Consider the following 64,122-nt stretch of genomic DNA (forward strand, 5'->3'; position numbering starts at 1 on the left):
ACAACACAAATATTTTTGACGGCTTTTTCAATTAATGCTGCATGTATTTTGTGCTCAGAAGAAATGCTAAGTTTCAACTTAAATGTGTTTATATTAGTGTGTCATCTATTCTTGTTTGTTTAAAATTGTCCAACTGGAAATGTTTAGGGACAAGACAATAGAGTTTGCTGCTCAATGTTAATTTGAGTGGAAAAAATGTTAAATTGAAAACCAACTGGTTGCTAATAATTGAATGAGTGATTAAGTGGCTTTTTCTTGTGTATACATAACTCCTTTTACCAAGCATACATTACAAAAATACATAACATTTTTAGAATTCCCAACTTATCTGAATACTTGAATACTAAAATATTTGATAGCCGTAGTCCTAATTCTTAGGATGACATAACACAGGCAGATATTGTTCCTGATACACTATACCAGGTCTCAGCAAGCTTTTTGAGGCTGAGGGCTACTTCGTGAGCACCGATCGTATGAAGGGCTACGTGACCTGTTTGCGGCAAATTTCAGACTCGGTTCGTTACACGTAACTAAAATATTTTTGTTTTAATTCATTGTACTAAATGACATAACAGGTATTTTAAAATTTTAATTTACATAAGCAAGTCAGATTCCAAATTTAAAGCACAAATAATAGTAAAAATTTGTGGCCTATGGTATTTTTAGAACATACCTTGCAGGCGCCTTATATGGTTCTCGCGGGCTACCATTCGCCCGCGGGCACCGCGTTGGTGACCCCTGCACTATACAATATATGCAGACTACCAGTCAAGAGTCTGAACACCGTCCCTCTGTCTTCAAACTTTTGACTGGTAGTTTATAAGCCACTCATCCATTTTCTGTCCCGTTTGTTCTCAATTGGGTAAAATGGAGCCTCTACCGGCTGACTTTAGGCACCCTGGACTGGTCACCAGTCAATCAGAGTGCATAACTTTTTTAGACATCTTAGTTAACCAAACACGTGTAGTGCAAATAGAAAATCAGATGGATATTCACTGATCAGAGTTGATGTACACCACAGACAGGCCGGGTTAGTTAGTTAGTTAGTTAGTTAGTTAGTTAGTTAGTTAGTTAGTTAGTTAGTTAGTTAGTTAGTTTAGTTAGTTAGTTAGTAGTTAGTTAGTTAGTTTATACGACTACAGATTTCACATCGCATGTGAGCATGCTATGTCCACAAGTATGGGCTGACTTGTGGCAATCCATGTATTTACTTTAACTTTTTCCCATTAAACCATTATGACCATATACACAAAAGTATTGGCATCCATGTTTTCGCCAATCCAATCAATCAATCAATGGTTGTCCGCCTTAAGTTTTTCATCATCCAAGACGTAGCAAGACAAGTGTATCCTTTCAACTGAGTGGGAACTCTTTGGAAAAGGCACTTTTCTGTTCCTCATAGAACAAAGCAATGTTCATGAATGCTTGCTCAAAAGATTTTGGTGAGGAAAATTTGGTGAGCACCTGTTGGCCCTCTCTCGGGTTCTACAAACAGTAAGCTCACAAATCAAAGTATGAACAGAAATCCTCACATTTTCACTTGCCGTAGAAAGGCAGACCACATACAACATCACAACAGAAGAAGTGAATCACAAAGCTGGCTTCATGTATGAAAGTAATTAATATGTGGTCCTGCTAAACTCACTGGCAGAACTGTTTTACATATGTCAGCGGTCGTGTCGATCATGCATTAGAACAAGCAGGCGGCAGAGGGACTGTGTGGGTAGCGCATACCAAAGAGAGGGGCTCCGTTAAAGTGGACGGCAAGCGAAAAAAGGTGAACGCCACTGCTGCTTTTCTCATCATGCAATCACTTCTACAGCGGGCAAAATGTGAGCGAGAAGTCAAAAGGTGGACAACAGCCTCCCCCCATCTCCTCCGTAAAAGAAACTTTTTTTCTTCAAACTTTTAGAAGCCGGTGGTGGTTTTGTGCAGAGATTTGAACAAACGGAACAGGGTGAAGGTTTCACAACTATGACGAAGTGCACGTAGATTAACGGCTCCAACGCTTCACGTATACTGTGCTACATGAAATCATTTCAGTTATTTCTTCTGCTAAATGTTCTGAACGCCCGTTTCCACACCAGTGTCATGTCGAGGAGAATAATGACGCCCGCGGGAGTAATACTTTTAAGAAAATGAAGCGCACATGAAATTATTTCATTCCACTTAATTGCTCTGAAAATTATGACAACAAATGTAACTTTGTTCATCTATTTATGTCAACAATGTACAGTGACGGGCAGAATAATTAAAAGCTTTCACGAGATGGCAGAAGGTACAATGACCCCGTTGTTATTCTTACAAGAGAACAATAGCTTTTCGACTAAACAGGCCCAGATTTGCCTCAGAGTAAATCAATTAGTGAGTTAAGTGAGGGGATTTGATCTTTTTTTTTCCGTTTATATATATTTTTTGTGACATTCTTATTTAGTGGTGTACTGTGAGAGTGTGTGTGTGTGTGTGTTTGTGTGCGTCTAAAAAATGTGCCGTGGCTTAAAAGAGGTTGGGAAACTCTTTAATTTGATGACGAGTTGATTCGACAACACTCCCCTGCTGGTTTTTGCAAACTGTTGTACTCAATTTTGCCTCAATTACTTCAAGACACGATCAGCACAATTGTATGGCATCTATTTGTTTTTGCATAGTCATATGCATACATAAAACAGTAAGTAAAAGGTGCAGTTGATAGCAAAGAGCATGTAATTGCATACAAATTGCATGTACATGCTACGTGTAGCATGTGGCTGTTCCTGTTACTTCTCAATTATAAAGTTATAGTCACAAAATTTACATGACAGTTTTCTTATGACAGGAATGGTAAAATGGAGTTTGCTAGTTGAACTTCGATGGAACAACTTTTGCTCTGACCAATGAGAGGAGAGAAAAATGCTGACCTTATTAGCAATTAGCTAGCTGGTGATATGATTGGTTCAAGAAACAGTCCCCTTGGCGATATACTTGAAGTTATATGGGCCAGGTGGTTCTGAAGGCCAGGGGCAGACTACACTGACGTGGCAGCACACAGAGGCTGAAATCCGACCTCTAACATCCATACACAAGTAGTAGAAAAGCAGCCAAGAGAAATGCTACAGAATCAACAGAGTGGACTGTTGGGAATAACGAAACAAAATTTCATAGAACAAATACAGTTTTTGTTGTAATCGCTGCAGATCGCTGTTTCTGATAGTGGAAAGGTCTTGCTGAACCTTACAACCAACCACTGTTAAAATGTTATTTAAAACTTTTTGGTTGAAAACAAAAAGACATCTTTCAATGTTCCCCTTCTGGTTCTGGTAATATTTTCGGAAAGGAAACTGGGCAATATGTACAGTACATGTAATCATGACAGCAATTGTGGCCTTTTCCTTAGCATTATAATGTACAAGAAACACTCAACGCACAGGATGTGCTGTCCATTTACGTTAGATGGCGCAATCCTTCACACTGTTCAGTGACCGGGGATCCAATGCACACACACACACACACACACACACACACACACACACACACAAATATTACCGCATGCTCAAATATCACCACTTCACTCCTCCAACAGCCCTTAAGTAAACCACATCACGCATGAAACATGGCGTCTCGTTCCAGCCAAGGCATCTGAGGACAGTTTCCAATACAAAGTGACCCTTGTGGGGCTTTTCTATGGCTGATGGGAACGCAAGCAAGTCAATAAATAAATACCGTGTCACATTCTTCCTCACAGCGGGACATATAAAGAAGACTTTGCCCCTAATGACTGACACAAAGTTCCGTTTTACCAAACTGGTTCTGGTTATGTTGATTGTTTAGCATCTTGTGAGGGGGGAGGAAAACAAACAAAAACTAATTTGCAGTCACAATAAACATAAAATGCTAAGAAAATATTTTTGTGAAGGGGGGAAGGAAAAAAAAATCACGCTTTAAGAAGCTTTAATTAAAAGTAAGGACGTGGTAAGACCCAATAAAAAAAAAATGAAGAAAATAATTAATGTTTGGTGAAGCATTTTATCATACTGTCATATAACATTAATAAAATATCCATTTTTAAATTTAAAAAGAATAATAATATGGTATTTAATTTAAAAGGATGCATTTTCTCTGCGAGGAAAAAAAATCCAATGTGAAAGATACAAATTTGACATTACACTCCATCCTTTCCCAAGCTGTCATTTCAAGTGTTTCCACTTCTGCTTTCCATTACTGGGCCATCATATTTTAACATAAATTTTCAGCCGCGGTCGCATCAAACTCAAGTGAACCAAGCGTACCCCTTTAGTGAACTCTCACGGCGAACGACGGGTGAGTGACGTCAGAGCGACCCGAGGCCCAAATGCCTCTAGAAAAACTCTCTTGTTAAAAAAAAATAAAATGAAATAAAATTCCCCAAATGTTTAAGGATCCTGAATATATCTGTCATTTGAATAGTAATTTAAAGGGGTATAAAAATGCCAAAGGAATTGCACATGGAGCCCATTTGACACAGTAAATGTTCCTCTCAAATGTTTGCTTCTCGTAAATTTAACAACGACGACAACTTGTTTGTATCGAATTAATATCAAATATTTATCAATCGACTCCGTGTTTTGACCGTTTTAGAGGAAAGCAGCAGACTAAATGCACTTGCCCCCGGTCACGTAAACATGCCTGACATCTGCTTTCACGTTGCTGTCACTGTGCTTCACTTGAGAATCCGCAAAAGTGCAAAAAAAAAAAAAAAAAAAGCGCACTTTGCATGCATAACATATCAGGCAGCATGTTTTACATTTAAGTTTAGGGGAAGGAGGTGGGGGGGAGAAGGAGCCCTCCCCCCACCCCACCCCTTGTTCATTTCAAAGAGTAGTGAAAGGTGGAAAGGTCACGCTTCAGTCACATCAGCAAAGTGCAACGGAGTCGACTTCCTGTCTGATTGCATCGAGGAAAAAAAAAATGTATCACACAATCGCAGAAAGCGATGATAAAATAGTGATGGGAACTCGGTGAAGTAACATGTACACGTATGTGAGGATATCAGATCGGGTGATAGTTGAGCGTCATACACCGACACGCCGTGTTTTCACGGGCCGAGTCCTCTTCACTTACGCGACAGCGCCAAAGCGAATCCTTCCCCTCGCGTTGCTTCACACGTCTTTTTAGGCAAAGGGCAACAGCAACTCTGTACGGAATTCATCTGCTAATGAGACGCATCAACAGCGCGCAAAGTCACGCTGACAAATTCAATCCCCGGCTGTCAGTGAGCAAGACAGAAATTAAAAGGGAAAAATATGACAGGAAAATTGGAGTTGAACTCACTATTTCGAACACACACACACACACACACACACACGTTCACACACACAGCATTGGTCAGAAACCTCAATAGAAAAGCCACATCATAAAAAAAAGGTCAAATGGAGTGGCATATTTACTCTATTAAAGTGTAAAATACATAATGTCAAAATGTTGCACATTTTTTTATTTCCACATTCAAGGGCTATTAATTGGTGGATTCATGCTCCACTTTCAAATACAGAAGCATGAAAACGTGGAAAAACTTGGTATTTCTCCGCTGCTCTGTATAAGTTTGCATACTTTGCTTCAAGATTTGCTAATCGATCAGCGTGTCAAGGTTTTGCTCAACTTTTCAAACAACAGCAAGGAAATATGGGAAAACTCAGTTTCTGCACTGAGTGGCACAAGAAAAGATTTATTTTTCTTGTGATTTTTCTGGTTTTAAGATTTTGGGACTACTCGTCAGAGAAGATCATTTTTACACTTTGTCTACATTTCAAATAAAACATGGATTTATGGAAAAATGCCGTTCCTGCACTACGAGTGGCGCACAATCACAAGATTTTTGCTTTTTAACATTTAAAAACTGCCGAATAATCAATAACAATCACTTTCAGCACGTCAATGTTCTTTTGTGCATTTTTACAAAAATGTCATTTTTTTAAACTATGAGAGGCACACAATCACATTTTTTAACAGTTTACAATATCTAAGGATAAGTAATCATTAACAGTTTTGAGCACTTTGTGTACTTGTACACATTGAAAACAAACGTATGAAAATAGGGAAAAATGTCCTTTCTTCAACAGGCACTGCTCTCGAGTATTTTACGCCAACCTACCTTCAAGCATCAATAATCTTCAAGATCTTTTTCGTCACTGTTATTGTCTACTTTTTTTTTATAAACAAAAACAAAAATGTTGAACCTGACCTGTTTTTATAACTTGACCTTTTTTCATAACTCAATCTTGAACTTATTAACTCCCTCTTACAAAGTGACACAGGATCACTTGTATACTTATTAAATTAATGATGCCATCTAGTTTGAAAAACAAACAACTGACAACATACTGTATTCATGCCATGATCCCACACTTTTATGATTGAATATTTTTGCTGCTTTTTATTTGAAAGCATTGCGACACAGAAATTTTAAATAGGCTTTTAGATAGGCTTTTATAAGCAAAATGGGAAAATGTGATGGCAGCTGTGGATGCGTGGCATGATCATGCGCATTCATGATTTTCTCCCCCGCTTACTTGAGTTAAGGATTAGCAATGAACTTACTTTTAAAAATGTTTTAAAATGTAGTGGTGGGTGTGTACGAGTGCCATGGTCATATAGTTTTATCTTTTTTTCCTGAGTGCTTTTAGGATTACTAGATCTTTTGAGGCATACAGTAAACGCGTAAACAGAAAATGTGGGTGAGAACGTAAGCTTTTGTGACAGATGATCACAAAATTTGATGGTTTTTCGAGCTCGCTGTTCTTAAAGATTAATTGATGAAGTTCATGTTTGAACACTCACAAAAGCAGTAGCACAGTTGCATATGAGTCGTATGATGACATGTAAGATATTGGTGTATGTGCAACCGGGTCAAACAACTTCACGTTTCTATTCTGCCTCATTTATGTACTTAGAATTTACATAAAAAGAAAAAACGTTTTTCGTTTTGAAAGGACAACTGCGTTGAAGGCGAACGCAATATCTCAACTGGTTGAAGCAGGTGAATGGAAATCGTAGAAAAATCCAAGTGGGGGTGGGGGGGGGGAATCATAATGTTTGATGGGAAAGCAGCTTGGCAAAATGTGTAGTAGATGCTTTTTTGAAGGTATGGAGTGAATGCATCGCGAGTCCCCGCTTACCTGCATGCCCGATGTCTGCTGCCATCCCATCCGAGTCTGCCTCAATGATCATGTCAGCAGGCTGCCGCAGTCATATCTGACGTCCCGAGTGCCAGCCTCCACTGAGCCATGCCAGCGTCCTTTTCACCAGCTCTTTTTTATCATTATTAATTGATAGGAAAGCTCTCGTCAGCGGGCTCACGTCCGTCCTCCCTCCCACCCACTTTTCTCTCTCTCCTTCCCTCGCTCTCTCTTTCTGCCCCTCCTCTCTTTTCTCATCCCCTCCTATCCGAACCCAAAAAAAAAAAAACATCAGTTTCCTCCCCAATTTTTTTTTTTCATTCTTCCCCCCTTCTACTAATTTCCTCTGCTATTTTGGAGCGGCAAGAACGCGCACACGTCGGCGGCGGCGACGATAATGGAGCCCGTGTGAGCTCGCCTCCAGCGTGATGTCAGTCCGTAATAAAAACGAAGAAGGTAACATGGAGGGCAGGAACTTCGGCTGACCCCAACTTGAACCTCTCCGCGCTCATCGTCTTAAAGGGACCGGCAGCTTTTACTTGCCGGAGACTTCGCGCTTCCTTCCTCGTTGTTTGTTTCGTCGAGGACCATTACTAATGCTCTTTACGTCAACTTTTCAAATATGCATTTAGAAATACAGTAAAAAAATATATATATATTCTAATGGAGGGGAGTGGGGTTAAAAAAAACAAACATCGTGATTTTTCTTGGTGTTTGAGAAAACAGAAATCATTTGATGCATATAAATATATGTTCATGTAATAAAAGCAATGAACTGCAAGGGATTTTAAAAATATGACTACCAATAAGGAATGGAAATACTTGGTGATTACTGATTAGAAGCTGTACTCTGAGGGATTTTGACACATATCGGCATTGGGTATTTGTTTTTTATCTGATAAGAGATCAATTTAAACAGGGGAAAACTGCAATAATGATTGATTGACATTTTCAGTGTACTTCTGGGAGCTCCCTGCCCTTTTTTTATTCAAATTTTAAAAGGAGGATGTCTGTTGTTTGAGGTTTAAAAAAAACAACTTTAATATGCTCCAACTCAAAAAGCTGCTAACATTTATTTAATGTCATTCAAACAAAGTTGGGGGTTTGGAGTTTTTATGATTAAAACATTGGAATAGCAATTCCAAAATCGGTTATCCGCCTCCTCGGATCCGAATAATCAATATCAGCCCTTGAAAAGCCATAGTCCAGGGGTGTCAAACTCAAATTCACGGTGGGCCAAAATTTTAAATTGAACAAAGCCGCGGGCCAAGGTTGAACAAATTAACCTTTTAATATGGAACCAAACAAGTGTGTAATACTTGTCATACCGACGGACCAGCTTTAATATTAATTTGAAATTGCCTTGTGGGGCAAATATAATTGTTTGACACCTATGCCATAGTCTGTCTTCGTTGCTGAATCTAGTTTCCCTGGCTTGGTCCCAAAAAAAAAAAAAATCATCAATTACCGCCAATAATGCTGGTGGTACAAGTGGAGATAGGAGTTAGCATGTTCGCCTCGCAATTCTGAGGTTGCAGCTCCGAATCTGGGCTCCTGTTTCCCTTTGAGGAGTCTGCAGCTTGTCGCTGTGCTTGCGTGGGTTTTATCTAGGTACTCCAACTTCTTCTCACATTCTGGAAACGTCCACGTTGAACACTAAAATTGTCCCAAGGTGTGAACACAAATGTGAAGGTTGTTTGTGTATCTGAGCCCCGCGTGAGCTGGAATATTCCATCACACTGACATTCAGTGTCAAATCAGCCAGCTAGCCTAGCTTAGGTGGTGGCTAACATGAGATATTTGCGCTAACAGAAGCCCAACAGGGTGTCTTGGCAACATCTTCGGATATTTAAAAGGGCTCAGAAGTATGCAAATAGGTGAGTTTTTCAGCAAATAGTTGTCGTGTTCTACTGAAAACTTCGCGAAGAGCGATTCGTTAAACCAATGCAGGGGTCAAAAATAATAATACTAAATTAACTGATAGTCAATGTGCATGGAACTGATGCGCGAGCTAATTTAGTCATCCATTCTTGAAATCATAAAATACATGCAGTTGAATCATATTGAGGCTTAACGTACACAGTCCAGAGGTCGAAGTTTTGTCTGAAATGCGCCATCAGAACCGTTTGGGTTTAAAGGACCACGTTTTTATAAATAATTTAAACTCGTTTCTGCAAGGCTTTGGAAACGAATTGTGAGAGTTTGATCATGTGTTTAAAAAGGACAGGTAAATGTAAACGGGTCATCTTCTTCAACTTCTATTTTACTACCAAATCATTTCTGGATTTGAGGACTTTTTTTTTTTTTTACATCCAATGAAGCTCCCATTGTTGGACTCTAAATAGGGAAATATTCGAGACAGAATTAGCCATTTTTGTCCTGTTGTTTGCGTTAAATCTGTTTAAATAATGTGAATTATGGCAAGTTTACAGTGTTTCGGTGACACTTGTGACCGATTTGTTCTGCAGAGATTCGCGCAGACAACAGACACTGAGACTTTAGGCAACATAGTGACACCCAGTGGCTAAATGCTGTAACAGCAAGCGGAATCAAGCGAAATTATTTCAATTGTGACCTATTTGTGATACTTAAAAGATAAATACCAAAACAATTATGCAATTTAATCCAAACAACTAATTATAATAATAATAAATAATTGATATTTTAGATAATAATCATGTATTTTTAAGTTAAATTATTTGATATCTTAATTAAATCAACATCAGTAGGAATTTTAAAATATATATGAAATTATTATCTTTATAATTAATATTTCAATGTATAATTATTGTTTACAGTTATTGTTGTTCATAAAAATGATAAAAGGAAATAATAATAATATTGCCTACTTGTTTCTTTTTTTAAATGTAATTTTAATTGTTATTTAAAAATGTTTATATTTTACGACTATAATCACATTATTTGTATTTATATTATTCATATTGAAATTCATATTCATCTTCATATAAGTAGCAGTGGTTCTAGTAGTAGTATTCTTTTTGTTTTGGTTCTTGTTCTTTTTGGTATTGTTCTTAAATGGGAAAGAAAAATCTAACTTAAAAGCAACATCTAAAAATGCAATTATTTCTAACTGTGTAAAGAATATTTTAGTCCAATCAATTTTAGATAAAATAAAAAAAAATGTATTAAAATGCATTGATTTATTTATTTGTTTGTTTGTTTGTTTGTTTATTTATTCCATCCAATGATGAGCTGAGCCTCTTATCCTCACAAGTGTTGCGGGAGTGCCAGAGCCAATTGCAGCTGTCAACAAGCAGGAGGGAGGGGACACCCTGAACTGGTTGCCAGCCAATCGCAGGGCACATAGAGACAAATGAGCATTCGCACTCACAATCACACCTATGGGCAATTTAGAGTCTCCAAATTCATGCATGTTTTGGGATGTGCATTTCAGATTAATATTGATCATTTCAATTTGTGTGATGAAAGGACAACCTAATGTTCAATGTCGCATTTTCTTACTTTTTACACTACATTTAGCAGAGGTCATGACCTCAATTGTCATAGACTTGGCCAGAGATTTTAATCTGCTCAGCGTCAAGCACTTGGCCCGATTGGAAAGGCTCAAACCTATTAAACATCTCGTTTTTCAACCACCGCGAGCGTGCCTTTGTTATTTTTTGATGGCAACAGCATGTGATAATATCATAAAGGCCCCCCCAGTGGCTTCCTCTGGGCGGCCGATCCAGGTTCACGTTGCCGGGCGCCGGTGGGCGGAAGTGATCCGCAACACCCCGAGTAGCCCGGGCCGAGGAGGGGGATGAGCGCATTGTCTCGGGCTTCCATGTTCCCCTGATGAACTGCTGATAACCTGGCAGACAGACACGGAGCGCTCCGACCAGACCGGGCCTGGAGGACACATTTGCTCCCGTGGAGGATGTGACTTTTTCATCCAAGGTCCAGAATAGTTTCCACGCACGGTACGGTGTCATTACAAAGCATGTCACATAGATTAGATGGTGTGCATACTGACTGTCTTTTCTTTTTGGGGTATAGGGCTGAGTATGAAGCAAGGGTCGGGACAACACTCTCTGAACTGATTTTCGACCTGGTCACCGCTAGAACAGAACCAAGCGATACCGTTCCCTTCAAGATGAGTCACCAATACGCTGAGTTACCTAGTGCATGTGCGACAAGAAGGGAGACAAACTGATAAAAAGGTGAAACGATTGGGACTTTTAGACTTGAGGGTGTTGTCAACCGTGACCCTGTCAAATACTTCAAGACTCTTTTGTCATTGGGCTATACAAATAAACAACTTGAAAGGTGTTGCTTTGTACAATGAGAGGTTATCACCCGATTTTAGGACCTTGATGCAGATTAATGTTTTCCTGTGTCCTGTGCAAACTAATTTTTAACCTGGTGACCAGTTAAATTTGACCTTAAGCCATCTAATTGTGGTCAAGTTCAATTACCAACACGCTATAGATCCATCCATCCATCCATTATCCAAGTCGCTCATCCTCACATGGGTCACGGAAAAACTGGAGGCCACCCCAGCTAGCTTCGGGCGAAAGGCGGACTACACCCCGAACTGGTCGCCAGTCAGTCGAAGGGCAGATATCGACACCATCTCTGAGCAGGAATCGCTCCCACGCTACCCCCTCCAAAGTCAGGCGTGTGTACCACTGCACCATCAGTGACTGAGCAGTATTATTATTATTACTATTACAGTATTATTTTGCAAAATGAAGGGTTATCAGGTGTTTAGGTGTGTCATGAGCGGGGTTGGAGCACTGCCAGGAGGGGCCTGGGTTGGCCATCTCTGGCACGCGTCGCAGCATTACATTTGGCATGTTAATTAACCATGTATTTACGTTGGAGTTTACATCACGGGCATTTGCCAGTTCATTGAATTTGCACTGTGTTACCGTGTGCGGACACTACTTCTGCAATAAAACCCACTGGACATTATGCCTTTGTCTCAGAGTCCTGCATTTGGTTCCTCCCCCACACCAATGGCTTGTGACAAGGTAAAGGATGTTGCATTTTTCATTCACAATCTCATCAAGAGGAAATATTGATCAAACAATAGCACATAGAGAAAGTTTTCATCGTGGCCTATCGTTTCATATGTGACTCGATGTGGTTTGTCGCAATCTGATTTTTGATGAGGTTACGAGTGAAATTTGCAACCAATCATCAAGCTTAGCTTTCTACATTATGCACACCAAAACTGGGAACAAATGGATGATGCGCCCTTTTGAAAACCGAAGTCTTACCAATTGTTTTAGTGCTAATTTGAGAATTAGAGGGACTGAAAGTGGGTGTTGAGAGCACTGGGCAAAAAGTGTTTGACGGAGCTATTAATTCCAAAATCAACCTTTTTGTTTTTTTTTTTTTTTTGCTGTCAATGTTTAATGTGGAAAAAGTGTCAGAAACACCGCGAATAATCGCACGTGTGCCTTTCGAACGCAGCTGTTGTCTTTGGAGACTTTATCTGACTTATCTATCAGACTCCCGAGGCCTGTGCTGGACTTAAAACTTGTCAAAACACAATTTTCGTGAGCCATAGTCTGGCGCTAATAAACCCCAAACACTGAACTTTTAATGAACTGGATTCGGGGGTGGAGGGGGGTTCTTTTATTTTTTTTTTAAACCCCCAAATTGCTGGTTGTACGCAATAATTGTGTTACCATTGCAACCGCCGGGGGGAGCGTCCCGCACAGGGAAGTTTTCCACCCAGAAGAGCAAAAAAAAGCGGAGATAAGACAGGGGCTGTGCAGCTCACCCACTAAATTACACAACATTCCTGCAAGTGTTGCAGGTCCGCAGTATGTGTCACGGTGCGGATCTTGCACAGGACTCGGGCCCGGGAAGATCAAGTGGAAGGTAGCTTTCCACACGGACGTCTGGGAGCAGATACGCTGCAGGCCCCCTCGCCTGTCTGAGGTCCCATTTCACTTTGAATTTCCACTGGCCTCTATTGTCATGCGGCGCGGCGCAGACACGCAGCAGGCGTTTGACACGACGCAGGACGCGCCGCGTGTAAACTTAACACCTCAAAAGCAGACCCCATCGCCGTTTGAGTCCCATGCTGAGACAAAATTCCCAAAGCTGGTGTCTCCTCTGTTTTAAACGTTCATCAATCGCCATCATGTCCAAAAAAGAAGTAGCCCGTATCAATATGTAGATACTGTTTAGGTGGGGCCATAGATAGGTAGATAAAATGGATTCTTTTTCTTTCAGCTTGTCCCGTTAGAGGTTGCCACAGCCAGTGTCATCTTTTTTCCATCTAAGCCTATCTCGTGGATAAATATGATCGACGGATAGTCATCCGTTGCTAAACCACAGTTCAGTTTTTGCGGGTTCAGTGTATTACGGAGTATTGTGCAATATAGTTACTCTATGTAAAAGTAAAACATTGTTAATCTAAACATCTAATTAGAAGAAAATGTAATCCATAACAGGTCGTAAAGATGGAGGGAAGCGGAAACAGCCACAGAGCTCTTTATTCAACAAATGGTAACCAAATACTGTACAAAAGCATTCTTAGGACACCTGCCGGTAGCCTCAGCTCACAGCGTTACTGTAAACCACAGTGGCTAAAACTATTGACGGGAAAAAGATGGTTTACAGTAAATACTCGCATGCTCAATTCCACGTTGCCCAACAGGTCAAACTCGCCCTTTAAAGGCAAATGTGTGCATGGTCACGGTCATAGTTTGGCGTAGAATGTGTAGATCTCAACCCCAAGTGGACTAAAATAACAGATGCCATGAGTTTTACTCAATACCATGAGTACTTGGAGAGTACTTTGCAGATTTAATCTATTGCGTGGCTGGAAAATGACCCGCGTGATGACCAAGGAATTACTATAATAGATGGATTGTTATGATGGAGACACTGTGTGTGTTACATGCACATATGCAATTAGTCAAAGAAGAGGAGGCGCTTTACCATCCCAAAACGTTGAGTTGAAATCATGGTTTTACTGTTATTCGATACACGAGAAAGTTCATTTGATATATTGCTTTATTCTGAAGGTTCAGTATAAATCAATAAACATGTTCAGAATATACAGAGAACTCTATATAGAATAAAAAAGCAACATGCCAGAGTTTGTTTTAACACTAGCTTCCATCTGTAGTTCTCAATTAATTCAGAACATTGAGCCATCACATAGAGTCATCATATTATACATACAGTACATGTAACACGTCACAGTTATCACATTACAAGATACACAGGCGAGGATCATCCATAAAAGGCCACGTTAGAGAGCTGGGACTTTTTACTAATCTGCCTATTGCTGATCATAAAAATATACCAATAAAATGAGGAACAAATTCAAAGTTACTTATAACACTATCGTTCACAAGTGAGCACAAAATAAAATGATATTTTTAAGAGAATAAAAGAGAGACTAAATGGCAGTCGCATCCCTAACAGATTAGATTAGATAGATAGATAGATAGATAGATAGATAGATAGATAGATAGATAGATAGATAGATAGATAGATAGATAGATAGATAGATAGATAGATAGATAGATAGATAGATAGATAGATAGATAGATAGATAGATAGATAGATAGATAGATAGATAGATAGATAGATAGATAGATAGATAGATAGATAGATAGATAGCGAGTCATTCATTTAACAATTTCTTGATTTTTATCTTGGTAGTTTGGGTTAGATGTCATTACTGCAGGTGTAACAAATGACCTATTGAACGTGTGTGTGCATGCGTGTGTCCCCAACAGATTTGATTCATGATCTTCTTGTTAAGTCTCACAAAGCGCAACAGCACTCTCACCTCATCCCCTCTCCACAATCTTTTGTTTTCTGTGTCCGACTCGCAGCCACTCACGCACACGCACGCACACCCTTCCCAGACCTTCTCCCCTCCACTAAATCTCTTTTCCGGCTTGATATTGCTGAAAACCATATGGCGTGTGACATCATGAGGGCAGGAAGCGAGGGGAGAGATAGAGACAAGCTTGCCAGGTTTCTGCGAGGTGATGTCAGCTGCAAAGCACTCTGGGAGGCCCGTCGGGGGTGCACGCAGTGGACGTTGGAAATTGTATCTCCACCATTACCACCCCCCCACCCCCACCCCCAGTTCTTTTTCATTCCCACCTGGATAATCAAACCGTGGAAGGAAGGGATGAAAGGTACGCACACCTTGAGGGGAGGGGGACTCGACGCCAAATAATTAGCGGTTGCATAGCAGGTCACATCATGCCAGCCCGGCTCGGTTCAGAGAGACTTTGCTGCAAAATATCTGAAGAATGTTGTGTTCAATCAGTTTCATGTGTGGTAGTGTGCAATGTGTTCACCAGGCTTGCTTGGGCGTCACCTCCTTGTTCTCTGGCTGAACTTCTCCTTATGCCTTTGTTGTCACGTCCTGCTCACCATATACTGTACCGGCACATATACGAACGACAATAGGGTGAGGTCTACTGCAGTAGTGTTTAGTTTCTCAGTATAGTGAGACGACAAATTTGATCCGAATGGCGACTGAGGCCAGTGCTGCGGCAAAGTGGAGGCTGCGGAGTCCAGACTAGGCTATAATACAGGGCCGCATTCACAGAATGGTCACTCTGAAATTCTTTGACTTTAGTTTATCCACCCATCCATCGGTTTTCTCTGCCGCTTATCCTCACGAGGGTCACGGGGAGTGCTGGAGCCTATCCCAGCTGTCAACGGGCAGAAGGCGGGGTACACTCTGAACTGGTTGCCAGCCAATCGCAGAGCACATAGAGACAAACTGCCACACTCACAATCACACCTAGGGGCAATTTAGAGTATCCAATTAATGTTGCATGTTTTTGGGGATGTGGGAGGAAACCGGAGTGCCCAGAGGAAACCCACGCAGGCACGGGGAGAACATGCAAACTCCACACAGGTGGGACCGGGATCGAACCCGGATCCTCAGAACTGTGAGTCCAACGCTTTACCAGCTGCTCCACCGCGCTGCCTGACTTTAGTTGATTAAACACATAAAATCGATCTACAGTGAACATAGAAAGTCCACCACCTTGATTTAAAAGCTATTTCCTTGGGTGACTTTTCTTGGTCTCTTTTTCTATTTCAACAAAAACCTTTTGACCTTTAAGCATTCCTCTCTGACCCATTTTCTTCTCATCTTGGAAGTACATCCCGTCCTTGATCATGCCGCTGTTGTGCCTTATTTTCGTCACTTGATGGTGTATTTATTAATCTTTGCAATTCTATTGCAACTTTCTACCTGACTGATAAATTTGAACAATGACATCCAAATCCATTCATGGGGCATGGAAGGAACCCCCGCTGAATGACGGGGGCCCCCCGAATAAATGTAAATAAAACTTATCAGATGGCACTTTGTGTTGCACGGACCCATTGTCATTCACTTACACTGACCCTCCCCCCTTCCCCCAACCCCATATATAGAGTACCCACTATATACCCCGGAGTTGTGTGATACTGTGGCATGCATTCGGCTCTTGTCCCCCCCGTGTTCCTCTCGGGGTTTTAACAGTTTGTGTGCTGCGGCTCGCCGACCTCGCTCTCACCCCGGTGCCACCCAGCCGGTGCATGATTTAGGCACGTGAGGGCCCTGCCAAAACCCCATAGCGCCACATCTGCAATCCATAAACGCCAGCCACTCTGTGCTCTCCCACATTCTCGCTCACGTTTTTTTTCCTCCCATTTTAATTTTCAAATTTCTGCACCTCCCCGCTCTTATTCTTATACATTCCTCTGGCTCCTTCCAAAGAGTCTCTTTTTTATTATTATTAATAATAATAATAATAAAGCTGGCCCTTCTCTTATCTCTCCTGCCCCCTTTTTCTGTCCTCTTCATCCACATCCAACGGAAAAACCTCTCACCCGTTATATCTCCGACGGGGCGCCTTCCAAGTGTGGTGGCAGTCAAGTGGGAACCGCAAGACATTCTTGGGCTAACGAAGCACTAAGTCACCAGCGTTCATGTCTCCTGACTGCAGACGTGCCAAACACTCAAGTCATGGGTTGGATTCAGCACTATGTACCACGTTGCAATTGGTCTTCGGAAATGAACTCCGAGGGAGAGCTTGGGGGACGTAGCGCGCTCAGGGAGCCAGATCCAGTACAGTAGAACCTCCAACTTTTGAGTTAATTGTTTTTTTTTTTTTTTTAATTTAAAATACTTATGGAAAAATATCCCTCAAGATTCACCAGAGTTTCTTTTGTGGCACTTTAGCTCAGTGAAAATTTGAAAATGATGACCTCTAAACCCATAGAACAGAAACCTGGATGTATAAAAAAAAAAAATCTAGAAAATCTTGTAAAACCTCAGCTCAAAGAACTTCTACAGGTCATGCATACAGTCGATATGATAAGAATAAATGATAATTTATTTTACTGTACACGTTGACTTAATTGTATTATGGTAAGTTTAGTTAACTAAACCAAAAATTAATAACTTTTAAAAAAGGAATCATAAAATGTAAAAATAAATTCTTAATGTACTGAAATGTTTGCACTATTTCCTACAACCTATTTTGAATTAAATATGACTTTAAAATACCATTAATACATTTTAACTTAAGGAAAATTTGCTATCTTAACACCGAACTTTACCAACCGCTGATCTAAAAAAAAAAAGTATTTGGCTTTTTCTAATGCCATTAGAGAAGAGGTGCAGGAATGACAAAGGAGGAAAGAATGATAAGCACAGAACAGGAACGTGCACTTTTTTTGTAACATGAGAGGGTGCTCACAACAATATTAACTTCAAGTTTTGAGTAGTTTTACATTACTTTAGTTTGATTATACCGTAGTTATTCGCTCTTATATCTGAATCTTGCAAGACCTCAGCTCAGTGAGACTTTAAAGCAGTGATTTTCTAGCGGTACGTGAACATTAAAGAGTCAGTACCTGCATTTCAGCTGTTTAACTTATAAGTTTAATATATTTGCATGAAATCCTTAACAGTTGTGTTTCAATATTTAGATACAAGCTTTCGTTTAGCTTCTATATGGAATTTGAATCAAATATTGCCTGTACAGAGGAGGTTATACAATAGCGACAGTTTGAGCCTGGAACAAATTAATGCACTTTACATGATTTCCGATGGGAAAAGCAACATGGAAGTCAACTGCGTCGGCCTTTGGCGCGTCTGCTGCGTATGTTACTGTATTTAGGGGATATTGAATTGCGCCTCCCCTCACAGTGACCTTGAACAAGAGCGCGCACAACACACGCGTATTGTCGTTATCACCTAATTCGTGCAAAAAGTAAGAAATAAAGTGAGTGTTGGCACAAACTATGACCCCCCCAACCTAAAAGGCATGATACATCACCCAAGTGTATCATCTTTCTTTTTCTAATAATATATTTAAAAAAAAAAAAAGCAGAAGGTGAACTTTTGCTGTACTTTGGATCACATTGCCTCCATCTCAACGTCTTCGCCCTGTGCTTGCTCATGCAGACATCTTGGCATGCCCGCCGGGATGAATCATGTTTCTGCTAGCATGCAAAAAAAAGAGGGCTGCGATTTGCGATAAATACTGAGATTCATAAATCAAGCATTTCCCAATTGCAAAAAGAAAAAAAAAAGAAAAAATCTGCGGAGCATTTTTTGGCCTTCGGTCTTGACAGCAACAATGAGGCTGTGAACTGTGCGGTGGAGAAAGGGCTCGATCAGGTCAAACTAGGGGCAAATGATACGCCAAACCACATTTTTGGGGGTGATACCACTTTTGCTTTTAATAAGTCAGCTATGAGTTTAAAGAATGTGAGCTTTAAAAAAAAAAAAAAAAGGATAGTTTGGATGGGTCTAATGGAAGTGCCAGGTTGCTTTACAATGCTGCGATATGTTTAAAAAAACAAAAATTAAAAAACGATTTTTCCACCCTTTGCACACACTTGGGCCTTTGTTTCATACCGTATCCAATTTCTCAGGGGACAATAAACAAAACCACTAAGGTGCATTCCTGACTAAACAAGAATAGCTGTTTAAAATCAAGTGTGAATTGATATTTTATATCTATCCATCTGTAAGAAACAAAGACATTTATTACACAAACGGGGTCAACATTGTGATTGTTAAAAAAATGTGACAATAGTAGTCAATGAAAAATAAAAATGTATTGCAATATCATGGGAACAAAATTGGACTTTTGTGAGAATAAAAGTCTGAATTCTTCTGAGAGTGTCAGAATTTTATGAATATGGTTTAAATTAAAATTTTAATGAAAACTAAATTACCTCTAAAAACTGGTCATTTTAGGATGCATTACAATAAAATGCATAACATTACAAGAAAATGGTAATTTTAAAAGTTTCCAGACATAAAGAAACAAAAAGGAGAAAAAAAATTCTAGGGGCTAAAAGTCAGAATTTTTAATAGTCACATTTTTTACTAGTATAGTTTTTATAAGCATTTTTTAGATTTGTAAAATGTTTTTTTTTAATAGGAATTAAGATTAAATTGGATTTTTAATCTTTACCATCATAGGACACAATTTCAATTACATTTACTAGTAAGGTTATTATATATCAAGGTTGAAATCCAATGTTATTTTCACAATAATTGTGCTGTAATAGATGTTAGGTATCATTTTACACAATTTGTAGTTTAATGTTATTACTGCTACATAGTTACACTTACACATGCATTGGATAGAAGACAATTGATCTAAATATCAAACACATATGCATAACCAATACTTTGCCTGGAAAAAAGGGGACCCATAACCTCCAGATTGACCAGATATGAACAATATCTATCTGTACATTACCATTATTGTCATCGCCAGTATCTCGCACGTTTAGTATCATGGGAGATTTATACATTGCTACCCTCTGGTGGCCAAATTACCATAAAGGCAACCGAGTCGAATCACATGGCCCCGGTATTTCAAAACATTTCATCTGGATCAAATTGTTATGGATAGGATTCAATCTCCAAATGAGGTATTAAAAACCAGGATGTGTAATCTTGGTCCTAATAAAACTAGGATATGATTTTGGTAATTCAATTATATCCCTAGTCCCGATCAAAGGCTTTTCTTGGGTCTTTAAAAATTATAAATTTAGATGAGGGTAGTTGTGACTCAAACAAGCCGAATTAACACGATCCTATTTGAAGAGTGGATCAAGCAAGGATTCAAAGTGGATGGAGAGATGTTGGAACACGACGCTACCTTGTCTGGCTACAAATGGAGATAGGGGGATCAGTCACAATAGTTTCTTATATTATTCCTCGAAATCAGAGCCGATGAAACTTGTGCAAAAGATGTTAATTGCCATATCATCAAATACATCACACAATAATGTAGACATTATGTAAATATAGCCCAACCAACCCAACCTTTCAGTTGTAAAAATTGTTTCATACAGTCCAGACTCCAGAATGGTGTTTTGGGGGTCACCTTGTGGAACTGACTGATCCAGTATAGAATAAAATCTTTATCTACCAGTGATGTCACGAACGACACAATTGTGCACTTCCAAGCTAATCAAATTTGCTGCCAGTTTCCCTTTGGTCTTTGGGGGAAAAAATACAAGTGAAATGAATTCTGGTAGTTGGCCTACTCAAAAACTTAAAATTGGCAGCACGGTGAATCAGCTGGTAAAGTGTTGGCCTCACAGTTCTGAGGACCTGGGTTCGATCACGGCCTCGCCTCTGTGGAGTTTCCATGTTCTCTCAGTGTCTGCGTGGGTTTCCTATGGGCACTCCGGTTTCCTCCCACATCCCAAAAAGATGCAACATTAATTGGACACTCTAAATTGCCCCTAGATGTGAATGTGAGTGTGGCTGTTTGTCTTGTGCTCTGCGATTGGCTGGCAACCAGTTCAGGGTCTACCCCACCTCTTGCACATTGACAATTTGGATAGGCTCCTTCACTCTCCGCAACCCTTGTGAGGATAAGCGGCTAAGAAAATAGTTGGATGGAAAAACCTCAAATCATGATTCTGTAATCATAATCGTGTGGTCTCCAGATGAGACTGATCCTAACTGAGGGGGGAAAGACAAAAAGTACAAAATCTTTTTAATCAAAATTTTTAAAAAACACCAAAATTGGATTATTACGATCCAGTTTCCTTTTTAGGAAACAACCGACGACAGTGTGCGTCGGTCCTCGCTTTACAGTGGAATTTCATTTTATCAGCAGCGATATAACCAATTTTGCACTAAAGTCGGAATATAAGATAAAGCATGAAGGCCATAAATATAACTTAATCGAATAATAAACCATGAACTTTCTGTAGTAACCCACTCATCAGCAACAAAATACATGGGGTCTTAATAAATTTTATTCAATACCAATGATACATTTGTTCTGAAGTCCGTACCACGTCACGCTACTCCATGTCCAAGAGCTGCACGTCTACCGTCGACTCCCGTTTAAACCAGGGCAGGGGCAAGGGCACGTAGGGGTCATACGTCCAACGAGGGTAGGCCCTCTTGTACAAGTTCATCAGGACTGTGTCTTGAGAGCGCAGCTGGCTATCAAACACACACTTCATGTGGCCATGTGTTCCTTTGGGGTGGGGGAGAGAATATATATATATAAATGATCTACATACAACTGGATGATATGGCCTTTTTTTTTTTTTCCCATCTGATCTACGATTTTAATCGATTTTCTTGGGGGGGGGGGTGTTACACATCTTTTGGCATTCAAATATAATAAATGTAAGGGAATACAATCAAATTGTAAAACAAAGTAGACTACATGGCACATTAGTAGCTGCATTGGGAGAGAAGCAGACCCATACTTTCAACTTTCAGTTTTGATTGTGCATGGGTTATATTCAAAGACTACTAACAAAACAGGAAATCTCAAAAGTTGACAGAAAAACTGCATTGCTTAATTAAACCTGTCAACAACCCTAGGATTCCACAATGTGGTGCTAAACTAATTGTCACGTCCCATCTGAACGAGAGGTAGGACCCAAATGCAGGAACTCGGAAGACGCAAGGTAGTTCAAGAAGAGACAAGTTTATTGTATGCCGACGTCGGGGATCGGGCAGGCAGTCCGGTGCGGCAGCGGTAGTTGTGACGTCGGGGAAAGAGAACAGATGAGCGGACAGGCAGGAGTCGGTACACGGGGAAACAATCAACGCAGGCAAAAGGATCAAGGAGTCAGGCTTACAAGGTTGGTCAGAGAACGGACAGAGGTCGGTACACACAGGTTCAGTCAGGAGTACGAGAGGGCTGGAACGGGACATAAAGCTCAACAAACTGGCGGCTGACCAGTTGTCACTGGGTCCTAAATATACGGGGGATGATCAGCCCACATGAGGCACAGGTGTGTGCCTCCCAATTAGCGCACCCGCACAGCTTGTGCTGGAGCGGCAGGATCATGACAGTCATGACACTAATAAATTTTTTGCTTTGGCTTCAGCACAAAAACAGGGAATAGACAACTTTCTTTGTGAATGATGGAAGATTAAGACGCCCCACACCCCGCTAAAAATTAAGTAAATGTGTTCATTTCCAAATCCATACCCAGAAATATGTGGATATACACTCTGAATTACTCTAACTTTAAAAGATATTTGTATGAGTATGATAGAAGTTAGTAGTGTGGGGAAGATTTATAAGTACTAGGGAAGTTCATGGAACTTTCAAACGTGAACAAATACAAACATATTTGGGTGCTACTTTGTGTAATTCACCTACTGTGCGGGTGGTCTAGGACCTAACCACTGAGAAAAACGAGGGAGTACCACGTTATGAATTTTTCTTACCTAAAGGCTCTTTGATGTGGCCCCTCCTACCCCATTTAGTCCGCAGTTCCACAGGTTTGAACCACATGATGTCATCTAACCCATAAATGGAAGGGGGGGGGCAATATCATTAATAGGTACAGTACAGAAGACATGCTGAGGGAGTAAAATAACCTCACCCCTGTTGAAGAACATGTAACGGACGACGGCAGATCGCCGGTTAATTTTGAACGGGTGTCCACTCAGCACAATCCTCTTGAGCACAATGCGTTGAGGGTCACAACTGAGCAGGCTTCCCGTAGCCACCAGGTCCTGCGCCCCTAAACACACACATTATCAAAAAGTACAGAATTGCGCCAGTCAAGTCATGAACGAAAATTTTAATACGAATTGTATGTGAATAATGTTGTCAACCTAGAGGATAAACGTGTAAACTTGTATGCCAAAATGTTAACATTAAAGAAGAAATTCAAAACATTACGAGAAGTGAGAATTTGATCATTTTACGAGAAAAGCCCAAATATCCATCCATCCATTGATCTTGTAATGCTTTTCCGGGTCAGATCGCGGGGGCAGTTGCTTTAGCGGGGATATCCAGATTTCTCTTTCCCCAGCCAGTTCCTCCGGGTCTTCCGGAAGGATCCCAAGGCGTTCTGAGACCAGCCGAGAGACATCGGTTTAGGTCGTCCCCGGGGTCTCTTTCTGGTGGGACGTGCCTGGAACACCTCACCAGGGAGGCATCCGGGAGGCATCTGGATCAGATGCCCCAGCCACCTCATCTGCCTCCTCTTAATATGGAGGAGCACCGGCTCAAGCCCCTCTCGGATGATGGAGCTTCTCACCCTATCTGATCTGATTCTGATTAAAAAAAACACTGAGAAAATAGCTACAAGAATAACAGACTATTCTTTACTGGATTGGCAGAGATGTTTTATCAAAGAAAAAAAATCATAATCTTATGATAGAATAATAATCTTATGACAAAAAAAGTCTGATTTGTATGTGGTTATGTTACGGCAAGAAGGTACTGCTTAAGTATGCTGTCTTGTTTTGGAAGTTACAAATGAAAGCTTTTATTAGCCTCAAAGTAATTAATTACCCCATTCATGGGCAGTGTCCCATTTTTGGGACATCAAGATTTTCACACATTATATCCTTCAGTATATCAAAATATTTAAGTGTTTTAATCTGATTGTGGTTTTTGGGACGATCTACTAAGAAAACCCAAGTACCCTCTCGCAGGCAGCGCCTCATTTTTGGGACGAGATTATGAATTGGTAAAGTTATCATATTACTTAAACCATAAACGAAAAAGAAGTATTATTTCCTTGATTATGGCCTGTTAGGAGACTTTTATCTCAATAAGGCAAAAAATTGCCACGCTGCCCATGAATGGGTTAAAGCCCATAAAGGAATTTAAAAGGCAAGTTCTAATTGTAGCCTGACTCAGCATATTGGGGGGGCTTACAGCCAATCAATACTATGTAGGTACAAGACCCAAAAAGAGTAAAAACCACTACTTTACAAGATAAAAAAAAATTTTTACTATAATAAAACTTTAGTCCTCATGTCACAAGAAAAATACAATTGTAAAAGAAACAAGTTTACAATTATGAGCAACAATGCTCTAATTTTAATGAGAAAAAGTGCCACAATTTATGAAAATACCAAACATTTTACCACCATAGGTGGTAATACGTAAATGATCAGATAATAGATGTAATAAATTTATAATATGAGGTATTTTTTTTGTCATTATTTGAGAATTAAATTAAATCCCTATCAAAAGAAAATTGCTTAATTTCTGGTCATCTCACCATCATCCCTCTGTTTAAACAGCAGGACTCCTGTGGGGGGGAACGTGATGGGAGCGTACACAGACACCACAGTGGGGGCGTCTGGCCTGAGAAAGCGCTCCATCTTGTGTTTGTCCGCTGAAAAGCAACATTGACTGACTTAGAAGTTAGTTTGAACACTCACAGATGACAAAGGAGGTTTAGCTTCACCCTCCATCTTACCAGAGGTGTGCTGAGAGAAGATGGGAGAGGCCCTGAACCGCCGAAAACCACAGTGGAAAACCAGCTCTTCTTTGGATTTGATGGGCTCTGTGTTGCTGGGGTGCCTCCTCACCAAAAGGTGCATCACTGACATCTTAAAATACAACAAAATATCAACTCATTTTGCATAGATCTTTTGTTTAAACTGTGATGAACAGACAGACCTTCTGTTCATGAGGGAGGAGCGACACCAGCACAAGCGGCCTGCCTGCCTCCACGCTCTCCATCACGGAAGAGGGCACATCAATGATGTGGAGTGTGACGTACCAGCCCACCTGTCATAACATTGGTTATATAATGCTCCCAACAATTATGTAAATAAGAAACATGTTTACAGTGCCGGTAGCAGCATTTAGTAGTGCAAGTTACCAAAATCTATACTCCAAATCTTATCTATACTCAACAAAATGACATTGTATATCTTATCTTCACTTAGCGTGTATTGCGCCCTTCCCAGACGATACACGTTGTAGCTTAAAAAAAAAAAAAAAAGCCTAAACTTGTAAATTGTTACATTTTATTGTTTGTTTTTATTTCATCTTATTCTACAGTATTAAATTATGTTCCCCTTCTCAAATGAATGTTTTACCATAGCTCCCTCCTCATCTTCAGCGGCCTCAGTCAGGATGCGGCGGCGGGTGCGATCGAAGCTCTGGAATTGGAAGATACGTGAATAGTTGTGAGGCAAATTCTCCATGGAATCCCAAGGGGAGGACCGGAAACTTTTAAGGCCCCTGTAGCGCTGGAACCTGCGAGAAGGAAACAACTATGTTAAACACATAGACACATTTTTAGACTACTTTCTTTACTTTTCAAGCACTGTAATGTTTAGTAAACAAATACATACTGTTCATACGCAATGTAATATGATATACTTATAATTAAGTACATTAGTTTTTGCAACACCAATGGATACGGAAAGGACAAAAGCAATTGTAATGGTTTTATGCATTTTTTTTATTACGATTGACTATGATGAGCTATGAAAGAAATACTCTGAATTTCAACAATTTCAAGCAATTTAACCACATTTTAAACCTAAAAAATGAAAATAATTTGAGAATCATTTGGAATAAGAAATATTGTGCAGTGCGTTCAGGTTTGTACTATGAAACCTTTTTTACAAGGGATTTTAGCCTATAGATAGCAGAAAAACATTCTGTACATTCATCAAAATGTAATGTTGACTTGATTTTATGCTTGTCAATTAGTTGACACAATTGGACAGCAATGAGGCATTTGTAAAATAAACTATTCCATGATAAATGACAATAAAACAGATAAAAGCCAAAACATTACAGAATTTTACAATCACAATCTGACTTAAATGAAATATTACAAATTGAAACAGACTACAAAGTCATCAGCAAAAGAATGTACCATCAGAAGTCAATTAATGGTAACAAATACTTTTTTTTATCATTGGTTAGCAACATCATAAAGTTATTTAAAAGAATTCAGACATTTATTGTACTCCGAAAGTGTTCGTCTTGCATAAAATGCACAAATATACTTTATATATTCATCAATCATCTGAGCTGGCTATCCACATGAGTGTCGTGGGAGTGCTGGAGCCTATCCCAGCAGCCATTGGGCAGGAGGTTGGGTACACCCTCAACTGGTTGCCCGCCAATCTCAAGGTACACAGAGACACAACAGTCGCACTCAAATATCACATTTCGGGGTAATTAAGAGTCTCCAATTAATGCATGTTTGGGGGATGTCAAAGGAAACCGGAGTGCCCAGAGAAAACCCATGCAGGCACGGGGAGAACATGCAAACTCCACAGCGGCAGGGACGGGATTTGAACACTGGTCCTCAGAACTGTGAGGCCAATGCTTTACAGTTGTTCCACCATGCCGCCTTACTTTATATATAATATTGGAAGATATTGGGCATTTATGGCCCTCTCAGCCTAAAACATTCCTGACTCTTGCATAAGACTGGAAATGTCTGTGGAGATTTGGGAGTTGGGGGGGCAATTGAGTAATGCTGGTGCCCACCTCGACCCAAGCCTCACAACACCCCGTAGAATCAATGTAGAGTGTTTAAAAAAAATAGTAAAGTAAAATAGAAAAAGTGTCTTTAATACATTTAATGCATTCACATCACGGCTAACCTGATTCTGGCAGCCGCATCAAGGGGTGTGTCGACCTCGTCAGGGAACATTTCATTGGCTCGCGCCTCGCGGTAGCTTTTGAGACCTTCCACTTCCGCTGCCTCATCCATGTGATCGTCGTAACGCTGGTCAGCTCCCACTCGCTCTGTGGAGCACACCTCTTCCTCTTCTTCCTCTTCTTCATCGTCCCCTTCTGAGTGAAGGTCAGAACCTGCATCCTGAACCAAAGACAGGAGGGGGCTTAAATTCTTAAGCAGGGATGCCTATCAAGTAAAGACTAAGGGCTCCATTTTCTTGACTTAAAATCCATTGCGAGCCCTGGCGTAACTGCCAGGGGTTTTAAACAGTCTTGGTAATTTCGTGGAACAGCGCACATTCATGCATTTCAAAAGTGGGATGTCTGCACTATGGGCCAGAGTTTTTGTTCCACATAAACGACACAAATATGCAGCAGAGTTACAAAGCTGACCTTTGAATTTTTTCAAGGAATTTCCTGCTTTCTGACAAGGTATCACCAAGATACCAAAGGCAAATGGGCCACTGCCTGCGCTTTGGGGAATTTCATGTCAGCGAGCTGTATAAATGCCAATGTATTAGGAGGATACCAAGACACCACAGAAATTGTCCATGTTCAGAGGTACGAACCACTTTTACACTGCTGGTGAAATCTGATAGTTTGACTTTTCCAAGAGTTGCAGTATTATATAAACAGCAAAAACATAGAAAGGGGTAACCAAATCAGCCTGCAAATTTTCCGCAATAGGAAGTTGATGTCCTTTTCAAGTCTGTTAAAGGTGGTATTTTCAGGTTTGTACAAACGGCATTGGCATGGAGTGAGGACATGCAGTCACTCAACTTTCCACCTTCTGAGGTAGTAGACCCTTTTAGACTGTCCATAAACGATAGCCTTTTTTCTGTGTCACTGTTGTGTAAACAGCGCAGATGCAGAATGCAGCAATGATCTTCCGTTTTCTATAGCCACTGTTCTAATTAGCCACGGCACACACTGGGACCATGGGTTTAAATCAATCTCTGAAATCTTTCCTATAAAGAGTTTGCAACCCCTTTTAAATCATCTGTAAAAGCTTTCAGCCTTTTCCATGTAGCCGTACTAAATAAACAGAAACAACGTGGACAGACAGAAGGAGGACGATAAATTAGGGGATGCAGTATGTTGCTGTGTGAAAGTATAGAGCATACAAGCCATATCCCACTGGGCTCTGTATAAAATGGGAAGATTGATAAATGTCAGCTCTTTTGTTTTGGTTATATTTGAGGAATTTTGTGTAATCTGTCTGAAAGAGGCAAAAGAGGCAACCCATAGATAGTATCTGATTGGATTGAGCGACTGAAGCGCTCTCTTTAAAGGTCAAGTGTCATGCCTATAAATATTCTAAAATCGATAGAATGAAAAATATATATAACATTATCCACTTCAATGTCCACACGAAAAAAAAATTTGAGCGGAGAGTGTGTCATCCATGCGCAAAGTTGCGGAAGTCTCATTCGACATCCAAGTGGTCGCCATATTGCCTGCATTGTCTGTTCATTACGTCACACCGTGACAGTCACGACTGAAAACATGCTGTAACACCTACTATGGGACGTTCTTTTCAAAGAAGAGAACATTTCACAATCGAGTGAAGTGACCGGAGCAATATTACCCTATCGTTTCAAGCCATATTTAGATGATATGCAGATCCCTTCTAACTAACAACTCACTCCAGACAACAAATATGAGCCGGCCCAGCCGAAGCCATGTCCCTCGTCCGAAGCCATGCTCGGCGCAGACGGGTATATTGATACATATAGCACCACTGATTTACGTGCGCGGATCTTTTGTTACATTCTGAGAGGATTAGAGTAACCCCCGCCCCAACTATTTTTTTTTTAGTAGCTGACACACACCTACCTATCATTTGGAACCCAGGAAGCTCTCGTCCTTTGCAACCGTGCAATCCATTTTTCACTACGAACCGGGTCTTTTTGAAAAGTATGAAGAATGAATCCATCCTCCCGAGTGTTCGAAAAATATCCAGCTATACAACGAGCCGGGGTTTTGGCAAACACGAAGGAACAACAAGCTACCTTCCAGCAGGTAAACCTAGTATAAACAGACAAGACCATTTGAGTGGGCATCTGCTAGTAACGTCACTTCCTGCTTCTTCTTGAAAACAAATCCCTCGAGAGGATTTTCATGGCGGGAGTGACAAAAAGCCATATGTTAAAATCATGTTGTGTGGTGAAAAAAACGGATGGGTCCATTCCAGCTGCCCATTTTTCATTAATAACATAGCAAAAATCATGACAGTGGCACTATAATGACAAAGCACATCAGGACACAGCAGGTGGTTTGATCTGAACTTATCCCAACTTTCTGGCACCAAAAGAATATTGGGAAAAATAACCAGCATTTGAAATACCCTATTGTTGCACACGTATATTCCTCTCTGTGAACTTCAACATCAAACAAGTACAAGCGATTTTTCTTTCACTCCTTTAAAGCGGCGCTAGAAATAAATTTTAGGGAACCCTCCCCTTCTCCTCCTGTCCAGACAGGAAATGGGTTGTTCTCTAAGCAGGAAAACAAAAGGCTCCTCCTGGGAGCCCCTGCTCCAAAGCACTATTGTTAATGGCCTGTAGTGTAGCGTTGCAGACGATTCAACAAACAAACTTACAACACCTAAAATTTCAAGGTGCACTGAGTGTGTGTCACGTATACACAGAAACAAGCTTGCCACAATGTCTCTTTGGATTGGCCTCCCGGATATGTGCAGTTCTGTAATTGGATAAGTGCAATTACGTGTTAAAAGTCAAAAGTATTAACCCTAAACCATTCAACAATTAAAATTTAACGATTAAAATCTATTCTAAAGCTCACTGGAAGGACTTTAGAACTGGTGTTATATGCTCAGACTTCTTTGTTCTGCTCAGAACCCGAGCTACAGCATTCTGAATGAGCTGCAACTGTGCAATGCTCATTTCGGGGAGTCCAGTCAGAAGACCATTACAGTAGCCAAGTCTACTTGAGATAAAAGAATGGATGAGTGTTTTCTGGTCTGCATGACACATACAAGCCTTCACTCTAGGTATGTTCACATGGTAAAGGGCATTTTTTGTGATTGACTTGATATGACTGTTGAAAAAAATTTAATGTAACTATTACCACAGATGTGAAAATATTTCAAATCACCTAGCATTGAATACATAGCAAAATCCAGCTAAGCAAGGGATAAAGTTACAAATACTACAGTGTGTAAATTGTTACTTTGTTTCAAGTTGAGCAAATACATTTTACAGTGTGGGGAGTGAGATTCAAGACGCAATGTGGTGATGGTGTGTCCAATTTCCACAGAGTCGGAAGTTATAAAGCTTGCAACAGGCAAGGCCAGAGTTGTGAGCTTACAGCGATTTTCCGTATTAGTATTTAGCATTTTAATTTAGAAGCAGATAGCATGAGTTTCATGTCGCGCTTGTAATGTTTTTCTGCCTTGCCAAGATGGAGATCTGACTTCAGAAGAAGGAGTGATTAAAAAGGAGTCATTATGAATGAGTGGGTAGGCAACCATTACTATCTGAACCCTTTTCAGTGGCAACTCCTCCCTAGACAGTGCTGGGGACTGTTCCACCACCCATGGCTTGCTCTTGCGGTGGCTCTAGTGCTGCATTTGCGCATGTGCACATCCGCTTGAGGCTCATATTAACAAGAAAGTTCTCTTCCTTCAAAAAGGAGAGTGTGTAGGAGGAGATTGAGATAAATTTATGAAAAAGGATGACTTTTAACCGCCATGTCATATATTGAGACTACGTGAAGGGAGCATTAAAACATACTTGGAAAAGTGCAACCACATGAAATTTGTGCTCCCACACACTGTGTTAAAAAAAAAAAGAGTTGCATATAAGGCCATTTTAGACACAGCGCTGAGCCCTGTGTAGTGCGAAACAATGTGAATGTGAACTACGGAAGCAGGTTGAGTTCGGCAAGACAATAAATTACACTACTATTGTTGAGACATTGGGGTAATTTTGCCATTAACAGACATTGTATTAACACCTTTTATGTTTTTTTATTCACAACTGATACCGTTGGGGAAGTTGCAGGTTAGTTTCATCAAGATTTTAGAAATAGTGCCAAAAATTTAATTGATATATTTTTTTGGTCCAAGTTCCCATATTAAGTACAGTACTCTTAAATGTACAAGATCAAAATACACCCCAGATAAAATTACCTGTGAGTCATCGTCATTTCCATCGAGGGCCTCCACAGTCATGTCATCATCGCAGTCATCATCTTCGCTGGTTTCTTCGTCAAGATCATTTTCGTTGTCATCATCCACTATCCACGCTGCCTGGTAGTCAGACGTTCCTTTCGGGACTTTGATCACACGTTTGGTCTTTCTTGCCTCTGAAAGACAGCATTGAGATGAGATTTATTGTTCGTACTGTATAGTTGTTTGGTAATGAGTTACCATTGTTGTTGTGCCACACGTGTTAATAGTTTAGTGACGCTGGAGTTTAAATGTGTAAATTCCTGTGTAGATTCTTCCCTACTCATTTTCTTCTGTTAAGAGCAGGCTTTCATTTGGAATAAGTATTTGTACACAGAGGGTCCTACGGTCAACGGAGGCCGCCATGGCGTTGTTGACTAGAGGTTCCATTGTATACAAAAAAAATAAAATAAAATAAAATAGAATCCATTCATCCATTTTCCTCGTGTTATCCGAGGGGCGGGTCACGAGGGGAGCAGTTTAGGCGGGGAGGCCCAGATTTCCCTCTCCCTTGCCACTTTGTTTGTCCAGCTCTTATGAGGGGATCTGGAGGTTTTCTCAAGATAGCCAAGAGACATAGTCTCTCCAGGATTTCCTGGGGCCTCCTCCTGGTGGGACGTCCCTGGAACACCTCAGCAGGGAGGCGTCTGGGAGGCATCCTAACCAGAAGCCAAAGCCACCTCTTCTTGTTGCAGATTAGCTGTGGGTCAACACAGAGCCCCTGCAAGATGATCGAGTTTCTCACCCGTTCTCTGAGGGAGACCCCTGCAGAGTAATCTAATTTCAGCCACTTTTATCAAACTTGCAATTTTGTTGTATCAGTCATGACCCACAGCTTGAGACCACAAGTGAGGATAGGAACAGTGACTGGTAAATCAAGAGCTTTTCCTTTCGGCTCATCACACGCGTTTTGCCTCATTAATTCTTGCTAGTGTTTTCACCAGCCCCTCCAAGGACTCCAAAAAGTGTGGGTAGTCTGAAAAGCTGCTTGGTGCAGAAGTACAAACAGTTAGGGACCTTCCCTTACCCTCTTCTCCACAGAGGTAAACCCCAATCTACAGGAACAGACTCAGGGAGGAACAAGTATGCCAACAGGTATTCAGTGCCTCCCACCATGGGCAACTGCAGAGTGGAACAAAAATTCCAACTGCTCTCAAGAGGACTGGTACCAGAGCGCAAGCTCTGTGTGGAAGTGAGCATGAGACTGTTCAACCTGGTACACGAGCTCCAGCACTTTCCCCGTCAGACAAATGACATTCCACGTCCCTGGACCAGCTTCTTCCACCTTGGCCATGGGCTGAGGTGGTGAGCTCATGGGAAGGGGGGATGTACATTTTGATGAGCTCATGGGAAGTGGGAGATGCACATTGCCTCTTCAGGTTGTGCCCACCAGGGCCCTATGATTATTTACCTGGGCACCTGGCACTTATCTTCGATCCCCACGTCCAGGCTTGGTTCCACAGGAGGGTCTGAGTGACCTATATCAGAGAATTTCACCTGGTCCCTCACCTAGGACCTGTTTGAATCCAATGCTGACTTTTTGAGTGGGGGCAGGACCAAAACCTTCTTAATGGAAGTTTAGAAAATGTCTTATTTTGTACCTTCTGCCTCCAGAAGTTCAGATTCTGTGGGCCATGTCTGTTCTCCATCCATCGGGTCCACCTCCACCTCTCTCTGCAGGCTCTCCCTGCAAGAGGGATCTGCTTTCATGAGCACCCGCACAGGTGCCTCCGTTTCATCAGCATCCTACAACATAACACAAACATACAATTTTAAAATCCCACAACATTAGATAGAGAAATAGTTCTCTAAGTCAGTTTTTTACAAAAACCTACCAGCATGTCAACATCTCGTTCCTTGCCAGGCTTGGATGGTCTGGCTGTCGTTGTGTTCAAGGGAAGCGGGTCCGTTGGAGCGTCAATCTGACTCAGCTGAAAGTCTCCATGTCCACTGAGGTGCACTAGCCTGTCGACTCGGAGAGGACGGCCACGAACATATCCAGAGACACATAGTGTGCCGAGGCCAAGGGGCCCGCCTGGCGTCCCTTCGCCAGAGACTGCTTTGGGTATAAACGTGACATCCTGGGCCACAAGATGGGAGCGTCTGGACCGGAAGCCCAGCTTTCGTTGCCTCTGCGTGCCCAAATGTCTGAGCAAAAGGGTGACATCTTGCTCTGTGTCAAGAGGGAAGAGCCGTGCTCCTGGGAAGCGGAGTTCTGCAACTTTGGACAACGCCCTGCGGGAATCCACCTTCTTCTTTACGGGGAGGTCAGATACACCCTGACATACAAGAGCTACAAAGGTGTGGATATTTTTGCCAGAGAAGATCACCATTAGAACTTAAACAAACACAGTTGAAAAGTGACAGTTGTCAGGTTTGCACTTACCATAGCTCGGGAGACCCTGGGCAAATAGACAGGAGAGACAGTGGTCTCCATAGCTGTCCCAGCCTTCGGCAGAATCCAAGACAAACATAAGGCTATCTGCCATCTTTGCTACATCGAGCAGTGAATGCATGTCATCTGGTCAAAAAACAACATTTACAGCATTTAAGTCAATCTTTAAAAGAAAATGGGGTTAAAAGTTTCTCAAAAACATGTAGATTAAACTGTGAAAATAACTGATTACATAATGTATCTTTAGGTAAGCAATCAAGCATAAATTTGTATTCCCAATTTCTTTTTAGCTTAGTTCATATAGTGGAATTTGTTTTTCCACAGAAAATAATGAAAATCCATTGATTACAGCGTGTAACTCTCACAATCGCAAAACATTTAAAACGTGGACAAGCCTGTTTTAAAGTCAAATGTCAGCATTTTTAAGTATAAAACAAGTGGACACAAGTTAATCATGTTGAAGGGGAAAGGCACACAAAATGTTTTGGGGCAAAAATATGTTGTATGTGTCCCCACTAGTGTAAACATGGTATTCTGATTAACCATCGTACAGTGCTTGTAGCCAAAATGTGCATGAATCATGAATGTTGATCATGTTCCCTACTAGTGAGCTAAAGTCCACTTTTTACTCCTCCAGTTGCATGGCCGACTATGCCCGCATTGTATCACATGACCTACGCATTGCCCCACGCAGCACCTCTGCGTAGCTTGTGCATAGCTGCCGCCCACATCAATAAAAGTTGCTCTGTGGGGAAAGCCGCGGGGCTCATCTTTGGTGATTGATTTTGCAACATAATTAAACATATCATCTGGTCATTTAGGACCATTTGTTCAAGCAGACATGCTTCCACGGTCACCATGTTGTTGCTTTACAGATTTACATGTCAAATATTAATGTAAAACATCAACAAACCCCAGGAAAAAGAGAACAACTGGAACATTTTGAAGGGTCTTCCAATTCAAATTATCTTTCAAACTTGATCATAGGACATAAAGGATTTTTTTTAACTGTTGGCATTGGACCTTTGATATTAAGATGTCAGTCCATTTTTTATCACACCCTTCCTTATTTGGGTTGGTGAGGACCTGTAGGCTATCCCACATGCAGTATTGATAATCCAGGACTGATTGTCACCAAATTGCACCAAAGTTTGATACAAATAACCATTCAAAAATTCATTCACAACTACGGACAATTTAGAGTCTTATAATTCACGTAAAACACGTTTTTTTGGAATGTGCGTGGAAGCTCAGAGAAAACCAACACATGTACCAGGAGAACATACAAATTCCATACAGGAGGGTGGCCTGAGCCCAACCCATAATTTCTCAACTATGAGCCAGATGTGGTAACCACTGCTAGACCATCCGGCCTCATAATTAAGATGTATAAAACATAAAACGGTGTTTTCCGGTTGGCTGGCAACCAGTCCATCGTGTACCCAGGCTCTTAACGCAAAGTCAACCTCTATTTGCATGCGACCCTTATAAGGAAAAGCCCTACAGACAATGGTTAGACAGATGTCTCTGTGGCAATCAGAGTCCTTACCTGTTCTCACCCTAAGAAACGTGAACCTTTGTTTAAATCGAGGAACGACCAGCCCGAAGCTGTCATTGGCACCACTGAAAGCCTGATCTTGGTGTACAACGCCACCTGCGCCCTCTTGACGCAGCAGCTTGGCAACAGCGCCGGCGTCAACTGCAGCATGAAGTGACACCACAGCGACCAAAATAGGAGGACCATCCCTGCTACCCAAACGGCGTTTCTCTGTTAAAACCTAGAAAAATGTGAGATATTTAAAGTCAAGCATGCTATTCACCAGGCTATTGTTTATGCAGGGCTGGAATTACATTCCACAGTTCAAGTGACACGTTTGGAATAAGTGTTGGCAGTGTCAGTAGGGGGGAAAAAAAGGTGGAATTGAATCCCTCACATGGGATTCAAGCATTTTCTACACATGGATACAAATCTTTCATTTGTCGAATATCCCCTAAATCCACCCATCAATGACTTGACATGGAGCCCTCTACTCCAGATATGGCAATTGGTTTGGAAGCCAATACCGAATGAAAATGATGCATATAAAGTATCGGGAGTACTTGAGCCTATCCCAGCTGTTATTGGGCAAGGGGCAGGGTACACCCTGAACTGGTTGCCAGCCAATCGCAGGGCACAAGGAGACAGGCAACAATCAAATTCACAATCACACCGAGGGGCAAAAAAACCCCACACAGGCACAGGGGAGAACATGCAAACTCCACAGAGACAAGGACAGGATTCAAACCCTGGTCCTCAGAACTGTGAGAACGCTCTACAGCTGCCCCACAGTGCCACCTAGATTTCTAAAAATATGGTCAAAATATGCTTCAGTGCTACTGTATATCACCCTTGACAGCAGTCAGTGGTGTAATACGGAGGTGCGTAATCAATAGAAGCAGAAGGAACTGATTGATTGGTGACCAGTTCACGGTGTTGTCCACCTTTTGCCCGAAGTTAGCTGGGGCATTTAAGTTGTTCAGTCAGTTATGTTTTTTTATTTTGTTTGTTTTGTTGGCCTAAAAGAAATTTCACCCATTCGTTCAACACATTCTCAGAATTTATAAATTGACATTTAATATGTGCCACTTAAAATGTACATGTAAAAAGACAGATTATAACAACAGGCATTCAATTGGAGTTGAGGACTGGGACCTGCATTGCAAATCTAGCCTCATTAATGAGCATTTGTAAATACCACATCTCTCTTATTCCTGCGTAGTTGGTTGGCTTTGTTCTTTCTGTCAATCTTGCGTTGCTCTTTTCTCTGTTTTTTGGTGAGAGCTATCACGGACACCCTTCCTGTAAGAGATTTATTTGTATGGTTTTTCCAAAGTAGGAAACCTTATGACAACATTTCACACCAACAACAGTGTAAAAAAATGCAACCGTGCACAGTTTCTAATGTGACAAGAGCTATTTTTAAACTTACAATTCCAAAACATGAAATCATCTTCGTGCTGTGCGACTGCTAAATACTGTACAGCGATGGAGGAAAAAAAGTTCCTAATAGATTTCAAAGTAATGCATTCTCTACAAGTCCACACTACTACAATAAAAAAAAATATGGTTGTATCAATATTTCTTAAGCGTTAAAATCCTAGTAAAGGCAGTTATTGAAGGGCCGTAGTGTGTTAAGTGACGCTGTTAACACATGTGTTTAGTAGGACCACAACACAATGTATCACAACGACATGTCTATTTTTCTTCTACAACACAAAACAACACGCACCTTTGCTTTCTCTCTCGATTTCACCTTTCGTCCGATGCCTGCCATGTTTGTGCTCTTTGTTTTTCTGCTTATAGACGCCCGACCTGTGGCCTTGTTGTTTTTCCCCGTGCGCGACCATTTTTTACCATGTGGGCCGGCCTCGGACAATCAAAAGTACTTCCGCCCTCGTGATCTGACGTCATGAGGCAGGTTGCGTCCACGGACCTCCTGGATGCGTTTCTGCTTCGAAATAAAAGCTCATGAAAAACAAGATAACACTTTATACAGCTCGTGCACGTGACGTCACATTTTGCCCGCCTAATAGTACGCTACGGGTAAGTCCTTTAAAAAAAAAAACACCTAGTATAAATCCTGTAACTGTAAAATAATAAATCCATCCACTCATTTTCTATGGGGTCTTCGTACTTAAAATAGTTTCTTTTGAGAAAAATGAGAATTTCTCATTTTTCCACATGTTTTATACATCCATCCATTTACATACCGTTTATCCTCGAGAGTTGTGGGCGTGCTGGAGCCTATCCCGGCTATTTTCGGGCGAAGGGCGGGGTATACCTTGAACTTGTCGCCAGCAGGGCACAAATGAACAACCAACCATTTGAACTCACTTACACCTACGGGAAATTAATTTAATAGTGGGTATTAAACCAATCATTCAATAAAAGAAATGAATTATTTCATGTGGATGTACAATTCTCTATTGTACTAAACTTGTTTTGCTATCCTTAATAAATCAATTCATGTATTATTTAATACCATAAATTAATAAAAACAATACAAAAATTAATGCGGGTCTAGATGGTCTAGAAGTACATAACTAACGATCATAACAAAACTGGCCCACTCAAATGTATCTAACTTCACAAGCCTCAATATAGGCAACATTTATGCCACAGTACGAGTATATGGATGTGTTTGGCTTCCATCACTGATGTCGTCAGACTCAAAGCAGGTTTTGACCTAAATCTGTCCGGGCCAAAAACTGGCTCAAAAATCAAAAATAATTTATTTAGGGGGTATTTTTCTGCAGACATAATTTTTTAAAGTCCCGTGCCCATGTTCATGGCACGAGAGAGTTTTTTATTATTATTTGTGTAAGGTTTCTGGTTTTTTTTTTCATGTAATTGATCCATTAATTTATATTATATTTTGATGTTACTGAATGTTACTGCATTTTTTTTACTCATCCATCCACTCCATTTTCGTGCCGCTTATCCTCACAAGGGTGTGGGAGTGCTTTTGTATTTTTAGATAACATCACAGAGGAGCAGCACGGTGGTGCAGCTGTATTGTATTGGCTTCACAGTTCTGAGAACCAAGGTTCAAATCCTGGAACCACCTGTGTGGAGTTTGCATGTTCCCCACATGCCTGCGTGGGTTTTCTCTGGGCACTCTGGTTTCCTCCCACACCCCAAAAACATCCATTAATTGGAGACTCGAAATTGCCCCCTAGGTGTGATTATGAGTGCGACTCTTGTCTGTCTGCATGTGCCCTGCGATTAGCTGGCAACCAGTTCAGGGTGAACCCCGCCTCCTGCCCAACGACAGCTGGGATTGGCTAAAGCACTCCTGCGACCTTCGTGAGGATAAGCGGCTCAGAAAATGGATGGATGAATATTAATAATTAGTGACAACAATGAAGACTGGGCGGCACAATGAAAGAGTGGTTAATACATGACCTTGACAATTCAGAGGTCGCAGGTTTGAATATGGGCTCTGGCCTTCCAGTGCTTATTGTGTGTTTTCTTCCCTTACTCCAGTTTCCTCCCACATTAAAAAACATGCATGTCTGATGAAAGGAAGATTCTAAGGCTTCGTTCACATTGCAGGACATGATGCTCAATTCAGGCTTTTTATTATATCAGATCTTGACAAAAACAAATGCAACTTCTACTGTTGTCCGAACAAGTCTGTGACGTCATACGCACGCGCAGGAAACAGGACGGCGCATTGCACAAGCGCACAACCATGTGGTGCCATATTTGCACAAGTAAATAGGTTTCGTCATGACACATTTATAGCAATTTCAAGAATTGTGTGCAACCGGAGTAGATATTTTCTGATATTTATCAGTTCTAAAGTATATTCTTTTCACCACTGACTGTTTTCTGCTCCTTCGTCTGTCAGATCTGTTTTGTCTAACAACGATAGTTATTGGTGCCTTTTGAAGACAAACGGGCCAGATGAGCGCGATGTGAGCGACCATTCAGCGAAGATGGAACGACATGTCAAATTCATCCTTTATCCAAGCCGCTTATCCTCACAAAGGTTACAGGAGAGCCAGAGCCTAGCCCAGCTAGCTTCGGGGGAAAGACGGACTACACCCTGAACTGGTCGGGAGTCAGTTGCAGGGCAGAGATCGACACCATCATTGAGCGGGAATCGATTTCACGCTGCCCGCACCAAAGTCGCCCGTGTGTACCACTACACCATCAGTGACGTGTCAAAGCATGTAATGATACCGAACGTGGGAGTTTGGTCTTATGACAGAGGCCTCAGTGTCGCTGTAGTGTCAGGCAGTGCATCACATGAATAGAAGCCCAAATACGCTGTTGCAGCCTGGCTAAACGAGATACCAGCAATGCATGTCCATTGAATATAAATCATAACTTTCTCATTTTTCAAAAGATTTTGAGGAGGCTGAAGTTTTGCAAACGTGTGATTGATATTGATATTAAGACAGATGATTTGAGAAAAGAGACCCAAAATATTCTTAAATATGAATAAATGATAAGGCTAATTTCCTATTCCCTTGATGTGATTGTCAACGGCATACACCATGAGTAGGCTGCCATGTTGTGTTTTTTGTGCTGTCGACAAACATGGAATGCGGCAAGATTTTACGCTTTCTACCTTTCGTTCCTTGAACACAGTGAGTTTGTGCGCCAAATGATATGTGCTAATGAGTGGTTTGTCCATCCATCCATTCTCTTCACCTCTTATCCTCACAAGGGTCATGGGTGTACTGGTGCTCATCTCAGCTAACTGCGGACCGGACACAGGGTACACCAAGAACTGGTCCCTCAGCCAAACACAGAGCACATATAAGCAAGCGAACATTCACATTCACGCCTACAGACAATTGAGTTTTCAATCAAACCTCAATAAAACTCCACACAGGCAAGGCCGGATTTGAACCCAGGTCCACAGAAATGTGAGGCAGATGTGCTAATAAGTTGTGTTTATTTTCCCAATTGGGAGGCTGTGAATGTGTGAATGAAACGTGCAGGATCCAGTACATCCAATAAGGTCAAGAAGCACAACAAAATTATTAAGTTGTGTGTGTGTGTTGGCACCCACTAAAGGGCGCACTCTGAAGGTATCACTTCCACTGGGTGGACTTAATTTTGTACAATTTCCCATTCTTCTTTTACAACTATCCACTGTCTAACATTGGGTGTTAAAAAATATAAAAAAATAATTATTGACTTGACTCAGTGATGTAAACGAGTTGGAAATGTGGCGACAAAAGTGGTGATTTTTTTTCATTTTTTTTTTGTTCTTGGCCTGGAATGTCTCCACCTCCTCATGTTTCTGGGTCAGTTGAGTACAACACGCAACAGGCAGGGCGGAACTGCAAGAGTGCGTCGAAGCGAGGTGGACGTTTGGCTCTGAGTTCTGACACCCAAGTCGAAGTTTAAGCGTGGTGACGTGCTTGGCCCTTTCTTTTTGACGTGCCCCGAGTACTCACGGACATTGTCGTGGCTTGTTTAAAAGGCAGTTTGGGGTTCCGTTTGAACTTCTTTGACGATTTTGCCCTCGACTTTTTTTTTCTGACGACAAGGGAGGCGACGGAGGCAGCTCTCGGCAGCCATCTTTGGACCTGCCTTGCCTGGGAGTGGGATTCGACCATTCTGGCAACCTCAGTCACTTCCAAGGGTGTGGATTGCTTTTCCTTTTTTTTTCTTTTTTTTTTTACGTAAATAAAACCAGTCGTCTTCATGTGGACGTAGATTGACAGCGCGGATCACTGCAATAATCTGACACGGTAATTCTGCTACCGGGCTAGGGGATGAGCAGCGAAGGAACACGATTTTTTGGGGGGTGAAAAGTGTTTTGAATTTCACGACATTTCTCCAGCAGCGCCTGAGAGCTGGCCTGTCAGAAGAGGGTGAGTTCCAAGCTAAGTTGGCTAAGCTAACGTAGCCAACATCCTCGTAGCTTTGGCTCCAAATGGCTCTCATCTGTACGAAAATGACTCAAAGGGTATTTTGTTGTCTGACCTCAGAAACGCCGAACTACACGATGGGATTTTAACATCAGGCGCATTGTTTTGACTGTTTTATCAAATGACACGTAACTTAATTTTGCTAACGTCGAGTTTGGTGCTAACATCACAGCCAACGCTGTCGAGGATATGCTCAAGACCACTACATTTTAAAGGGTTTGTAAAACAACTAAAGTGGGTTTACTTCGTCGAGAGACTACCATAGAAAAGTGACAAGGAAAAGATAATCTCGAAAGCTACTTGTGTTGCAACTTCACTGGGTGGGGTGGGGGTATTTGCTAACCACAGGTAATCTCGTTTAGCTAGCGATAATCGTTGGTCAAATAGGTTAGCATTATATCAGATATAACTGCGACATAGGTGGTTCGTAATGAGTGTTTTCACGCCTAAGTACACATGACCACCAAGATAGATATACTCTATTTAGAGGGTGGATAAATGTGTGTTGCAGGCTCAACTTTACTATAAAAACGTACGTGGTCCTTTGATTATGGGGGTTGTCTTGAAAGGGTATAGCATATTTAATTACAATGTCGACCAAATGTAAATATGCAGTCATTGTCTGCTCGTTGGTTAACATTATCTATGGTCGGTGGACTTCCCAGTCTACTTGATTAAATTGAATACAGCCATAGGATCCACACTTCCTGTAGATAAATGAATAATGAAGAGTAAAACATACGTCTTTACAGTACTCAAACGGCCCTCTGCCATTGTGTGATCAATAAAGTAGTTAATAGCATTTTACTACATTTCCTGACCTTACTAATTCCTTTTTAGGTCTCATTTATAGAGAGAGCCTTTTTCCATACGACTGTTGACTCCGCGGTAATTGCCCTATAGCTGTGTGAACAGGAAGTGGTGAGAAATGTGCTGCATGGTGAAGTCACAAATTGGGAATACCAAACCAGCTCAGTTGTCTTGTCCTGCCACATTCTTGTATGGGTGCGTGCTGTGGTGTGAATTTAAAAGGGGGGGGTGTCAGGCATAAAGGTATGAAGTGTCTTCCTTCACGTGTGTCTGCTGAGAATAAGCTCATGCAGTGTGACGACAAAGCGCATTCACCCCATGAAGATTGTGGTGAGAAACAATGGGAATAAAGAAGCACAGTCACTTATGTGGTAATGAGACCTTGAAGGAGACATTTTTGTGCTTTTTGTTACACACAGTATAAACCAGCTCCCAGCTATCTTAATATGCCTGTTTCGTGCTTTAGTCAAGAATTCTAGAAAATTATAGACTTGTTTGAGGGGCGGACGCGTCTCTTAACGTGAAACAGCCCACATACATCGCAGCTAATGGCAAGCTCACTTTTCATTAGAATGACAACCCAGTGGGCAAAAAGTGTATATTGGTCCTGGGTAATGGCTTTCTCCACGGTGAGTGTTCATGGTGGCCAGCTGCTCGCTTCTTCTAGGAGAAGCTGAGCCCAGAATGTGGCAAACAAGTGAGCGTCCAAGATAACGAAAGCATTTTTGTGGCACATGAACCAAACACAAGATCCCATGGTCTGCCCCACATCAACTTCAAGGAGCAATCAAGTATGTGTCGTTCATAGAAGCTTTTGACGTGATTCCTTGTGGTTAATTAGTCACACTATTTCCATGACCGTGGGACTCGCTCACAGATGCATTTCCACAAATTGGCTGATATTCAAGATTTACTTGGTTGTCTTACACTTGATTTGTCAGCAGGCCCTGACTCCAGAGACCCAAGTTTTTAAGTGGAAACAGTCTGTTTTCCATAATGTGTTATTTAATCTATGGCCATAGCTTGTTGCATCTGTGTGTAATTGCGACTTGTTCAGTGTTAGCTGACAAAAATATGTCTGCTTTAGTTGCTTCTCCCAGGCAAGCAAAAAAGTCTTGTGACTCCCGCCTCGACTCCGCATCTGCTTGCAACTGATCATCTAAGCTACATTGGACTAAGTGAGCCTCTTTTGGTGATATTTTACAGTCTACATCTGTATGGCAGTAGCGAAAGACAGCATAAATAGCCCAGCGTCAACCAGATGAAAGTTTCAACGTGACAGAATTTGTTGACCTCAACGACATTCTGCTGCTCTATGTAATTTAAACAGAAGCGAGAGAAACCCACATTTCCCGGCTAGCCAGCATGCAGTTCTTTTCTCATGTGAATGTTTGTCTCCCACCCAGAACCAAAGTGGGTTACATGTAAATATTTTTATAAGGTAAATACCCTGCACTTGACAATACAACAATCACTACCCTGTTATATACTTAAAGACGTGTTTTCCAGGAGTGTACAGGTTTGACAAGATGTCCCGTCACTGGAATGGTTTGTCTCAGTGAGGCAGTGTGGTGTCACTTTGGGGCCTTTTGTCAGGGGGTGACATTGGTCTGTCCGCATACCACTGGCAGCGGTGGTGTGAGGTGAGGTGAGGGTTTTCAGGACACAGTCCTTCTAATCTCATGACTGGAGTTGCTTAGTTGCCACCATGGCAACCGACTTATCTTGTGCTACCCCAGGATGTCCTCCACCCTTGAACTAGACACTGCTGTTCCTATTAACGTTTAGTTTAGTTACTTTTCTTCTTCTTTAAAGGTCCTCTTCCATTCATTTTTAGTTTTTTTTTTAAATCATTGGTGATATTGTTTCATTTTGGGTTAGAAATTCCCCAAATATTTTTTTCAAGCTATCTAGCTAGCTCTGATTGAATTCCTCATCGCCTCCATTTTAAATATGGCAATAGCTAGGCTCTGATTGGTCCATATCATTGTGTCTTCATGCATGTAGAAGCATGTGGTGGCCAAGAATTCATAGCGACGATGTGTCCCTGAATAGGCCCACTAATAAGGAAGGTGATGTGAAAAGGGACATGGGTGAATATTAAAAAGGAGCGGGATATTTTGAGTTTATGCTCTTCTCTCATTTGTTAAAATCAAACCTGCAATGATCATAACTGGCAACAATGAATTCAAGCTTCGCTATTGCATCTGTTGTTATCCCATACAGTATGTTTTGACATAGTTTTAAAGCATAACATTGTGTACTTTGTATAATAGACTATTTGTATGGCTTCGAAGCTGCTGAGAGTCAATGCCTGGAAAAACCCTGTTGTTGTTCAGATGAGTTGAGTGTGTTGGGCTCAACCATAGAGTGGGGAAGTACTTGAATAATGAGATAAATTTTTATGTCACAAAAAAAAAAAAATCCTAAATCTGATCTGGGCATTTTGCCTTATGCATTGTCTTCTTAGCTCTAGAGAGAGACAATGACAGAGTATCCAGAGAGGAACTGTGGTACTGCATGCAGGAGCCTCAGGTAGCAGAGAAGTAGTCTTTTCCAAATGTATTGCAACAGCAAGATCATTTCCTTTGTTTGTTGTTGATATTTGGTTGTCAGATCAAAAGAATGTCAGGCAAAAGTTTAGAATTCAACTTTTCATTTCATGGTATTTACATCTAGATGTGGTAAACAACACAGGACTGACCACTTTTTCAAGGGAGCAAAATTATTGGAACATGTGACTCATGGCTGTTTGTAGTTGTTCAGGTATTGCCTTTCATATAAATAGCTTCAACATAGTGCATTTTGTTGCCTTTGTATTTCACCTGTGAAAACTGCATTTGCTGACGGCAAATATGAAGACTAGAGAACTGTCTATGGCAGAAAAGCAAACCATTTTGAGGCTGAGCGAAGAGGGAAATTCAATCAGAACTATTGGACAAACATTAGGTGTAGCCAACACAACAATTTGGAATGTCCTGAAAAGGAAAGAAACTACAGTATTAGTGCTGAGAAAACAGGTTGCTCAAGGCTTTCAACAGTAGTTTGAGATGAACATTGCAAGAGCTGTGAAGAAACACTCAAAAACAACAGTCAGTAGCATCACTGCCAACCTCCATAGGGCAGGGGTGAATGTATCACAATCCACTGTTCAAAGAACTTTGCGAGATGAAATATAGTACACGCCATAGTGCAAGAAGTGAATCCATTGGGAAAAAATAATCAGAAGGCCAGATTAGATGGTACACTACAGAGATGGGCCACAAAAGTTTTGGAGCAAAGTTTTATGGACTAACGAGATCAAAGTTAACTTCTAGCGAAGTGATGGAAAGATCAGAGTATGTAGAAAGGCTCTTGACATTCAGATAAAAGGAATAAAAGTGCTCGGTCCATGAGTTGTTGAACACATCTAGATGTAAATACCATGAAATAAAAGCTAGAATTCTGAATTGTCTCTCATATTCATCTTTTGATCTGAAACACAATCGTTTTGAGTATATTGTACAGAAAAAACAAAGGAATTGAGCTTGCCATTCTAATAGTTTTGGAGGGGACTGTGTGTTAAAGTAATACAGGACTTGTATGAAAGCAGCTCAACAGTAGTGAGGTGTTCTCTGTGAGTGACAAGTTTGTGGTACAGGTGGAACTGCATCAGGGATAAATCCCTGAGCTCCTTCCTGTTTACAGTTGTTATGGATGGGTTGACAATAAGGTTAGACTGGAATCCCAGTGGACTATGATGTTCACAGATGATCTTGTGATTGGAGTGATTAGGTGGTTAGGAATTACATCCAAGCTCTTACATTTACTCAGGTAACATTTGGAATAAATTGTACTTGACAGTATAGTTTTAATGAGAGATTTTTTTTACTTTTTACTCTATCCATCAATTTTTTGAGCTGCCTCTCCTCACGACGGTTGCGGGAGTGCTGGAGCCAAACACAGCTCTCATCAGGTGGGCGGTAGGGTACACCCTTAACTGGTCACCAGCCAATTGCAGGGCACGTGGAGACAGACAACAGTCACACTCACAATCACACCTACGGGCAATTTAGAATCTCCAATTAATGCATGTTTTTTGGGACGTGGGAGGATACTGGAGTGCCAATGGCGGAGCCGGGATTTGAACCTCGGTCCTCAGAACTGAGGCCAATGCTCTACAGCTGCTCAACCGTGCCGCCTACTCTTTACTTTTGAGTTTATAAGAAGAAGCAGTACTTAGAATGCTCTACACGGTGCTCTACCTTTGGTTGATCAATAATTGTATGCATGATGACTGGCTGCGAATAGCATTGTTTTCACGATTCAGACCAAGTGTGTGATCAATTGTTCACAGAGGGTAAGGACTGACTTACTGAAGGACTTAACAATACTTGGCCTAAATAATAATTATAAAAAAACATTTACGATGAAAAGTGAGAGCTCTAAAATTCATCTCTGAGCTGGTTGATGCTGCATGAGTGACGTCCTGTAGTAAGAAAAAGTTTTCTTTATCAAAGTCACTGTTGTGTTTGTGTGTCTTTGCACACACATCACTCTCTCTCATGTTTACCAACACATGCACACACACTGTTTCTTTCATGGACAGAGTCGGCAGCGTAGTTAGAACGGTGTGCTTGTTTGCGTTTAGGAATTTACTGTATCGTGTTGGCATGTCAACACTTAATTGGTGATATAATGTGACTTCAACTACACTAATATTTAAGTTATTGCTTCATGTGGATGACAACATTCTGTAACGTGGTGTACATTACCAAATAATGGCCGATGTTTTTTTTTCCCATGAATAAGTGATATTCCTGCCAATTGCCAGCTAAGTTACTTTTTTCCAACTTATTTTTTAAATTAAGTAATCGGCAAAGTAAATAAGTTATTTTTAAGATCAAGTAATTGGGGAAGTAAGTTCCTTTTTCAAGGTAATTCTTGCATACTGACGCATCAAAATTACCATGCCATTTCAAACCACGTCAGTTTCCTGAAACACTCTTATAACGCAAATGGAACACTGTGAAAAAAGCAGTGCGGGCAATAGTAAATGGTAACATACTCTAGTAATTTTTTTCATCACCTGCATTTATTAATGAGGGGTTTAGAGGCATTTTGACTGCTCATTACTTATTTTTGAGAAAATTGACCAGAGATCGTGCCAACTTGTAACATTGCTTCCAAAAGCACTTAAAATATGAACAGATACTGGCTTCAACTGTTGCAACTTTTGCAAAATAGCTTTTGTGATTTATTTATTTATTTTTTCCTCTTTTTTTGTCTTTCAGTGGTGACCACATATGACACAACTGTCCTGCAGATGAGCCATTGGTGGGGGCTTTTTAGTCGCTGTCGCAGACCCACATAGTTTGGCGGCAGTGGCACCCCCACCATCTCCCCAATATGCCCAACAGCAGTCGGACGGGGAGCCTTAAGGACCCCGAAATTGCTGAGCTCTTCTTCAAGGAAGACCCAGAGAAGCTCTTCTCAGACCTGCGTGAGATAGGACACGGCAGCTTTGGCGCCGTTTATTTTGTGAGTATTTGCCTGTGTTCAAGTCTGGGAAGCTAAAGGATTTTTTAAAATTCACATCACTGTATTTCTGCCAATAGAGTCCCAGGGTGTTGATTGACAAAATAAAGATAACTACTGTATTTTGGGAAAAAAACGTTTTCTACACATTTTATTTTTTTGATCTGGAAAAAAAATATTTGCCCGTCTTTCTTTACTTTAAATGGAACTCTTGACGACTTGCGTTATGAAAAAATGGTTTAGTCTGCAATGGCTGCCCACCCGTCAAGTGTGAAATTAAACAACCAAATAAAGCTTTTGTAAGCATCTTATATCTGAAAATAACAGTAACATTACTCTACAGAGATAATTTAGGTAATAATAATCCCCAGACCTACTTCCTCCACCCATGACTAGGCTGCATGCAGGTCCTCCATTTTTAAACAATGACTGAAATAGTGGTCATTGTCAAGGCAATAAAGTACGCAAAGCTTTGTGTCGTCAGACTCACATTAGCCTTAGATCAAAGCATTATTTGCCTTAGCCTTTGTTTGTGGTATGTACTAAAATGTTTGGCAAACGTTTCTGTGACTGGCAAGGAGTATTGGTTTGGATTTGTCTGCTTCATGTCCACATTAATTGCCAAGTGTTATACTGTGGTCATGAAGTGCCAACCCCACGATTGATAATACGATCGATAACTTTACTGGGTTTATGGCTGCTCTGGTTAATTTTCTTCTTATAGAATGCAGATTCATGGCTCAAAACAGCTTTGCCTTTATCATGGTAACGGAAAACTGGACTTTCAAGATCACCCTGCAGAAAAGTGTACTTACTTACTGGGGTATTTTTGTGTAAAATACTGTATTGAGACACCTGGGAGATATTTTAAAGCAATTTATTTTCAGAATGGCATCTTTTGAATGGTCACTATTTATTATTCTAACAACCATAAGTTAAGTTTTTTGTTGTTTTCAATTCTTGTAGAAGAGGGAGTTCTGTCCGACAGTAGTGCAGATTCAACCCAAACATATACATGCTGGTTACATATTATGGTATACCCTAATAGAAGGCTGCATCAAAACGTCTTTTTCAGAGACATAAGGAAAAATAAGAACCTTAACATGCACACATGCTTTACATTCTTGGCAAATGCTCAATGTTCATTATCCACTCATGCAGACTAAAGAAATAAGGTACTGAGAATGGGGTAGTTACATCATTGTCCCATGTGCTTTGTCATTCAGGCACAGGATGTGCGAACAAGTGAGGTGGTGGCCATTAAGAAAATGTCCTACAGTGGAAAGCAGTCCAGTGAGGTACTATTCCCCAAAGTTGTTAACCACAGTCATGTGGCTTTGGGTTTGGTGTGACTTATCTTCCTTTCTCACACACACACTCCTCAGAAATGGCAAGACATAATTAAAGAAGTGAAATTCCTACAGAGAATACAACACCCAAACAGCATCGAGTACAAAGGATGTTATCTGCGAGAGCACACTGCTTGGGTAAGAAACAAAATGTGAATATTAACAGATTTGGTGGGGTTATGGATGTGTGTGATGAGACTATTATCCTTGTGTTTTAGCTGGTGATGGAGTACTGTTTAGGGTCTGCTTCAGATCTGTTAGAGGGTGAGTTAAAGTTGAGCAATGTTTACATAAATCCGTTTATTTATTTTTTTTTGGGGGGGGGGTTCATGGGTGCTGGTCATTTTCTTTTACCTTCTCCAGTGCACAAGAAACCACTACAAGAGGTTGAAATTGCTGCAATTACCCACGGTGCTCTTCAAGGTTTGGCCTATCTTCACTCCCACAACATGATTCACCGGTGAGTGTTCGGGAGCCTGTTGTAATGGCCTCGGGCTTTCTGTCTTCTCCACTGTTATCGACATTAACCCACCCGCCCTCACTCGTGTGTGTTTGACAGAGATATCAAGGCAGGAAACATCTTGCTGACAGAGCCAGGCCAGGTCAAACTTGCTGATTTCGGCTCGGCTTCTATCGCCTGCCCTGCCAACTCCTTTGTTGGGACGCCATATTGGTATGCTGACTAACGCAAATGTTGTACACCACTCACATTTTGTATAAGAAATCACAATTTATGTTTTCATTTGCATTTAGGATGGCTCCAGAGGTGATATTGGCTATGGACGAGGGCCAGTATGATGGAAAAGTGGACATCTGGTCTCTGGGAATAACCTGCATTGAATTGGGTATAGTCACTGACCTGAACTAATATTTCATTAAGATTCTATAATTTAGCTTTGTGTGTGTATGTGTGTGTGTGTGTGTGTGTGTGTGTGTCGTTTGTAGCTGAGAGGAAGCCTCCACTGTTTAATATGAATGCAATGAGTGCCTTATACCACATAGCACAGAATGAGAGCCCCATGCTGCAGTCCAGTGAATGGTGAGTGGCACTTTTGTTTTCGTTTTGATACCCTAGAAAGAAAAATACGGTCCCAGAAAGTAACTGTTTGAACATTGTATTCCCACATTTTAGGACTGATTATTTCAGAAACTTTGTAGATTCTTGCCTTCAGAAGTGTCCCCAAGATAGACCAAACTCTGAGGAGCTTTTAAAGGTAAGTACTAATAAAGTCACTTTGGCATGGAATTATCATTATTTCCCATGACAGTAACGTGATTTCTCTTTCCTCTATAGCATGCGTTTGTCCAGCGTGAGCGTCCCGAATCGGTTCTAATAGACCTAATAAATCGGACAAAAGATGCAGTGCGAGAGCTGGACAATTTGCAGTATCGCAAAATGAAGAAGATTCTGTTCCACGAAGCGCACAATGGTCCCACAATTGAAGCTCCGGATGAGGAGGAGGTAACCGTTGCATCCTTTTCTATAGTTGTCATTGTAGTATAAAAAGCATTTGTTCTTGACATCGTACACATTGTTTTATTTTAGGAGCCAGAACACACAGTGGGCAGAACTGGAACAGTAAACAGTGTGGGGAGCAACCAGTCTATTCCCAGTATGTCCATCAGTGCCAGCTCCCAGAGCAGCTCAGTCAACAGCCTGACGGATGCCGGTGACGATAAAGGAGAGGTGGACATGGAGGGAGACCACACCGTTATGTCTAACAGCTCTGTCATACATCTCAAAACGGTAAAACAAGTCTTATGGCTTTGTCAGTTCTACTTATATCGTAGCGTATTCACGGTTGTTGAAATCAATCTGATGACTTATCCACGGTACTTGAACTCAATTTTTAAAAATTATTTCTGGCTATTTAATGTCAAATAACTTATGTACCAATATCTAGAACAGTGATTCCCAGCCACTGTGGTGCGGTAACTCATTTTACAAAGTTCTGGTGTGCCACGGGAAATGATAAAATTTCACTTAAATGGTCAAAATATTTATTTATAACAAATAATGTACCTTTGTCCATCTATCCATGGTAGAGCCATATAAAAGACAAAACAAATGCTTTTCTACGTGATGGCAGTGCATAATTGACTTTTTTTCAACAAAAAATACAAATGAGATTGTTAAATTATACATTTTCAAAATGGAGTAGGAAGAAGTAAAACTTAATACTCCTGTCCCGTTCACATAGGAGTGGGGGGATATATTGAACACACTCGATATATCACGGGTTGTTGCACATGAGATGTAAAAATGACTATCCCAACTGTTGAATACAAATCCTCGTGTAATGTTTTCTTTCACTCTCTGCTGGAGTTCTCACAGTAAGCAGCACACTCCCCCGCCCATCCGGATTACCCCTGTATGGATGTGTTTTTGTATCATTCTAAAACTGGGAATGTTCAAAAATCCAACTGAATAGTGTGCTTATATGTTAATTCATGATATCGGTGTCACTTTAAGAAATCAAAGGGCTGATTTTAGCATTTATATAATTTGTTAGAAATCAGAAAATTGAGATACATATCACAAAACAACCTAAAAATAACTATTTTGGTTTTGGATCATATTAAGCAGCCCTATATAGACATAATACAAATGATTATGTATGTGAGTAACTGCAGTACGTTTGATTTAAAGAAGAAGTGGGGTTAGGGGGGCATCAAGTACAACAAAAGTAATAAAAAGCGCCTATGCCCATATACTACTATATGAATACAAAATGTATTGTTCGATATAATGTCAAGTGAAAGTTGACTTTAAAATGAAATTGAGTATTGGTGCGAAATGGCAAGCCCTGAAGGCTGACTGTGAGGGGCAAATCATGTCGCACCCAGAACCTGCACATGGGATATATTTGAGCGGCAGTCACAAGGGCAACCATTTTGCCATGAGAAATCTTTAGGTCTGTCACGGGAAATTCTCCAATTTCACTGTACTGAGTGGAAATTTGTTTATATACTTATTATTTACTACAAATAATGTCTATGCCAGTGATTTATAGTGACAGGCAGAAGAATTCATAGTGACAGGCAGAAGAATTCAATCTTTTCCTAAATAAAGTACAATTTAACCACTGTTTGTATTGACACCTTGCCTTACAGGTTAACTGGTAAGAGGGAGTTCATATCTCAAGTTATGTATGTAAAATGTGCCTTGGCTCAAAGTTTATAAAACGCTGTATTAGATTATGCCTAGTTTTCATTTTTGTGAAAGCAATCATCCATTCGGTGACGAATAGTTCTCTTGCTTTCAGGAAAAATCAGCGTACAAGAAAGATTCAGAACCTCACGTTCGATCAACTGAGCCTCAGTCGCAATCTACCAACACCCCAAGGCCAAAACGGAACCGAGAACACTTTGCGACAATACGCACAGCTTCAGTGGTGATTACCTCTACTGTCTTGTTTTGAATCAGTGAAACTATGGAAAACCTTTTGAGCATTTGATATCCAAGTAAAAGTCCTTTGTCCTCACTCGGAACAAAATTCAGCTCATCTTATTAGTTGTACCAGGAAAAAGTTTCCTTATCAAACTGTTGAATTCCAATGAAAAAAAACAAATCGTGAATAAGAAGTTTCAGAGTCCAATTGAAACAAATGAAATCACATTTTATTCTGACAGAAGATGCAATGAAATGAAGTCATCCAGCCACGTCCTTTTACTTGCACTCCCAGTTGGACTTACTGCGGATGTGCAGTTGTACAGTAGCCACTAGGGGTGCAATGATAGATTTTAAAAACAATTGGATTTGTATCATGATTCGTTGTTGCTGATTCAAATCAAGGAAGACGTTGGTTCATCGAGGACGATATGATCCGAAACAGTACAGTGGTTTACTTGGAAGATTTAATCATGTAGCTAGAAATGTTGCTAGTAGTGGAGATAACATGGCTAGTAAGACTGTAGTGTGTTGAATTGATAATTCTTATTAATAAGAACAAAGAAAGTGACTGTACTAGTATAATGGATCCTATCCTATATTTAAACGACAATAAATGCTCAAGCATCTTTCTATAGTGGAAATACCATGAGCTGTTGTTAAAATATTCAAGCTTTTGGTCAAATGTTCTACCTCTCCTGTGTTCACCAGCTCACACGGCAGATTAAGGAGCATGAACAGGACTCTGAATTAAGGGAGCAAATCTTGGGCTATAAGCGCATGCGGCGGCAGCACCAGAAACAGCTGATGGCCCTGGAGAACAAGCTAAAAGCAGAGATGGATGAGCACCGACTCCGTCTGGATAAGGAGCTGGAGAACCAGAGAAACAGCTTTGCTCAGGAGATGGAGAAGCTGATCAAGAAGCACCAAGGGTCCATGGAGAAGGATGTATGCCTTGTTTAAGAATTTCAATGTCACCCCCCCCCCCAACCACACACGCACACGCACACACACACACACACACACACACACACACACTTAACAGGGCTGATGTGTCTTGTCTTTCAACAGACAAAAGCCTTTAGCAATGATGAGAAGAAATTTCACCAACACATCCAGACCCAGCAAAAGAAGGAACTCAACAGCTTCCTCGAGTCGCAGAAACGGGAATACAAACTCCGCAAAGAACAACTGAAAGAGGTGATGAATCATCCCCATTTTCTTACTGTAAGGTGTCCTCGGTTTACGGCTGTCCTAATATAGAAAGTTTCAGGGTTACGAATGACGTGCGGTGTAACTAGTTTATGCAGCAGGGTAAAAATACATAGTCATGCGACACAAGAATGTTCAATTATAGCACTATTTCCTGTTTTTCATTTGATTGCTTAGTGTGTGGTCGAGATGTTTTTCATACAAAGATTTATGGTATATTATGACATTTGGAGGTTACAAACAGCACCCTGTGAACCAGTTTGTGCAGCGCAATTAGATTCTCGTCACGTGGTACAACACTCCCAAGAAACGGTTTTGTACGCATATGTGTGTACTAATAGCGACTACGGTCTTTTCGGACTACACATTTGGCTTGCATCACTATTGTAGGAATGGAAGTCATTCGTAGAATGGTGGTCCCCTGTACCGTTAAAAGTGCAAACCTGTCAGTCACACAGATTCTGTTAATGACGGTCACCTATAATGCGATTCCCCCTGAAGGAGCTGAATGAAAACCAATCTACACCCAAGAAGGAAAAGCAGGAGTGGTTGTCCAAGCAGAAGGAGAACTTCCAGCACTTCCAAGCAGAAGAGGAGGCAAACCTGCAACGCCGGCAAAGGCAATATCTAGAATTGGAGTCTCGCAGGTTCAAACGGAGGATCTTGATCGCTCGCCACAACATCGAGCAGGATTTAGTCCGGGAGGTCAGTACTCACATGTGTTCTCTGTTTTTGTTTTTAAATTTATTTTAATTTAAATATTATAATGTTATAATATTAATTTAAAAGTCTGTTATTCAGTATTCACTGATGCTTCTTGTTTAATTTATTGACAAACTTTTGACTCATCCATCCTTTGATTTAAAATCTCAACGCCTCAGTATATGTTAGAAACAAAATTGAACTTCCTGTTCCTATGCTTTTGCCAGGGACTGTACTTAACCAATTCAGGTCTCGGGTCAGGTATTAGAGCTTGAGACAGTGAGAAATTAGACATAGTGTGTTAACTCTAAATTGTATATGCGGGAATTACTCTGATTTATCTGGCTTTTGTCTTTGTACTGATTTTCTTCCCCCATGTACACAATTAAGGAGCTGAACAAACGTCAGACCCAGAAGGACCTGGAGCATGCCATGCTCCTGCGGCACCACGAGTCCATGCAAGAGCTGGAATTCCGCCAGCTCAACACCATCCAGAGGACGCGGGCTGAGCTCATCCGCCTCCAGCACCAGACCGAGCTTACCAACCAGCAGGAGTACAACAAGAGGCGGGAGAGGGAGCTGAGGCGCAAGCACGTTATGGAGGTTCGCCAGCAACCCAAAAGCCTCAAGGTGAGAAGTGGCGCCGTTGTGGCCGTGTACATAGCAAACACAATTTTCAAGGTTATCTTGCATTTGTGCATGAGCCAAACTTCAGTCAAAGCATCGACGCGGAATGTGCCGTTGTGCTTTCCCTCGCACAACACAAACGTCGTTCACACCGTGCGTCATGTGAAATGTCACCTTTTTTTTGTTGCTCTTATTATAACACAATATGACTCCCAAGAAAAAGAAAAGTGCTTTTAGGAAGCGTAATTGTATGATTGTTGTTGGGGAAAAAAACTTCAGAGTTGAATTTGTTCCATGCCCAAGCTTGTAACGAGTATTCCTTGTACAGCGACAATGGAAAGTATTCAGACACCCTTAAGCTGTTATATTGCAACAACCATTTGCTAAAATCATTTTTTCCCCACTCAATTTACACAGCACTCTATATTGACAGAAAAAATTGAATTGTTTCCAGTTTCGGTAATTTATTTAAAATGAAAAATAACTAAGTGTTTAGACCCTTAGATCAATATTTAGTAGACACCCTTTTGAGACAATGCAGTCATGAGTCTTTTTGGGAATGAGGCAACAATTTTTTCGCACCTGGTTTTAGGGATCCACTGCCATTCCTCCTTGCAGATCCCGTCCAGTTCTGTTTGGTTGAATGGTGAACGTGATGGACATTTTCAAGTCTCTCCAGAGATGGTCAGTTGGATAAGTCAGGGCTCTGGAAGGGTTTCTCCCGTCCCAAATATCTTCCAATTAAGGATAAGGGAGGCCACTGTGCTCTTAGGAACCTTAAGTACAGTATTATTATTTATTATTGCTATTATTATTATTACTATTGTAATTTCCCAGATCTGTGCCTTGCTTATCTGCCTTCTCATTTGCTATAAAATGCACTGAGAGTCAACAATGCTGGACTCAAATTTAGGTGAAGAACCCTCTCAAGGATGATCAAAGGAAATGAACGGCACTGTAGTGAAATGTGTTACAACAAAGGGTCTGAATACCTTTGGTTGTGAGATGTCATTTTTTTTCTGTTTTTCTTTCAATACATTGTGGTGTGTGTAGATTAATAAAAAAAATAATTTTCCAAAGTTTCTGCAATCTAATTTAAAGTTTTAAGGGGATCTGAATACTTTGCCTGCTCATTATATATCAAATCAATTTTCCCCATTTTTGACATTTTTTAAAATGCGCGCATTACTGCAAATTATATTTCAATGGGAAAAATTGCTTCTTGAAACACATTAACTGATGTTTGACTATAATTCTAATTTGACAGTCCAAAGAGCTACAGATCAAGAAGCAGTTCCAGGACACTTGCAAGATCCAGACCAGGCAGTACAAAGCGCTGAGGAATCATCTCCTGGAGACTACACCAAAATCAGAGCACAAGGCTGTGCTTAAGCGCCTCAAGCAGGAGCAGCATCGCAAACTCGCCATCTTGGCCGAACAGTACGACCACTCCATCAACGAGATGCTGTCCACTCAGGCGGTGAGTACAACTGTCCTTTGAATATACAGGAAAATGTGCACGGTGTCAATTATTGGCACGTTGCTGTATTTTTCCCAACTAGGTACATGACCTTAAAAAGGCCATTCATGCTCAAACACCCTGAATTCAAACAAATTTTGCAAGGAAGACTGGGCAAAAATATTGAAATAGCAAGGACAATTCCTTTTTTTCCCCCCCTGTATACCAAAAACATTTGGGTTTGAGATCAAAACATGACAATGAAACAAAGGTCAGAGTTCCAGCTTTTATTTCAGGGCGTGTACATCTAGATATGCTAAACAACGAAGGAAAGACCGCCTTTTGTTTGAAGCCACTGATGTTTTAAGTGAGCAGAATTATTGGAAGAAGCTTTTCCTGGAGCACAACGCTGAGGTGGTGTTGTAACGACATAATCAAAAAATGTTATTGGTTGGAAAAATAAAGTTAACACGAACACAACAGTACAGTACTAATACAGTACAGTAACTAACTAATACAGTACATATGTGAAACAGTCAACAGTGTGGACAAGACCGTGCAAAACAAGGAAATGAGTGGGACAAGGGAAGTTACTGGGTGAGGGTTCGATGATGCGCAACCAATCAGCTAACGGGATAAAGCCACTCAAGCTCTCAGTGGTCGATGTCGCGCTGGGAACCAATCACGCGCCTTGTATCATATAATATGCTCAACTGGCAGATTTTGTATTTATTATTTGGGGTTAAAAAAAAAAAAAAAACACTGAAGTTGCAAAAAGTGAAGCGTGAAGTAGCAAGGGAGCCGTGTACATCCCCAGGTGTACCATCAATTAACCCACATGTCAGCTAACCTATCAGGAGCTTCCAAAGCCATAACCTCATCTGGGCTTTCCAATGTTCTTTAAAAACATAGTACTTATTGTGTATGTAAACTTTTGACCTCAAAGAAAATAATGCAAAATTGTCACAAAAATTCTCTCATTACTATGGCATTTTAAAATTAATTTTGGTGATCCTGACTCACCTGAAACGGGAGGGTTCTTTGATTTGACTTCAGACAGTGTGACAAAAACTTTAAATGTGTGTTTTTGCACAGTATGTAAACTTCTGGCTTCAACTATATGTACTGGCCATCAGCCAATCACGGTTTTCTGGACATTGGTATGGAAACCAAGCTGGTTTTTCATTTTTATTTTAATGAAATTGTCACTTTTATATTAAGTCCCTGTTAGCATGTCACTCTATGGGATCAAAATTTTAAAAGGATTGCCACTATTTGAGGAAACTCTTTTTTTTTTTTTTTTTTTTTTGCGAGGCTATTCAATCATAATTCAATGACTTCTCTCAATCCCCAGCTTCGTCTGGACGAGACTCAAGAGTCCCAGTGCCAGGGCCTTAAAATGCAACTTCAGCAGGAGCTGGAGCTTCTGAATGCCTATCAGAGCAAGATCAAGATGCAGAGTGATGCGCAGCATGACCGCGAGAGAAAAGATCTGGAGCAGAGGGTGTCACTACGCAGAGCCCTGCTGGAACAAAAGGTTATTTACTGTACAGTGAACCCACACTATTTGCTGCAGTTAAGAACTAAACTCCAATCCAAATAGTGAAAATGTGTAAGCGATGTAGCCAAGGCATCAGCGTTTTTGTATGAATTAAAATTATTTCAATAGTGTCAAGTTTAATTTACTTTGGTAATTCAGTTCCAAAAAGTGAATCTTATTGTCTTTGCACAGATACATAATGAAATATGTATCTGTGTATGTTTTTCTTTGAATTTGTAATTTTTAATCATATCTTACAGCAAACGAAAACCCAAAATTCGCTATCTCCAGGAACTAGATTACGTAACAATCTAGAAACAATGAAAAGTATTTTTTAAATGTAGAAATTAGGCAGGATTTTCCCAAGTGTTTCATGAATGTATATGATGTATGACTGGTGAAATAAATGGTATTCTACCATACTGTAATTTATCGAGATGTAGAGTGGTACCTCTACGTACGAAACTACTTTTTTTAATGCCGGAAGTCATTTTGTCACCTGAATTTTTCGTTAGAGACGTCCGTAAGTACAAGTACCACTGTATCTCTATATTAATTATCCATCCATTTTTTTTTTTAGCCGCTTATCCTCATAAAGGTAGCGGGAGTGCTGGAGCCTATCCCGGCTGTCCACGGGCAGGAAGGAGGGTACATCCTGAACTGGTTGCCAGCCGATAGCAGGGCACATGGAGACAGACAACAGTCGCACTCACAATCACACTTGGGGGCAATTTTGAGTTTCCAATGAATGAATGATATGGGGATGTGGGAGGAAACTGGAGTCCAAGGAAAAAAAAAACCCACGCAGGCACGAGGAGAACGTGGAAACTATTAATTTTCTAAACCATAAGTACATTGCAAGCAATGATCCCAAAGACTTCAGATAGAAAAGTATCTAAAAGACTAGAAATGCTTCAAAATATATTGTACATTTTGCGCTTCTTGTATCCTGGGACAGGATGTTATAAAGTGGAGGCGCCCTGATGGAGAATGAGTGACTCCACTTTGGATCTTAATACTGGAGTAGGTGACTCGCAAATGGGGTTCACTGTAGATTTTGCAAATTACTGGCTACGTGACTAGAGAACAATAGCGTGCTGTGTTTCTGACCCACCACTTTTTGTCTTTCAGATCGAGGAGGAAATGATGTCCTTGCAGAACGATCGCTTGGAGCGAATTCGCAGCCTGCTGGAGCGTCAAGCACGAGAGGTGGAGGCGTTCGACTCGGAGAGTATGCGCCTGGGCTTCAGCAACATGGTGCTATCGAACGTCTCCCCAGAGGCCCTTGGCAATAGCTTTCCTGGATCACCAGCAAATTGGGGCGTCCATTTTCAGCAAAACCAGCAGCACCCGTCTCCAGGGAGCTTTCACGGGTCACACTGGCGCGGCGGAAGCTTAGGTGCAGGGTCCAGCCGTCAAGCCAGCCATCGCCACTATCACTCCAGTCCCAGTGGGCCGCCCCCACCTCAGAGCTGGAGTCAAGGCATGCAAGGAGGTGGGACTCCACAGCCATGGGGCCTCCCATCAGTGGTCTCTCACATGTCCCGCAGCGGCGCTGGTGCACAGAACAGCCCTCAAGGCATGGGAAGGACACCGCCCGGTGGCCACGGCGAGCAGGGTATGAGCAGAAGTACCAGTGTCACCTCTCAGATATCCAATGGGTCCCACCTGTCCTACACATAAGTCCTGTGTCAGCGCACACAGATGTCAAGTCCAACAAAAAAAAAAAAAACAGCAGCAAAGAAATCTCCGCTCCATTTTCTTCTACTGTGCGCACACATATGGATGTGTAGTTGAATCGATGTTGCTCAGGTGAAAAGGGCTGTAAACAGGAGCAGCCCCTCTTTTGTCCCCTCTCACAGAAGCATACAATACAGGTTTGTTACTTTAGCAACTTGCGTGGCAACAAAAGTTTTCCTAATACATTTTTGTTTGTTTTTTTGAGTACATTGTTGTCATTAATAGCTCTTGCTCCCATTTTGCACATTAAGACACTGTCGAAAGCCTTCCCATTAAACAATTCATGTTGTACCTGCTCCAGTAGAATCCCCCCACCCCCACCCCCAACTTCCCCGTCTGTACCGATTGTGGTTGTAGACTGCGTTGTAATGCCAGCCTGTTGTGATGGACATTGAGATCCATTTAGACCACCACCAGCCAAATCCCATCGCAACCAAATAAGTATTTTTCTCCTTTCAGTCCAAGGCTACAAGCTTGATGACTGTGCCTTTTTAGCTTTTGTGAATGAAGATATAGGTCTTATATGTCAATACGTAATATGGTAAATACCCAAAGGGCCAGTTTAATCCGTAACAGTGCATCCCCCCCCCCCCCTTTCCCCCCATTTCAAAGAAGCCCTCCTGTTCACTTTACTTTCCTTCATGTTAAAATAGACGACCCATATTTGTAAACCGCGGTCAGACTACTTGTTTTAGTATTCTAAGAATCCTTATTTCCATAAGTACCAAATACATTCAGCTGTATACACAGTGGTGATGTGCCGAGCAGTCTGATTAACTGTGTGAAGTGGTGAGGAACGTGTAAATATTTTATTAGTAGTACTTTTTAGATTGGTAGTACTCTTAAGAGATGTGACATATCAATGTCCACCGTGACATGCTTGCCTTTAAAAACAATCAAAATCTAACATCTGGATTTTTATCAGTGCCTTTTTTTTAATTTTATTTTTTTAGAAAACTGCTGCCTTTTTAAAGCACTTTATGCTGAAATGCAAGATATTTTTAGAGTTAATATTTGACTATTTGAGGGAGGAAAGGAGGGTGGCTCAACTACCAGGTAGATGTGTTGTTGCGGTGTAGTACACGGCAAGCCTGGTACGTGCAAGGCTGAACCCACTTTTGTGGGCTGCCATTGTAGTTTTGTTCTCAAATCAAACTGAACAATTCAGGCTGGTTTTATGCAGATAATAGTCATGACCATGACAGCAGGCTGGGACTCCACATTACACCCTGGTTAGGTGGCAACACAAAAATGTATTAAAGAACATTGTTCATCAGAACAAAGACTGAATCTGGATTGCATGTGCACTTGCGAAAAAAACACGCAAGTGAGAAGATGAACAAATGTGACGTTGAGCACTTAGCCATTTCCTTTACATGTTCTGTGAGCGGCCTGCGTCGGCTGACAAAATCGTGACAGCATAGCTTTCAAACTCATTGGTTTCATGGACCCGCATGAGAGTGCTATTAGACTGAAAATAATAGAAATGTTTAGTCACCTCATGTTTCTACATGTACACCATTACCCCCTGTGTTTGATTACTTGAATTCTAAATCAAAAGTCATGGAAAATTGCAGGATGCATATGATGATAAAACTGGTCCTTTTGGTCAAAATCTAACAAAAGTGTAGAAAAATGGACAGAGTTTTGGCCAAAATAGAAAAAAATGTCTATCAAGAAACAAAGTAATTTCATTTGTATGAGAGCCACATAAAGTGCTACACTGGGCCAGATCTGTCCCTTGGGCCTCGAGTTTGACACCTGTGCTTGAAATCATCATGACCCCCCCTATAGTGGAACCTCCAAAAGTAAACATAGCACAGTACAATTAACTTTAACAAACCCCAATTCCCCATTGTTTTTTTTTTTTTTTTTTTTTTACTCGTATGAATTAAAAAAAAAAACAATGATTTTCATATCCTTTTCAACTTATATTCTATTGAATACACTACAAAGGAAATAACTTTTTTTTTATATACCTTCACTACTATCCAAAAAAGATGACATTTTCAATGGCAGATAGTAGTCCAGTCAGTACTCGCACCTACGAGGCCACTTTGTTTGAAAAGTTTTTTTTAATAGTTTTTGACAACATTCACATGCTTTATTGATATTGTCATCTTATGACTACGAACTGTGTGTGTGTGTGTGGTGTGTGTGTGTGTGTTGTGTGTGTGTGTGTGTGTGTGTGTGTGTGTGTGTGTGTGTGTGTGTGTGTGTGTGTGTGTGTGTGTGTGTGTGTGTGTGTGTGTGTGTGTAATACTTGTTCCTGATTATGGCAGACAATCTTCACATGCTCTATTGATAATCAAGGAACAGGTATTATGCACACACAGCTAATAGTCAAAACATTACATCATATTGATAAAGCATGTGAAGGTTGTCTAAAACTAATAATATATTTAACTTAACTTTTCCAACATACCATGCTGTTGTAACACTTGCAGCATATGTTGGTCCAAAACCTACATCTGGCTTTCAAGATTAATGATGCCTTCACAAATGTGCATGCGCCCTGTACCTCAGGCACTAGCACACCTCCCTTACATCACAGATTCTGGGGTTTTGAATTTTATGCTAATAGCTTTGTGCTAATGACAATCAAGATAGTCCGTTTTGACCCCCTTTGAAGCGGAGGACACAACATTCATGTTTTCCTCAAAACAATTTGAAATGTGGACTCGTCAGACCACAGCACACTTGCGCACTTTACGCCAGTCGTCTCAGATGAGCTTGGGCCCAGAGAAGCTGCTGGATTTTCATGGTAGAGTTTTAAATTGCAGTTGTAGATGCAGCGATGAAGTGTTAACTTGACTCCTCAGCCCGTGTGACAAAGTTCTTTACACAATGATGCCAACCTTTCATGCAATTCCCCCTGAGGGATTTACTTACTAGAAGATATTTATCCTAATTATCTGAAAGGTTTGATGATGTTGACCTTGTATAATGAATCCCTAAATTTCTTAAAATTGTATTTTGAAAAACATTGTCCTTAAGCTTTCGGACTATTTGCACAAACTTGTTAAAGTGGTGAAACTTGCCTACGTCCTTGCTCGGGTACAGTTGATCATTGGAAGATTGCATCAAAATGAGAAAATATTTGCCCCCCCCCCCCAAAAAAAAAATCTGTTTGAACAATTAACATCTTGTCTTTGTAGTGTATCCAATAGAATGATTGAAGTATTGGTTGAAAACAATTTGGAAATCATTGTGTTCTGGTTTTGTTTTGCACAATGTTCCTACTTGAATGGAATGGAGGTTTGAAGACTTGCCTTCTATTGGAAATCCTGTGATGGAAATTGTCATTGTCATCATCATTAAACCATTAAGATATACAGGCAGCATTTATATTAACTTTTAATATTGTTTCATACAGAGTGTAGAGAGAAGTAATACAGCCAACCATCCATTTTCTATAGTGTGGACGAGCGAGAGCTTAACTTGGGTCAAGATGCAATACTGGTCGCTAGCCAATCATAGCGTACATATAGATAACATATTTATAGCGATGGACAACTTATTTCATTGTATCACAAGCGATACCTTAGTTCATTGGCATCTGTTTAGTAAAATTCCATTTTATATTATTAAGGTTGCTTGGTTCTCTGTAGGAAAATTAAGAAAAAGCGCTAACACTAGTGCAGTTGATCCCATTGCTAATCACTGAGCTGCATTCCAGGTGATTTCACAAATTCCCAGGATTTGACTTTAGAGCCATGTTTTTTTCCAGAAAAGTTTGTTTGGACTCTAAATTGGGGCAATTCACTTTGGAGGTTTCGCTATGCACAAATTTGTACATTATTATGAACAATGTAAAGTCAGCGAAATACGCTTTATACTGTGCGCTTCTGAATAAAGCTTGTTTCGTAAGTTGTGCTCTTTACCCAGCAGCAAAAACGATCACTGTTTGTCACATGAATGAGTGAAAGAAAAAAAAAAATGGGGAACGTTGATGTTTCGTCAAAAGCCAAGAGTTTCAATGTCATGCCATCAGAACCTCACTCTTCATGCCAATCTTAACCTAGGATCACTTTTGTCAGGGTTTGTGGATAGCTAAGACCCACCTCCTCCAACTTAGAAGTTTGTTTCTTTTAATGGGTTTTTTTTTTTTTTTTTTTGGGGTCCTACTGACTGAATCCATACAGAGCAGGATACTGAATGAGGCAGAAAAGGTAGCCATTTTTCCTGTGGTCCCAACACTGTGCCATAGTTTCCAAGCCCAGATGCCGCCATGTTGTTTCCCCTTCCTCTCCGCAGTTATTGCTGGACTACTGTCACATGGCGGTACAAACACAAAATGCTTAGGTGACAAAAACAGTGAAACGAGATTGCATTTTTCTTTTTAAAAATGTCAGTATTTTTATTATTTGGCACATTACCACTACAACTTGTAACGTGTATTAAATTGTATAGATGGTCTTGAGAGTTTATGAAGATGCTAAACATACCGAGATGGTCAAATACTTAGTTGATTCAAATTGTATAAAAAAAGAGATTCGTTAAACAATAAGAATAGAATCAAATTTAGTATTTTGTTTGTATTATAATGTAATATTGAAAGAAAATCAGCTGTAATAAAGTAATTTTAGTATAACGTGCGTTGTCTGTTGGGTTTTTTTGTTTTTGTTTTTGTCTTTTTTTTTTTTTTTTTTTTCAAAAACGGGATTGTTACGTCAATAATTTCTGCGTTTTGATTCGC

At 40.8% G+C, this 64,122-nt stretch overlaps 3 protein-coding genes and 1 long non-coding RNA gene across 8 annotated transcripts in view; 2 read left to right on the forward strand and 2 right to left on the reverse strand.

Annotated features, from left to right (window-relative positions):
- hic1 (hypermethylated in cancer 1) overlaps positions 1-7,335 on the reverse strand; it is a 16,653-nt gene extending 9,318 nt beyond the window's left edge. The window contains exon 1 of the mRNA XM_061826814.1: positions 7,131-7,335. Coding sequence (XP_061682798.1) covers positions 7,131-7,182 — 52 coding nt within the window. The 5' untranslated portion in view covers positions 7,183-7,335. The remainder of the gene's footprint in view (positions 1-7,130) is intronic.
- A 191-nt stretch (positions 7,336-7,526) lies between these two features.
- LOC133504518 (uncharacterized) lies at positions 7,527-11,980 on the forward strand. Its single transcript, XR_009796002.1, has 3 exons — positions 7,527-9,007; positions 10,805-11,071; positions 11,148-11,980. It is a non-coding gene; the product is annotated as an uncharacterized LOC133504518 (long non-coding RNA).
- A 9,385-nt stretch (positions 11,981-21,365) lies between these two features.
- Positions 21,366-37,410, reverse strand: tsr1 (TSR1 ribosome maturation factor). The gene is made up of 16 exons (XM_061826509.1): positions 37,393-37,410; positions 36,912-37,130; positions 36,378-36,481; positions 35,192-35,420; positions 33,634-33,768; positions 33,083-33,540; positions 32,849-32,993; positions 31,209-31,384; positions 26,980-27,197; positions 25,450-25,609; positions 25,025-25,135; positions 24,822-24,954; positions 24,621-24,737; positions 22,983-23,123; positions 22,825-22,899; positions 21,366-21,610 (listed from the first exon to the last, which is right to left on the reverse strand). The coding sequence occupies exons 2-16, from the start codon at positions 37,027-37,029 to the stop codon at positions 21,432-21,434; spliced, it is 2,499 nt and encodes an 832-aa protein (XP_061682493.1). The 5' UTR covers positions 37,030-37,130; positions 37,393-37,410; the 3' UTR covers positions 21,366-21,431.
- Positions 37,411-40,336: 2,926 nt separating this feature from the next.
- Positions 40,337-59,627, forward strand: taok1a (TAO kinase 1a). 5 transcript variants are annotated; one of them, XM_061826507.1, is made up of 21 exons: positions 40,337-40,896; positions 40,989-41,019; positions 47,160-47,406; positions 48,630-48,701; positions 48,789-48,890; positions 48,971-49,016; positions 49,116-49,212; positions 49,312-49,425; positions 49,506-49,597; positions 49,698-49,791; positions 49,885-49,966; positions 50,047-50,214; positions 50,299-50,499; positions 52,019-52,147; positions 52,855-53,091; positions 53,215-53,343; positions 53,857-54,060; positions 54,448-54,687; positions 55,952-56,164; positions 57,498-57,680; positions 58,815-59,627. In XM_061826507.1, exons 3-21 carry the CDS (start codon positions 47,275-47,277, stop codon positions 59,364-59,366), a joined length of 3,087 nt encoding a protein of 1,028 aa, XP_061682491.1. In that variant the 5' UTR covers positions 40,337-40,896; positions 40,989-41,019; positions 47,160-47,274; the 3' UTR covers positions 59,367-59,627. The 5 variants fall into 5 exon arrangements, with proteins under 5 accessions (XP_061682491.1, XP_061682492.1, XP_061682488.1 ...); XM_061826508.1 differs by having other exon boundaries at positions 40,992-41,019; XM_061826504.1 differs by having other exon boundaries at positions 40,337-41,019.
- The last annotated feature ends 4,495 nt before the right edge of the window (positions 59,628-64,122 follow it).

Source organism: Syngnathoides biaculeatus, chromosome 8 (genome assembly GCF_019802595.1).
Source record: "Syngnathoides biaculeatus isolate LvHL_M chromosome 8, ASM1980259v1, whole genome shotgun sequence".
NCBI lineage: Eukaryota > Metazoa > Chordata > Actinopteri > Syngnathiformes > Syngnathidae > Syngnathoides > Syngnathoides biaculeatus.

Bases quoted from the DNA above. Each gene is read 5' to 3' on its own strand.
- tsr1 (XM_061826509.1), bottom strand. From the start codon at position 37,029: ATGGTCGCGCACGGGGAAAAACAACAAGGCCACAGGTCGGGCGTCTAT. The intron at 27,198-31,208 runs GTAATTTTATCT...TCTTTGGTTCAG, and splicing joins GAAATGACGATGACTCACAG to GATGCAGGTTCTGACCTTCA. The intron at 25,610-26,979 runs GTTAGCCGTGAT...TCCTTCTCGCAG, and splicing joins GATGCGGCTGCCAGAATCAG to GTTCCAGCGCTACAGGGGCC.
- taok1a (XM_061826504.1), top strand. From the start codon at position 47,275: ATGCCCAACAGCAGTCGGACGGGGAGCCTTAAGGACCCCGAAATTGCT. The intron at 50,215-50,298 runs GTAACCGTTGCA...GTTTTATTTTAG, and splicing joins AAGCTCCGGATGAGGAGGAG to GAGCCAGAACACACAGTGGG. The intron at 57,681-58,814 runs GTTATTTACTGT...TTTGTCTTTCAG, and splicing joins GAGCCCTGCTGGAACAAAAG to ATCGAGGAGGAAATGATGTC.